Below are 60,948 nucleotides of genomic sequence, written 5' to 3'. Positions count from 1 at the left end.
TATCTCAGCAGATTCAATTATGAAACCTTCAGAGGGAAAGTTTGAGTTTTCCTTCAAAGGGAAGTCTTTATTTCTAACAATGCTCATCCTCCCTTCTGTGGAAGAGTAGCCCCCGACAGAGCTTTGGGGCACACCTGGAGGAGGAGAGAAAGTTGTGGCAGCAGGAAGCAGACAGGTCAGGTGGCTCTGGGCAGGGCTGGAGGCTGCACTGGGTTGCCCTCGAGGGCTGTCATGCCTTTCCCCATTCACCACTTCCACATGGAGAAAGTAGTGCCTCTGAGTTCTTCTTGCCCCAGGTCCTTCCTCCACATAACCTTCCACAGGAGGGTGTCCCCTGGGCAGAACTCTGGGCCTGGCAGTGCCTGGCCAGTATGTTGGGTCCAGGTGTGGAACTGTGCTCTGGAGTGGCATTTATGAGACTGGGTGAACCAGAACCTCTCAGGAACTTGCACCTCTACAGTGACTCTTTCCCACACTTGGAGAATCTGATGAGGTGAACTGGAAATAGGGCTGGGATAATAACAAGTGTTAATAAGTGCACAGATGATTCTGAGGCCCAGGCAGGCTGGAACATTCTGCTGGGTGCCAGCAGCTAAGGGAGGAGCCCACCCTTCCACCTGGTGGAAGGGGAAGAGCCCTCTGCTCAGGTGGCTCTGTGAGGTGACACTGAGGAAGCCTAAACAAGACTCTGGTGGTGACAGCTCGGGGATGTGGCTCCGAGTTTGCTCCACTCACCTTGGACTTCACATCTGAATGATTTGGAAGACCTGTACAGACAGGCGTATCCAACTTCATGGTGTATCTGGGCCAAAATGCTTCCTACACGCACAGAGTTCAGGTTTTGCCACAGAGGTCCCCTTTTGTATGCAAATGTTTTACATCGTGTGCCTGTGGCCACTCCCTGTTGAGACCTTGCATCCTCGCCACTGGCATACCAGAGCCCCAAAAGTAGCCTGGGGTCCGAAAAGATAGTTAGGTCCCTTCTGATATCTGAATCCATCCTTGTCTTAGGAAAGGGGTCATCAGCTTCCATTGTACATTTCCATTGGTAGGGAGCTCAGCTATCCCTAGCAGTTGACGTAATGTCAAGACGATGCTAGTGGCTGGATATGGTGGCTCACGCTTGTAATCCCAGCACTTAGGGCAGCCAATGTGGGTGGATCACTTGAGTCAGGAGTTCAAGACCAGCTTGGCAATATGGCAAAACCTCATCACTTCTAAAAATATAAAAATTAGCCAGGTGCGGTAGTGGGCACCTGTAATCTCAACTACTCAGGAAGCTGAGGCAGGATAATTGCTTGAACCCGGGAGGCAGAGGTTGCAGTGAGCTGAAATCATGCCACTGTACTCCAGCCTGGGCAACAGAGCGAGACTCTGTCTCAAAAAAAAAAAAAAAAGATGATGCTCGTCTGCTCGTCCTCAGAGGTGCCTTCCTCACATTGAGTGTCAATCAGCTCCCTGCAACTCCCCCACCTAGATGTGCTACTCTCTTTCTTTGCACAAGACATCTGCTGTGGAGACATGAAGACATCCAATGCACCTCCCTAAAATTTATCCAGGCTAAGCAGCACGTAGAATTCAATGCACAAATGGATCAACCACCCAGGGAAGCCTGTGAAGATGGAGGTAGGGATTCTGAACTTCTCACAAGCCCCTGGTGATGTGGAGGCTGCTGCTCCAGGGACCACACTTACGAAGTACTGGCTGAGCATTGAAAAGTCTGCTTAGAAGTAAGAGGGGCCCAAGTCCCTGGTGTGGCCCCTCACTTAGTGGCTCTATGACCATGGGCAGTTAAATCCCATCCTGGCACCTTTGTTTCCTTTACAGTAAAATGTGGCTAATGAGGGCATCTCTCATGGGTTTGCTGGGAGGACCGAGTCCAGGCTCAAGCTCCCCACTCATGGGCCAGTGCATGGTACATGCTTGACGATGTGAGCCCTTGGTCATGTTTAGCTGAATAGCCTGGGACCTTCAACTGTTCCCTGGAGGTGCTCTACCTCCATGTCCTCTCCCCAGGAGACATTTAGAGGGGTTATACTCATAGAAAAGGGCCAGGGCACTACACAGAAGATGCAGACAACATCTGTAATTTTCACAAACAACATGTTCTCATAAATCTCACCACTGTCCTACTAAACACAATGGCAGAAATAGTGGTTTTGCTGGGCAACCCCTGTGAGTGAAATATCAATTCAGAAGCCGAAGGACATATCAACCAAGGTCTATCCTGTGAGGCCACACTGGTTCAGCTTTTGTGCTGATTAGAAATGCTGATGAACAATTAGCTAAATTAATACACTTTGACATGGCAAGACAAATCTATTAGTATTTAATCAATGTCATCTTTGATAGATTAAAGCTTGGGATATTCTGAATTTTTTCATAAATTAATGGACAGCTTTGTGTTTCTTGGCTTGGCTCAGGTGCCAACTCCTGGAGCCAGAGCAAGTTAGGTGTTCCTCAGAGCAACCTATTAAATTACTTAACATGTGGGATTGTAATTGTCTTTCTTCTCTGTTAGATTTTAACTCCTTGAATGCAGAGACCAGATCTTATTGTCATGGTACCATCAGCACCCATCAAAGTGCCTGGTACAGTGCAAATGTTTGTAAAAAGGAGGGAGGAAAGAAGAAAGGAAGAGAGAGAAGGAGAGAGGGAGGGAAACAAAGAAGGGAGAAAGAGAAGGAGGGAGTGAGGAAGGAAGGAGGCATATATGACCTCCCTCAGAAGCAAATGGAAAGAGGAAAACATCACTGGCTAGTGAGTTGGGCTTCACTGGATGGAGACTCTCTGCTTGTGTTCTCTGGAGGCATTATCCGCTTCAGGAACACAGGTCCATTGCTGTAAGGGAGTGAGGTGTCCTTCTAGCTGACTTGCTGGGAGGAAGTCTTTATGTGTTCAGTTCTACCCACAGTCTTGCCAATATCGGTTCTAAGGAAGAAGATTGCTTCCCCAAAATGAGTTTCCCAAAGTAATATTTTCTCCTGTGGGGACATAGTTACTGTAAGTGTGGTTCTTATTGAATGGAGGGACTCTTCCTTTGTTAGATAATTCTTTTCCTCGGGTCCTGAGAATTGCAAAATGAGTTATTCCTTCTCATGTTTTAGTGAGATGAAAACAAAGTGGAGAGGATGCTTGAGGTGATTTGGAGTCAGGGTCAAAATGCAACTTTGTTCTTGTTGCTTGCACCCAGTGAGTGACTCATGGGAACCAGATTTTGGGATAGTGGTCTGCCTGCACTCCTGGCTGGTTGCCTGGCTGGCAACAGGTGTGGCCAAATTGAATGGCATTGGCTGGGGGGGAAAGGAGGGGGCGTTGTGTGGTATTTTCACAATGAAAATCAGGTGTGGCTGCACTTGTTGGGAAAACAAAAAGATATAAAATCTCGAATCCAAATCATGACCTGAACTGTGCTCAAAGCCCCTGTATTTGTGTGACTCTAGGACGTGGTTTACTGAATGCCTCCTCATCCTTCCAGTGTGGAAACGGTGCCTTTGCCAACAGGACAAGGACGATGCATCTTGCATGGTCCCCTGTGCCCTGGGCAGCACAGTCCTGGCAGCTGCTGAGGTTTCTAAATAAAGAGGGAAGCACGTTTTGCCCCTGTGTTTCCAGTAGAACAAGCATTAAGAGGCTTCTGTAGAAGCCATGGTGTGGAAACCTATCAGGACCCTGGGTGCTGGTTTTGCTCCCTAGCCGGCGGCCTGCAAGAGCGCACCTGCTCTTAAGATCGAGCAAGGACCCCTCCCCAACCATGGAAATACGCGAAAATCTTGGCTTCTTTCAAGGGAAATTTCAGGCACTTAGCCAGCCCTGAGAAGCAAAAGAGCAACTTGATAAGCAGGAAGGTAATAGTAACCTAAAACAACAGCCAAGGAAGCCAGAGTCCTGGGGTGTTTGGTTCCCTCTGGAAATTAAAGAGAACATCTGAACTCGTGACTCTGAGTTGTTTTTCAGAAACCTAGACTCCCACCAAATGGATCCACTAGCACAGAGACCTCAGAGAAGAGGGAACTGGGGACTGAACTCTGAGAACGGCTCTTTGTTCTAAATTTCTTCCTGGGGGACCTGGGGGAAGTCCCACCCACAAGCCAGAGCTAACATTCCTTTCTGCTAACCCAAATTTTAAAACAAAGCTTCTCTTCCTTAACCAATTGCAATTCAGAAAATGTTTGATTCCACTCTATGACCCATAAGTCCCTAGTTCAAGATATCCTGCCTTTTTACACCAAACCAATGTGTACCCTCCATGTGTTGATTTACAATTTCATCTGTAACTTCGGCTTTCCTGAAAATTTCCCTTGCCATTAAAAAATCCACGCTTGCAAGCCATGGGGGAGGTCAGGTTTTAAGTGTGAGCTGCCTGATTCTCCTTGCTTGGTGCCCTGTAAATAAACACCCTCCTTTCTCCCACTGCAAACCTCAGTGTGGATTTTGGCTTTACTGTGCTGGGCCAGTGGACCTGTTTCCTTAGGTAAAACTCAAACTCTTGAGTGAATCCCGACACTTCCCTCCAAATCCCCAAAGGTCAGGAACTGACAGGGGGTGAGGGGGTGAACACATTTTCTTTTTAAGTGGAGGGCACAGGTACTGGTCAGTAGATTGGGGCAGTCAGGACCTACTGGAGGGCCTGGCCCTGCAAAGGCATGGACAGGTGTTGGAGGGACAAGGTGGGACGCCAGACTGTGGTAGACAGGGAAGTGACTCTGTCAGTCCTGACCCCCACTGCCCACAGAAGGAAGACAGGAGTCCAGGGACACAACCGTATCTGCAAACTTGTTTCACTTTTTAAAAAGTGGGCCTTTTCTTGATCAGAAAATAGCTTTCAGAGGCAAGTTTCTCCCTGTGAAGGAAACCCATTCTGTGCAAGTGATCATTTCTGCAAAATTGCCCTGCGCTGGTCCTTAGCCAGTCTGCCTGAGGTGACCTGAAACGGCTGCTGAGTCTGAGCTGGGGGCCTCAGGGGTTTGCTCATCAAGGAGCCTACAAGTGAGTGGGTGGGTGCAGGTGCAGAGGGACCCTTGGGACCAGGTGGTGCCCTTGCCACACCCACCTGGTTGGCAGGGCCAGGGAAGAGCAGGGCAGGCCAGGAGAGGGAGGAAGGAAGGGATGGAGAGTGCACCTGGGAACTGGCACGGAGGGGACCAGGCCGAGCAAGCAGCGCCCTCCATCAGAGGAGAGACAGGGAGCCCTTCGGGTGAGGTTGTCTTGGGATCCCTACTGCCTTCTGGATTTTACGGATCTAAAAAGGCCATGTGTTGACGATCATGTGTGTGTGTGTGTGTGTGTGTGTGTGTATGCGTGTGCGTGTGCATGTGTCTGCATATGTGTGTGTGTGTGTGTTGCTTGCTTTGGGAGAGAGGGAAGTAAGCTCCTCTGGGTTCATCTGGGGGTGGGGCTCAGCCTGCGGTAACTCAGGAAATGCCTTCTGTGGCAAAGTCCTCTAGGTCGTCGGTGGAGATGATGCCCAGGCCTGGAGCTTCTGCACCCTCCTCTTCTGGGCTCTGGGGGGGCCCATGAGGGCGCTGGCCTGTAGAGTGCGGGGTGCAGTCACCATGAGGCCCTGAGGCCAGCTGTAGTCCAGACTCGTGGACACTCTGGGGCCTGGCACGGGCCGTGGAGGCACGAGGGCCTTGCCTGAGGAAGGTGGGTGCGGAGAGCTGAGAGGAGCAGCGCAGTGGCATCAAGGCTGTCACAGGCACTGGCTGGAAGCCGGGGTACAGCACATAGGGAGCAGCCAGGGCATCTGGTGGGGTCGGCTCTGGGGAGACCCCCTCGGAGGATGGGATGGAGACCTTGACATACTTGCCCGTCTCTGGGTCATAGAAGGTCTTGATTTTCACCTGGAGTGGCAAGTCGAAGACAAAGTACTCCCCGGACTGCGGATCCTGGAGGACCTTCTGGGTGGCGGGGTAGGCGGGCAGGGGTGTGAGGGACTGGGGGCCTCCGGGCTGCCTCCCAACAGGCTCCGAGAAGCCAGACACAGAGTGGCGGTGCACGGGAGGGGGCAGGGAACGGACCACAGGGAAACTGTGTCGGAGCCTCTCTCTGGGGCACAGTGGCCTTTGCTGTGTCTGCTCCAAGTCCTCTGGGCAGGGTTTTCCCTCCTGTGACTCGCTGTGCTTCTCTTGAGCCTGGTCAGTCTTCCTCCTCTTACTTGCCAGCTTCTTCGCCCGCCGCAGGGCTTTCTCTGTTTTGGGTGGGACTGCAGGTGGCTTGCTTGCTGCCCTCTCTAGCTGTGCAGGAAGCTCAAGTCTCCCAGGGGTGCCTGCTGGGCTGGTAGCCACATCCAGCAATGAACCTCTTGGAGAGAGGGTTCGGAGGTCTTCTGCTGACAGCTCAAGTAGGGGGTCAGAGCCACCCTCCCACACGAGGGCGTGGGTCAGGTCCTCCCTCCTGGTGATCCTGGCAGGACTGGAGCTGGCCCAGGGGCTGGCTTGAGGAGGCTCCTCGGGCAGCAGCTCTGGTCCTCCAGGGGCCTGGGAAGCCTCATCCCAAATGCTGCTGGCAGCAGGGGAGCAGGCACTGCTCTCCCCCGGGGAGCTGGGGTTAGGGGAATTTGCCATCTCACCAGGGACCAGTCTTCTGCCAGGGGGCCCTGCTCTGGGTGTGGACAAAAACTGACTCTTGAAACCTGGTGTCTGCTCTTCCCAACAGGTTTCAGGCTGCCATGGGTGTGGCTGGTCTTCTATGTCGCCCTCGGGTAAAGTGATGGTGGGAATGTGCCGTGGGGCCGCTGGCTTCCCTGGGTCTGCAGAGCCGCTCTTGCAATTGCTTGCCATGAGGTCATGTGCAGCATCTGGTGGTGGCTTCACCCTGTCCCCCTCTCCCACCAGAGGCATAGATGGGAAATTCCCCTTTGGGGCTGGCTGAGAGGCCACCATCCTGGCCATGCTGGACCCCTGCCTGGGGTCCTCCATGACCTCGTTGGCCATGCACTTCACACGTGTGCTCAGCGTGTTAGTGGGTGTTGATGTACCAAGAATGTCCTGGTTTTCGGGGGCACAGAAACCAGGATCCTCACCCCATTCTGGCCTTGGCAATTCCTCCTCTTTGTGGCCACTGCTGGGGGAGTCCTCCAAGGACAGGGTCCTCAGGAGAGGCAGCATAATAGGTTTAATTACGGGGGTGGCTCTGAGGGTGTTGTCTTTAATGGTAAACAGCATGTGCCTGTTTGAAGCAGAAGATGGTGAAGGAGTAAGGTCTTTGGCCTGTGAAAAGGTCATACCCTTATTTTCCCCAATCCGAGAGCCTCTGAAATTAGCTTCCTCTGCCGATGCCTTCCTGGTTCTTCCTCCAGGCACACTTTCCCCTTCTCTTTGCAATGCTTCCCCCTGGCTGCAGTCTTCCAGGCACGCGTGCCCATTGCTTAAGGCGCAGTACTGCGGCTCATCCTTCCCCACCACGTTCTCCTTTTCATCCTTCTGACTGTCACCTGCACTCACATCCTTCCTCCTGTCTTCCCGCTGGTTCTCAGTAAACCACGTCTTCTGCTGATCATCAAATGAGGCAAAGGATTGATCTGAAGAGCTGGTGCTGAATTTGGCCTTACCTTTGAGGCTTGGCATAAAATCGGATTGGCTGTCACTGTAAAACACATCTTCCTCCTCAGGAGAGAGGGGCCCTGGGGATAATTTCTGGTTGAAGTGTGTATTCTGAAGTCCTGCCTCCCTCTCAGGTTCTGTCTCTTGGGACACAGATCTGGAGAGCCCATTCTCTAGCTGGTGGGTCTTCGTTTTCTCTGTAGCCCTTCCAGGCTCATGATCCCTACTGCAAAGCCTGAGGGAGAGGTGTTTCCTGGGGCGGTGTTCCCTGGAGTCTGGACACCAGCCGGATCCGGCAGGACCCATCTCCATCTCTCCTTCCACCTCATCATTCTCGTAACTGCTCCTCTCAGCAGCCTCCCCGTTAACATAGAAGGGGACTTTGGTGATAGTCGAAGCTGCGCTAAGAGTTAGATAGCTGTCTGCAGAGGGCTCACTGGGGTCAGCTGTAGGGCCCTTCTGGGGATTGACATGTGATGCAGTGGGGTCATCAGCGGGTCTCTCCTTAGAAAGCTCGTTTGGAGGGCTTTCCTCAAGCCCATTGGGTAGGATGACACCGTTGCTCACAGGTTCTTGCTTTCCATCAACCTTACCTCTAGTTTTCTCATCAAGCCCTTTCAAGAGAGGTGAGGAACTGTATGTGCTCTTAACACGCTTCCGCACGTCCTTGAGGTTAAACAGCAGGCTAGGGGCTTTGGACTTGTAGCTGTCTCGAGACTGACATTCACTGGGCTCCTTCTCTTGGTATCCATTTAGCTGTCCTGGGGGTGATGGGGTTTGCTCTGCCAGCTGGTTCTCTGCTGAATCCAGGGTGTGCTTGCTGGGTATGATGGGGGTCAGGAGCTTACTGATGTTAAAGGGGGGATCATAATGTTCATTGGGGTCCACAGGTAGGTCAAGAGCATCATTTTCTGGAAACTGTCCCTGGGGGTTGTGTTTTGTATACAAAGGTGGGCCTCTCCTGCTGGTCTGTGTCTTTTCTTCTGAGGTATCTTGTAGACTTTCTTTCCCTTTTTTGCCAGTCTTTGGCTTCCTCCATGGGGGCTGGGCTGGCTTCTCTTGAGAATCTGGCTGTGAGCTGGGAGCTTTTCCTTCCACAGCAAATACCTGGGATCCTGGATCCCTGCACCCCCAGGGTACGGATGTGGACAGAGCCCCGGCTGTGAGTCTGTTCTCTTCCTGACTGCAGCAGGCCTGCACCTGGCAAGGAGAGACTGTGCACTCAGGGGGACGGGGTTCTCTTAGTAAGGTCGTGTCCCCATAGTGCTTGGGAGCTTTGCTTTCTGGGACAGTTCCAGCCACGTCCTTTCTCTCCAGCAGCTTTGGTTGGTGGGCATTCCATGACTCAAAAGCACTATTTTCACTGTGCAGAAAGGTGCCTTTGCCTCTCCCAGGCTCACCCGTGGCTGGCTTGTGGTGTGGAGAGGGGAATTTTGACTCAGATGAGGTGGCCATGTCTTCGGCTGCCGGGAGGAAGCTGCTGGAGCTGTGACAGGCCATTTCTGGATTCTTGGAGGACTCCTGTTCTCCGTGCTTCCTGCCTGGCTGGTGGCTATTCTGATGGGTGTTGGAAACTTCAGCGGGCACCCTCCTGACTGTCAGAAATGCAGAATCAAAGCAGAAGTTGACACTGCTTTCTGGAAGAGGAGCGAATTTGGGAGGATTTTTCAGAGCCGGAGGCTTGCTGGTAGTGGGCCTGCTCTCACAACATTGGCTCTCAGTCCTGTCGAAAGATTTAATTAGTGTTGATACTTTGGAGACCGGCTTGTTGCTGCTCCTTAGGCCAGATACGGGCACCTCCAGTCTCCTCTGGACTGGCGTTGGTGGGGGGCTGGTTTTGGGGTACTTTTCCTCTCCCTGAACGTACTTGGGTAGCTGTCGGAAGGTGGCTGCCCAGCCTGAATGTTCCGTGCCCTGTGACGGTAACTGGCTCCAAATGCCACTTTTCCTCTGGGTGTGGCTCACTGTTCTCTGGTGAAAAGTCCCAAACACCTGTCGGTTGATATCTGGGGACACGGCCAGATAGGAGTCATGGAAGGATGTATCCTCTGAGATGCACAAGCTCCGGAATGCCCGGTCTGTGAGGCTGCTCACTTCCCTGTCTGCATCATCCAACACGCTGCCGATGCTGGAGGAGTCACTGAATCCGTCTGTGCACTTCTTGTTTCCCTGCATCATCTGTCGGCTCCAAGAAAGCTGCCCTCGTCAGCCGGCAGGTGTCTCTGGTGATGATTCTGGCAAGTTTAGGTGTTTCCCTCTTCCCACAAAACTGGAGCTTCTCATTCACAGATGCAACTGCAAAGTGGGGAATTTTTGTTTTTTTCTCTGCAAAAGAAAAAGATGCAGTGTGTGAACAGGGTATACAGCTCTACGCAAGAATACGTGCTGGTCCAGGTGGAAAATGGTGCCTGTAAGGGTTAATTTTATGTGTCAACTTGGCTAGCTTGCTATACGTCCAGACTGTAGACCAGTCTAGCTGTTTCTGTGAAGGTGTTTTTAAGATGTGATTAACACTAAAATCAGTAGACTTTAAGTAAAGCAGTTTATCTTCTATAAGGCAGGTGGTCCTCATTTAATTAGTTGGTTCTAAGAGTAAAAAGGCTGAGTTCACAAGCAACACAAACAAAAATAGACAAGTGGGATTACATCAAGTCAAAAGCTTCTGCACAGCAAGGGAAACAATTACAAAAATGAAAAGGTATTCTACGGAATGGAAGAAAATGTTTTCAAACTGCATATCTGATAAAGGCTTAATATCCAAAATACATGAGAAACTCCTACAACTGAATAACAAACAAAACAAAATGAAACAAAACCTCAAACCCTCTGATTTAAAAATGGGTAGAGGAACTGAACAGATACATCTCCAAAAATACATCTCCATTACATAGAAATGGCAAACAAGTATATAAAAAGGTGCTCACCCTCACTAACCATCAGGGAAATGCAAATCAAAGCCACAATGACATATCACATCATGCCTGTTAGGATGGCTATTATCAAAGAAAGAAAAGATGACAAGTGTTGGGAAGGATGTGGAGAAAAGGGAACTCCTGTACACCATGGGTGGAAATGTAAATTGATGTAGTCACTGTGGAAAACAGTATAAAGATTCCTCAAAAAATTAAAACTAGAAACACTATATGATCCAGCATTCCCATATCTGGGTACAGGCCCAAAGTAAATGAAATTGGGATCTTAAAGAGGTATCTGCACCCACATGTTCATTATGGCCAAGACACAGAAGCGAACAAAATTTCCACTGATGGATGAATGGATAAAGAAAATGTGGTATATGCATACAATAGAATTATTCAACCTTAAACAAGCAGGAAATCTTTAAATTTATGATAACATGGGTGAATCTGGAGGACATTTTGTTAAGAGAACCCAGTCACAGAAAGGCAAATACTGCATGATGTCACTTACATGAGGAATCTGAAACAGTCGAACTCATAGAAGCAGAGAGTAGAATGGAGGTTGTCAGAGGCTGGGGAGCAGGGAAGGGGGGAATTATTTGTCAAACGACCTAACATTTTTAATTATGCAAGATGAATTAGTTCTGGAGATCTGATGTACAGCAGGTGTCTGTAGTTAACAATACTGTGTTATGTGCTTGAAATTTGCTGAGGATAGATCTTATGTTAAATGCTCTTATCACACGTACACAAATAATAAATAAAAGAGGTGGGAGGAAATGTTTGGAGGTGATGGATAGGTTTATGCATGGATTGTGGTGATGGTTTCATGGGGTGCATTACTTATCTCCAAACTCATCAAACTGTACACATTAAATATGTATAGCTTTTTGTATGCCAGTCATACCTCAATAAAATGTCTTAAAAAAACACAGTCCCTCGAGGAAGAGAAACTTCTGCCTTCAGATCGTCTTTGGATTGGAACTGTCTTATCAACTCTTCCTGGGTCTCCAGCTATTCACATTTTGGACTTGCCACCCTCCACAATCACTCCAGCCATTTCCTTAAAATAAATTGCTCTCTCTCTATAGCCACGTATCCTATTGGTTCTGATCTTCTGCAGAATCAGACCCATACAGTGCCTGAAGTTCAGTGGTGTTTTTGCAGAGTTCTTCCCTGATATTCCGTGGACATTCCCTCCTTGCTCATCTCTCTCACTGTGCGTGGTTTTTTTCTTCATGGTACTGAGCATGATTGAAGATTAAATTTACATCTTTGTGGCCTAGGCACGTGGGGACTGCTGGGTTGTCTGTTTGCTGATTGCCCCTCATCCCAGAACCACCCTAAGAGACGATCCTGAGAGTCTGCATCACCTGGGCCCCTTACCTCTGGGACCAGCCTGTGGGGGTGGCCAGTGGAGGTGCTTGCAGGAACCTGGAGGGAGGGGGAGCCAGCATCCCTGGCATTTCTCCACCCCTCCTGCCTTGCTTGTGACATGGGGACCATAGTCCTCTATAGCTATGGCCCCTCCCCCAGTCTCTGACTGGGCTCTGGCAACATGCCCCTTGTACCCAACTCTACATCCCTGGGGTCTCGCTAATTCTCCATTACCTCTGTTATAGCCCCTTCCTTTGTTTTTTAAGTGGCAAAATGCACATAATATAAAAATTTTCATTTGAATCAATTTTAAGATACAGCTCAGTAGTGTTAAGTATATTCATGTTAACATGCAATCGATCTTCAGGACTTTTTCATCTTTCAAAACTGAAACTCTTTACCTGTTAAGCAACAACTTCCCATTTTCCCTCCCCGCTGGAAGTTACTTTTGTCTTTATGAATTTGATGACTCCAGGAACCTCATAAAAGTGCAGTCATACAGTATTTATCTTTCTGTGACTGGCTTATTTCCCTTAGCATAATGTCTTGGAGGTTTATCTGTGTTGTAGCATGTGCCAGAATTTCATTTTCAAGGCTGAATAATATTCCACTATATGTGTGTGTGAGATATACATACATATATATAGTGTGTGTGTGTGTGTGTGTGTGTATATATATATATATCACATTTTGCTTATCCATTCCTCCATTGACGAACACTTGAGTTGCTTCCAACTTTTGGCTATTGTGATTAATGTTGCTACAAATGTAGGTGTGCACATATCTCTCAAAGACCCTGCTTTCAATTCTTTTGGGTATATCCCCAGAAGTGGAATTGCTGGATTATATGGTTGTTCTATTTTTAAATTTTTTTAGGAACTTCTAGACTGTTTTCCATAGTGGCTGCACCAATTTTCATTTCAACCAAGAGTGTGCAAGCATTCCAGTTTCTCCATGTCCTCGCAACACTTGTAGTTTTCTGCTTTTTTTTTTTTTCTTTTTGATAGTACCCATCCTGGTGGGCGCATGGTGCTGCATGACATTCTCTGGTGGATCCTTTCTGAGGATGCTGCTTCCTTCTGGAATACTTATGGCTCCCCCTGGGACATATACCTCCCATTGCCTAGAACATTGCCTGGCCTAGGGGAGGGGATTAGAGAATGGGTACATAAAAAGTTATATAAAGTAGCAAGTATTGACCCCAGAGCAGGTGCAAGTGAGGGGTGTCTGGAAGAGTGGTCATCTGGTAGGGTACTGTTAAGTGTTCAGCTGGCAGATCAAACACTGCCAGACAACTCCCATTCACAGTAGCAGAGCTGAGCAGCCTATGCTCTCCCTTCCTTGCTCGGCTGGCCTGAGTCACTGCCAGCTCTCCAGGGGATGGACGGTGAAGGCACTCCCATTAGGGAGGCCTGGCCACATATCAGAAGCCCCAGATCCTGCCTGGCTCCACATCCCCTTGCTGAGTGACCATGGGCTGGCCACCAGCAGCCTCAGTGCATCTCTGTCATCTGTATCTGTGCTGTGAGATGGCAACCATTCTCTTTGTTTCTGTAGAGTGGGATCATGTGGCCTCACTACAAGGCTCCAGGAGATTGGGGGTAGCATCCCGGCATAGGCTCAAAGCTGCTGGGCTGTCAGTAATGTTTGTCTTTCATCCTGGAGGCCAGGCTTCATTGGGGTCTGTTGTTTCCATGTCTTGACCACAGCACTCTGGTAAGTTAGCAACACTGATTCATCGGCTGATTGACTTGTTTCTGTGAAAGACAGAACTAAGCTGGAGAAAGGATGGGACCTGAGTTCTAGTGGACTGAATGAGCTTATGAGGAGCTAATGACCTGTTCTGGGAAGGCCTCTCTGCACATGCTCTTCAGCCCTGCCTTGAAAGGCAGGCTACTGGCTCCCTGGAAAGTACACGCTCATGACAGCATATGCTTTTTAGAAGGCTGCATACAAGGGGAGAGCATCAGCCCGCGTGATGAGTAGGGGAGACCCTGAGGGCTGGCCAAGCTCACGCCTTCCCCAATAGAAGACACACGCTCGCTCTTCAGACTCCCATGCAGTTAGCATGGCCAGAGGACATGGCTGTGATCACAGGGATGGAAGCAGCCAGCAGTCTGTGAAAGTTCCTGCCTCTCTAATCAAAGGAGCAATTCCTGTTGTCTCCACTCTGTCAGTGCTCTTCTTCCTGCCTTGAATGCAGACAAGAAGCCAGAAACTGCTTGATTTCTTTGCTGGGGCTGCCGTAATAAAGGATGGCTTAAACATTGAAAATGTATTGCCACACAGTTCTGGAGGCTGGAAGTCCACAATCGAGATGTCGCAGGGTTGGTTCCTTTTGAGGGCTGTAAGGAAGAATTGATCCTAGCCTTTCTTGTTGGCTTCAGGACACCCATCTTCTCCCTGTGTCTTCACATCATCTTCCCTCTATGCTTGTCTCTCTGTCCACAGTTTTCCTTTTTCAAACTTTAAAAAATTTTCTAATTATTAAAAAATTTTTTTTCATTCTGTCACCCAGGCTGGAGTGTAGTGGCGTAATCATAGCTTACTGCAGCCTCGACCTTTTGGACTCAAGTGATCTTCCTGCCTCAGCCTACCAAGTAGCTGGGACTACAGGTGCACTACACCCTACCTGACTAATTTTTCTATTTTTTGGATAAATGGGGTTTCACCATGTTGCTCTGGCTTGTCTTGAACTCCCAGGCTCAAGTAATCTGCCCACCTTGGCCTCCCAAAGTGTTGGGATTACAGTCATAAGCCACTGCGCCCTACCCAAATTTTCTCTTTTCATAAGGACACCAGTCATACTGGATTAGGGCCCACCTTAATAACCTTGTCTTAACTAAGTACAATACATCTGTAACAGCCTTATTTCCAAAAGGTCATACTCTGAGGTAATCAGAGTTATGATTTTTTTAGGGGGGCCATGATTCAACCATAACATTGAATTCACTTTGCAGCCCTGAGAGACAAGCAATGGCCACTGAAGGCCAACCTGCAGAAGATGGCAGGGTGGACAGGGGAGGAGCCCAGGTCCTGGCCAGCACTGCTAAGCTGCGAGCCCATGGCAGCACCATCCCACATGAATTTATGTTATTGAGGTTGGTGTGGGGTTTGATGGAAACTGAGTGGCACTGACCACTATGAGTCAGGTTTTCTGTACCCTGAGATCCTATCAAAACGGTCCAGAGTCTCCTGATGTCCTAAATGCTGGGATTCTGATGTTGGCAATGGCTGAACTCAGTAATATTGGGGGTTTCTACACTTTGAATGAAAATAAGATAGTTTTCATTAAGATGAAAATAGGTTAGTTGGAGACCTAAATTTAGAAGCTTAGATAGAGTCAACCAAGCAGCCTCTAACCAATTAAACGCACTCTCATATTAGTAGGTATTTGCTATTTGTTTTTTGAATACTCAGCTTGCATCCTCTGAGAAAAAGCACTTGATACTTTGTGGGAAATTTCCTCACCCCTTGGTTTTCAGTCTTGGTGGGGCTGAAAGTCAAGGTGCCTGCAGAGGCTCTCCAGGGCCAATAGCAGGTGTGAGACCGAGGACAAGCCCATGGACTGTAACAGTTCTCCTGGAGCCACACAAGGATGGAAGCATGCTCAGGCTTCCTTGCTGGTGGTAGAACTTTCACTATGCTTAAGGACATACCTGACCTCTGGTGTTTCCTAGCCTGGAACTTTAGCCGTCACCTTGAGTCTACAAGACCTCCATTTTTCTTTTAATACATATGCATTTCTACCTCATTTGTTCAGTTTTTGCTTCTGTTGCTCGTGGTTGAAGAACCCTACCTGATCCTGGGTTTACATCCTCATTCCAAACAGTGGTGAAGGATGTTCATTGATTTTTCAGAGCATTCAGAAAATAACTACATTGCTTCTGCCTCAAGGAAAAGAGAGACTCCCTCCCCACCTTGCTAGCTTTATTCAGATAATTTCTTCAATTCTGATTTGATATATCTGGGGTCAGATGGGACAGTCAGAAACTTGACCTCATTCTCTCCCACCCCCAGCCCCCATTGTACCTTTCAGCATAATGGCCAAAAACAGAAGGTGTTTCTAGATGCCTGCTCTTGGATTAGTTCCATACCTGTTACAGCACTGGAAGCTGCAGGTGCCTGCCACGCTGGGTTTCAGGATGTGTAGTTTTAAAACATCTTTTTATGCTTATATTTGGTATCATCACTGCCCATCTAGAAAGAAGAAAAATAATTTCAGTGGAACCCAACTGACCAAAGGGCCAAGCACAAGTTCAGTGGAAAAAGTATCTTTTATTTTATTTTTTTGAGACAAGGTCTTGCTCTGTTGCCCAGGCTGGAGTGCAGTGGTGCAATTTTGGCCCATTGCAAGCTCTACCTCCTGTGTTCAAGCAATTCTCGTGCCTCAGCCACCCAAGTAACTGGGATTACAGGTGTGCAACACCATGCCCAGCTAAGTTTTGTATTTTTAGTAGAGACAGGGTTTCACCATATTGGCCAGGCTGGCCTCGAACTCCTGACCTCAAGTGATCTGCCTGCCTTGGCCTCCTAAAGTTCTGGGATTACAGGAGTGAACCATCACACCTGACCCAAAGTATCTTTAAATGACAGTTATACAACAATGTAATTGGCCTTCAAAAATGAAAAAGAATCCATACTTGAGCTCAACAAAATTCTAAAAATAGGCATATTTGACCATAAGGTCAATTTATGTCCCTCCTAATATCCATTAATTTGTCCATGGTCCAAGACATTTTTAGAAACCTGTTTTAAGCTTTTCAGTTTTCTAATATGATTGACCCAGTTGTGAATTATTTTTTGCTAATAAAATCTGACCCAAGACCCTTTTCCCACTGAACTGATAAGTTGGGTTTTGCAGCAAAGAGAACTGGAGCAGTGAAAGTCAAGTCCACTCAGCAAGTGGCAGCACAGTGTTGGATTCATTGTTGGCAGAAGGCTTGAGACTTCTGACAGCTAAAAGAACCAAAAAGCTGCACAGGAGGATTTTCAGAATGCTCAGAATGAAGAGTGAACTAATTAAAATAAATCCACTCTGCACATTTTAAATGCAGACCTTTGGGGTTTCCATAAGACCTTTCCCAGCTTGTAGCTCCTGGATATTAATCTAGTTCAAGGTAGTTTATTAATAATATTAATAATCATAATAGCTTGAATTTGTGGCATCTATTTCTTTGGAGAATCACAGAGGTGCTCTGTGTCTGCCACCATGCGGTGAGGCCCTATCCCTGACTTCCCAGGCTGGCTTAGATGGGCCTCCTTGGTGTTCTCAAAACATACTGGGTTTACCTTTTCCAAAGCTCAGCCGTGTTGTCACTTCATACATCATGACCCATATGTTTCAGGAACTGATGATCGCTGCTTTCTCTCCTCAACTAGAAAGGAATTTCCCTGAACCAAGGAAGGGAGTCTTGTATACCTTTGTATACTGAGCTCAATAAATAGAAGTTCAATCACTGTTTGTGGTAATGCTCTGAATTGGGTTATCTTTATTCTGATTTTTTTTTCCTGGAGGGCAAACTGAGGCACAGAAAAGAAGGGAAAAGATAATATGAATTTTGTTGAGAAAGACTCCTGGTCTTGGGTCTTATGGCCTACCAAAAAATTCAGATTGATCCATTTGCATCTCTAAATAATAAGGCCACTCCCCTGCCCACAGCTCTACTGAGATCTGACTTAGGGATGAGGATGAAACCCATCTGGTGTCACACACTGACGAGACGGAGGTGCAGAACGACATAGTGGCATTTATTTTGTGAATGGTTAGGACACCCCTCACCCTGTGCTTAGGCTTTCCCCCTAGGCAGTTGCCTCATGGACTCACTGACATTGCTGCTGGAATGAATTTTCCAGATGCCAGTGGAAAAACTCTCTTGCTCACCACTTTGAACCATTTGAAGGAAGCTACTCTGAACTGGTAAAAATTCTTGCTGGTAGAGCACTTTGCCAGTGAAAGGGTGTGTTCCCTTCAGGCAGCATGACGGATGATACAGTGCACATGGCAGGGCCATGTTCTGAACAAGGTCTTGGAACCTCGTTATGAATGCATAGAAATAAACATCAATATTTAATCACGACCTGGTCAATTCCTATTTATGTCTGTGGCCTTCAAAGACTCTTCTCTTAAATGCTTCTTATCTCCCCCCTCCATTATTTCCTTACCCGTCTCGCTCGGCCTTTAGTGTCTGGCCCCTACTCCTCCCTGATGGATCTTCTGATGGCACTTTTGCTCCTCATCTGACTGAACTTCTAGACTGCAATCTAGCCTAGTGGCCACCGTCTACCTGAGATACTCTCTCACTTTGACTCTTTCCTTCTCCCCTCCCTGTCTGGATGTTTAGTGTCTTCCTCTCCTTGACTGCTGGATTTCCTCTGCTCCCAGCCCTGGAGCCTCTTCTCTCCTTACTGTACAGTCTACATGCAGGTGATTGTCCCCACACCATGATCCCTGCAAGCATCCACACACTGAGGCTGCGTCCAGGCCAGGCCATTTGCCTAGTGCAGTCCACGCCTCTGCCCACCCACCAGGCAGCTGGGTGCCCCTGTCTCACAGCCCTTCCAACCCACACGTTTAAAGCAGAGTCCATGAGCCTTCTGCAAGCCCACTTTCTCCCTGGGGACCTCAGAAACCTGATGTCACTTTCGATTTCCTCCTCCTGTGCCTTCACCTATGACATCCATTTCCTAGTCCCATGAGTTTCATTTCCGAAGGTCTCTTCCTTACACACCGGTCTCCATCTCCACAGTCACTGTGTGGACCAAGCTGCTGTCTCAAATCCCTCGGCCACTGCAGCAGCCCATTCCTGCCCTGCACCAAGAGGCAGCTTTCAACACTCAAACTTGTTCATATCAACCTCTTGCTTAGAATCCCTTGATGGCTTTCCAGTTTTAAGGAATGAAGATCAATCTCCTTAACACAGATCCTCTCTTTCCATCCACACCTTGTGCCATCTTTCCCCTCATGCTTGGCTTTCCAGCCACCCTGGTCTTTTTCCAGTTTTATGCCATCCTACTTCCTGCCTCAGGGCTTCTGCACATGGTGTTCCCTCTGCCTGGACTTTTTTACTTCCATCCTTTCATCATTACCAGGTTAACTCCAACATGTGCTTCAGAGCCCAGTTCACATGTCCCTTTGATGATGCAGCTTCCTCAGGCTATTCCAAGTCTGCTCACTACATCCCTTTATCATAGGCTGTACCCATTATTTTCAGCACTTACCATAATTATAATTAAGCATTTAACTGGGTGATTTGTTGTTTAATGTTTGTCCCTCCTGCTAGCCTGAGTGCTTATTGGTGGCGGGGTCCACGTTTGTGTTTCTTTTTCATGTAGCATAGTGTACAGTGCAAGCAATATCTGTTCAATAAATGAGAAAACCCTTCCACTTGCCATGATACTACTCATGCTGTTGACAGGCCTAGGAGGACTTACTTTATTGACAGTCGATTATGATCCAATAATCGCAGAATTATCACAAATTTCAAATTAGTGAATTAGAATGCAAGTGGATTTTATTTACTTTTTGATTCCACACCCCTCAAATATGTAAAATTCCCCCATGGTAAGAAATGGAAACAGGTGGACAGGATTGTTCTTGGAGACTATTGACAAGCTGGCTCTAGGGAAGGCATCCCTCAGCAGCGTTGCATATACTGTTTGTGTCCGGATTGCATTTCTATCAGGGGGAGATGAAAAGAGATTTCATCGTGACTTTGCCATTTCCCAGTTGGTCTCTCACACTGCTCTCAGTGCTCTAAGTTGGGGAGTGGCTTTGATGCCTTCTGGAGGGCCAGCGTCCAGCAAACTTCCATGTAATGTTGAGTATATTACCCAGGGCTCTGTTTACAGCCACAGTGTGAATGGCCCTTAAGTGATGCGTTATCTAAATTACAGGGTCAGCAGATGAAATGCTGGCTTTGCCCTCTACCTCCAGGCGACTGTGCAGGCCTCAACAGCACTTCCTCCACCGACCCAGGACAAACTTGCATCAGGTGGAGAAAGTTCTGCAAAACACCAGAGCACACTAGAGGAAACAGGATCCCCGGGCAGGAATTTAAAAATGGACTCTCCAGTTGATCCCCTGGAGAAGAGCAAAGGGTCTGCCATGCCCACTGTGAATATGCGCACAGGTGAACTGGTAGTGCCCTGCAGCCTTGGAGCCCCAAGAATTACACTTAAGGATGTGTATTTTCTTCTCCTTATTGTAGGGTCATCTTTTTGAATCAGAATACTTCAAACAAACTCAGTTTGAGCATGTATCCTCATGAATCAGCTTTTCCTTGAGATGAGCACTGAAATACCCCTTGCGCAGTCATTGCTAAATTCTAACTCTTCCAAAATGTTTTCTCACATGATGCTTTTTTTCCATGCCATGCCTCGTGATGCTTTTATTATTGACTGGGATGTGCTGCTTTTTGCGGATACAATTCTCTCTCCCTCCTAATCCTTTACAAATGCCTATGCATGACCTTCAAGTCCCTCTTGGCAGGGGAGCTCTGCCTGCTCCCACACCCTCCTTCCTCCAGGCCTGTGGTGCCCTGTGCCAGGGAGGGACAGGGCCCATGTGTCCTGGACCGGATTCCTCAAGTAGTAGTCCCTGTGCCTGGAATGTCTCTCCCTGTCCTCGGCCACAACTGCTGACAACTTCCTCCTCTGTTCTGTTCCTCGTAGAATCTTTTCTTCCCTTTTTATCACTTACATTTCTTTATTCTTCCTGCACTGAGGTGAATCTATCTCTCCCACTAGACTTTGAGATCCTTGGTGTGAGGTCCCTGGCTTGGTTAATCTTTTACCTACAGTGTGCCTGGTGCACCCTGGTCACTGGGAAATGTTTTCAGCTCTGGTTGCTGAGTGCACATCTTGGACCCTGGGATGTGATGACAGAGGTTTACTGCAGTGTGCAGAGGGACAGAGGTCCATGGTCCCCTTGTCTTCCTCAGGGCTCCTGGCTGGCAGCCAACCCTGGCCTAAGAAGGTCATGCAGTCCACCTTCTGCTGATCTACCCTAGACCCTCATGTGTCCCAGGTTGTAAGGACAGGAAGTGTAAAGGGAGAAGACTCACAACTCCTACATGCCAAGCCCTATTGCAGGTGTCCCCCACATAACTGAGGAGCGTGTCAGGTCCACAGGACCAGAGCCCCACTTGGTGTTGCTGGAGGGCCCAGCTCAGGGACCACAATCACCCATGAGGTGAGACAAAGAGCCCTCAGAGGGAGGACCCAGATATTCCATTTCTTACAGCTGGTGATGGAGTGGGCTTGGGGCCAGGTCTTGGTGGTCCTGGGGACACTGCACAGAGGGAACAGTTGGTGGTCTGGCATGCCCAGGCTGCTAGATTGAGCAAATTAAAAATACAGGACACCCAGTGAAATGTGAATTTCAAATAAACAATAAATACTTTTTTAGTGTAAGTGTATCCCATGCAATATGTGGGATACATTCATACTAACAAAATTATTCATTATCTGAAATTCAAATTCCACTGGATGACTTCTTCTTCATCATCATCATCATCATCTGGCTACATGAGGGTCTCATCAACTTTTAGCACTCAAAGTGGATCACAATCAGAGGAAGCCAATGCGGTGAGTCAATACTGGGATGACACAGTGACGGTCACGGCTCAAGTGTGTGCATCACCCTGTAGTTCATGACACACTTCAGCATCGTGATCTTGTTTGATTCTCATGACTCCTCTGAGGCAGGTTGAGTGGGCCTTGTTGTCACCATCTTCTAGGTTGAGAAACAAAGGCACAGAGAGGTGCAGGATGTTGCTAAGTGCCACATAGCATGTAAAGACAGGGACGAACTGGGGATGAGAGTCAGCCTGGGCTCACCACCTTACCACCTTCTGCTTTCTCCAGGATGAAACCCTGGACCTCTGGCCTGTGGACTCAGGCTCCCATAGGCATGTCCTGGGAGGTGTTGCCAGCCCCACTCTTGGCTCATGGGAGAATTGGTGGCTCTGGGGGAGAAAACGAGGGTTTCATTTCACTTTTATGTCATGTCCTAAGGATCTTCTCGGCTGAATTCTCCCAGACATTCACAGAAGTGAAACTTTTGATTCAGCCCGTAAACATGAGTCCTTCCTGCTTGGGGAGGGCTCTGGTGCTGCGGGAGGCTCAGGCAGCTAGACTCTGCAGAGCTGGGGGCTCCCCTGCAGGCCCAAGGTGCACCCCTGAGCTGCTGAAGATGTGTTCCATTTTCCTCCTCATCCTTGCCCATCTTTCCACAGGAAGCCATTGGGGTTTGCTTCGTTGCTAGGTTTGACCACTTGCCGGTAGTGTGGTTTTTGAGCCCAAGATCTTAGGGGGGAATTTAATTACTTTAATTGAATGGTGCTTTCACTTCTTAGAGAAGGGGAAACAGGAAGACAGTGGAGATGGCAGGGGTTGGCTTTATCACACCCAGAAGGCTCTAACAAATTGGAATTGATTCCTCTTGCTCTTCTTTCTGGGTTGGTTTTCTGAGCCATCGACTCAGGCATGTCTGAGGAGCAGTTCAGTGGAGTGAAGTGTGACAGCTCCTCCCTGTCTATGCACAGCCTGGAGCCCTGCTCACAGATGGTCCTCCACCCGCAGATGCACAGCACACACAGCCTCCACCACCCCATGCCACAGGGTGCCTTGCTCTGAACCTGCAACTTGCTGGTCAGTTTTGGGCCAAGCTCTTGACCTTTCTGTGCAATTCTAACAGCCCTCTTGCTTTACAGGGGAATGTCCTTGTCTATGGTCTATGCTTTATGAGGAGAATGTCTCAGCTTGAACTAAAATATCATAGGCTGGGAAGCTTAAAATAGACATTTACTCCTCACAATTCTGGAGGCTGGAAAGTCCAAGATCGAGGCACTGGCAGACCTGGTTTCTGGTGAGGGCCCTCTTCCTGGATTGTAAATGGACATTTTCTTGTTGTATTCTCATACGTCAGGGAGAGAGAGTGAGCGTGCACATGTATAAGCAAGCCCTCTTGTGTCTCTTCTTATAAGGGCACTGATCCCATCACAAGGGACCCCACCCTCATGACCTAATTACTTCCCATAGGCCTCACCTCCTAACACCATTCCACTGGGGTAATCTCAGTGAATTTTGGAGCACACACATTCAGCACATAGCAGCCAACAATGAAATGGCAAAATTTACTTCCTCAGTTGAGGTCCTTCAGGTGAGGGCAGCAGACATGTGTTGAGTGTCTGTGAAGCAATAGGTTGACCCCTGCACCTGCCTGTGCTCACTTATTCCTTGATAACACCCAGCATGATAGGCTCCCCTCATCATCTTACAGCTGATGAAACTGAGCTGTAACTGGCTGGGTCAATCATTGGTTCCTTGTTTAAAGCCTGGGAGTGCTGGGCGCGGCCTCACCCAGTCCTCAGCCTCAGTGCCCTGCTCTCTGGTTCCAGGATGATGCCTCCCTAGCTCCTCCCGTGTGGCGCTTGCTGTGTCTTTGTAACCCCTTTTGACTTTTGGAAATCAGAAATTATAAGTTCATTTAGACTCCTAGAAGAAAGCGTAGGATCTCATAAGCATGACTTGAAGCTCATTTTTGTATTGATTCATTCAACAACTACTCATTGAACACCTGCTTCATGTCACCTGTTTTGGTGCTGGAGATACAGCCATGTGCAGGGCTGACCTGGGCCCTCTCCTTGTGGAATTGGATGGATCCTGGGAGGTTATTGCTTTGTAAAAGTGTTGACTTCTACTGGGCAGTGCCTCTTACGAGTGTAAAGCAGAGATTTGATTTGCATAAGGGTCATTGTACATCTGGCCTGGCCATTTTGGCTCCACTAGCCTGATATTTGGCACATAGGAGAGGAGTGTCAGCCTGTAGCCTGGCCTGGCTTGACTGGACCCAAACTCAGGTTATAGACTGGGAAAGCCAAATGCTCTCAAACTGACTCTGATGCCACTGTGCCCTGGGAGAGAACAAATTTGGCTTTGTCCAGCCCCAGGAACATGATGTGGTTGGGTGCCATGTTGGCAGTGTTGGCCTGGCAGGAATCTGAACCTTCTACAACCACATTACACGTGCAGAGGCCTCTAAATCCTGTAGCAGGTAGAAGTCAAGGATGCCCCAGGGGTTGTAGTTGAAGAAACCAGCTTGCCTGGGCTTGCCAGACCCACAGAACTGGATGTGAGCATGGGTAGCAGGGGCTGCTGCCCTCTGGGGAGAGACTGGAGGAGAGATACTTTCTCTGTGAGCTCAGCCCAGCCTGAAGTTGACTTCTGGCCTGGGTAGCCAGTCTGCTGTGCCTGGATGGGTCATTCCCCGGAAGCTTCCACATGCTGCTCAGACCCAGGGCTGTGCCTGCAGTTAAAGGCCAGGGAACCAGGCACAGGGAAGGCTGGGCTTGATCTAACCCAGGATGTGAGGGTGCCCAACACCTGGTATCACAGACCCAGGGAAGGACCCTATGGCAGGAGAAACAAGAAGTCACAGGAGAAAAGAAGACAGGAGGAGAATCAGGCTGGGTTCAAGCAGTCTCCCACAACCTGTCCCCTCCTGGTTCCTGTTCCCTGATGACCAGGACAGGCCAAGCGATGTTTAATAACCAGCTCTCTGGGGCAAAAAGCACTGGATTTGTAGCACTGACTGATTTCTTGCTGCTCCCCTGACATCCCAAGCAGAGTTGGTATGAGCTGTGCTCAGTGGGCCTTGAGGGTGCAGGGGGCTCTGGTGTGCCTCTGAATCCCAGCAGGCTCTGGAACTTGCGCTGCTTAGACTTGGGTAGAGTCTCACTCCATAAAGGCTAACCTGCGAGCTGTCAGCAGCACCTGTTCGCGAAGTTTCTGACCACTTCTGGAGGTAGAGCATTATGGAGGATCACTCCTTAGAGCTCCTGGTGGCCAGATGGGCTAGACTCAGCCAGACACAGTCTCTGGACAGTCCCTTCCACCAGGAAGGAGCTCAGGCCTGGCACTGCCAGCTGCTCCATGACACTCTCTCATGTGTTCTCTGCAGGCCTCAAGGGGCCCAGCCTCAGCAGCCAGATGCTCCCTGAGCAAAGGACCCTTGGCTTCTCCTGGTGAGCTCAGAGGTGCTTTATAGGAGCAGCCATGCCAGCATCACAGGTAAAAGTAGGAGCAGGAAAGATCTGGAAGGGAGAGTGTGTGATCCCAAACAACTCTGTTCACCCCATCTTCCTCTCCCAGGGCTGGGTGAGTGCCAGTCCTGCTCCACTGCCCAGGAGCAGTTGCCTGAGGGGCAGAGATTTTGGGAGAAAGCAGGGTCAGCCTGGCAGCCATGGTTCTGCTGCTCATCCTTCTGACTCTTGCACCTCCTTGTTGTAACCAATCCAAACTGCAGGGCCACCTGACTGCCAGGCCAGCCAGGGCAGCTGCTGAAGGATGGACACACAGCTCCTTCAGGAGCACAGGGGCCATGCAAATGGTGGGTCCCCCTGGGATCTGGGCACAGGTCCTAGTGCCGCTCTGTGCGCTTTAGCCATGGTTGCTGAGTACAACCATGCTCAAGGGACATGGCATGTGAGAGCCTTTCTCATCTGCAAGTGGACCCCATGCCATGCACCTGGCACAGGGGCTCCCAATAGACTTTCTAAGGCCCCATATCACTGGCGCTGCCTAGGTCTCTGGGCAAAATCACCCCTGGTTGAGAATCACTGTTAGAGAATCAGGGAGGGAGCACTAGCCCAGCACCAGGCTCTTCCCATCTTCACTTGCTCTTCCCCTTCACATTTCCTAGGAACATCTTGCCCTGGATTCTGGAAATGGCAGGACCTGACATGAGAATCATCAAATAGGCAGTACCAGCAGTGGGAAGAGCAGAGACCCAGCTCTAAAGTGCTGTTGTCATGGGTGTCACTTAACTGCTACACCTGGAAAAAAGGGATAATAAAAACCAGCCCGACAGTGCCTGCCCCTGGGACTGACCACTCCCAAGGTTGCTCCCCATGCTGGACACAGGAATTTTCATGAAATCGGTCCCTGTGGCAGGTACTGCTTGAGAGTCTCCCCATGTTGGAGTCAGCCAACCCACCAGGTCCTGGGTCCCCACCATAGCAGGGAGGATGCCTGGACTAGAAGGAGGTTCAGAAATTCCTGACCATTGCAGCCCCGCACCTCACCTGCCAGATCACCGGGGAGCAAGTGAATGGCATGCACATCCTTCTCTCTGTGTCTCCACAGAGCAGAGGTTTCTTCTCTACATGTAGTAAGAAATACATTTACATCATGGCACAGAACGTGCCTGGAGACATATGTATCAAGGAAAACTGGACGAAGCAAAGCTTACCCTTCTTGTATGTACTGCTCCATTCTAATCTAATCTGTTCTATTCTTTCATCAAAAAAACCTCTTCACAACTTAGTAAGTGATTTCAGGACTCAGTAATGACTTATGATCTACAGTGATTTAAAAAACTCTCTGAGACCAGAAATTTTAGGCATCCCTAATTAGGCCCAACTTATGGATGCCCTGTTTCTGGTAATGCTAGATTTTCATCTGGATGGAGAATTGGAGACCCAAGGCCCAAACTCAGTGACTGATCAGATTCACTTGGGGAGGGGAGGAGACCCCACCCCCTGGTGGCAGGTCCATGGGCTGGGCCTTGCCTGTCTGCTCTAGGTTATGTTTCCAGTATCCACACAATGCCTATGCCTAGTATGGGGCCATTTATTTGCTAAACAAGTGAGTGAATGAGTAGATGAGAGAAATTTCTTTTATCCACTGAGTGGGGACTGAGTACCTGGTATAAAGGTACTTTATAACCTAGTATTATTAATTAATATTTATTATTTAATTAGTATTCACAATGGCCTCATTACACAGGAGTTACTCTTGTTCTTTACAGAGGAGAAACGTGTGTAGTGCAGAATTTAATACCTAGTGGTGTGGGGCTGGAACACGGGGCTGCCAGAGAAGTGGTCCCTTTCACCTGTCTTTAGAGAGCCTCCTGTAGCAGCTTCTTGAATGCCAGCTACAGGTTAAGAGTCTCTGGTCAGCACCACACTGTGCCTTTGGGGACCCACCTGCCCCTGGCTACCTTGTAGCCTCCATACTCCTGGTTCTTACCCATAGGTCTCCTTAGAGTTCATCTTGAGACATGTGACCATAGGATGTCCTTCTATTCCCCATACCCCATCACACCTGGGATTCCATAGCATGGGGTGGAATTATTCCATATGGAAATATTCCATAGCAAAGAACTGGAAACCCTACCCTGGCCCTTACTTACTAGGGCATACAGCTCTCCAGTTAAAAGCTTCAGAATCAGACAGCTTTTGGACTTGCCACTCAACTTGTGTGAGCCTTAGTCTCGCTTTGGTGACCTTGGGGCAAATGGAAAGGCAGATCCAGCAGCCTGATGCTTGTGGAAATCCATTATGGACCAGGAAGTGGGTGGTGAAGGGACAACTATAACCTATGACAAGATTCCACCTTGGAGAGCCTTGTCTAGACAGAAGCCCACTTGAGGGCTCCCAGAGGAAGAGGCATTTGTTTTTGTTGGGATTGGGGTATCCTCTCAGGAACCACCCTCTCTCCAGCCCCTGGGAAGGGATCCAGGCACTATGGGGAAGGGAACCCCCTGAAAGCAGTCCTGGAGAGTGCCAGGCTTGGCAGAGTGATGAGGTTCAGGCAGAACTCCTGAGAACCATGGGAGGGCAGGGTTTCTACAGAGTCCATCGCATCGTCTATAGACCAGGTCCTCCATATGTAAACTGGTGCCATGAGACTGCATGACACAGCCCGAGAAGCAGAGCTGGAAGAGCTGTCACCAAGCATTAGCACCCTGGCAGTCCCAGGCACCCATCCTGTTCATGGAACTCCTGCCACCTGTCCCTCACTCTATATCCATGGCCTCACTCAATGGGTGCAACAACTAGCAAATTGAGTAGGACTGATGCCAAAGGAATTTTAGGTGGAGAAATCGAAGGTCAGAGAAGTTGAGGAAGAAGCTTAAGGTCACACAGCCAGAGAGCAGCAGAGCCAGGATTCAGGGCCAGGTCTCTGCAGAATGCACCGAGGCAGAGAGTCAGGAGAGGAGATGAGATGGTCTTCTATCTGCCACAGGTGAGGAGTGGGTAGCAACCTCTCTCCTAGCAAATTCTCACCTATCTCTCTCTGAGTCTGGTTCCACCAGGGAGCATTTGCTTTAGTAAAGCTAGAGAAGGCATGTGTAGGACTTGGGTCTCCTGCAGAGGTCATCTTCCCTGCCCTAGAAACCACGAAGCTGTGTGCATCTGGGATAAGGAGAAGGGGGCCTCACACAGAGCACCCCTGGGAGTTCCTAAACCTCCCATATAGGTCTGAAGCTGTGCCTGACTTTCTCCTCATGTCTCTGCTGGAGGCTGGGAAGTAGCTGGTAGATGACCGCTGTTCTTTCTCCAACCAGCGCAGCAGGGTTGAGGCGGCTTGGCCAGGGGAAGGAAAGGGGAGAATAGGCTCCTGCAGTGCAGTGTAAGGAGCTGACCAACACCCAGCTGCTTCATGGAATTCCTCACGGCAAGGAAAGCCATTCAGATGTGGCCAGCCTGGTTCTCCTTTTCAAATTTAAAGCTGAAAGATGCTCCTCTAACAATCATGTTTATTTCAACCTATGGCTGTGTTTATGTGAAAAACTTGGCTCCTTGGAGCATCTCCTGTTGTGTCTGAGAACAGTGCCAGCCCCTTGCCCCCCTTTCCCTTCTTAAGGAAGCATCCTCACACTTTTCAGAATGCCCTGGGGGCTGGCTTAACAGACAGCTCTTAGTCCTGCTCAGGACTCAGGAGATCTGCTGGCCCTGAGACCACACCTGGAGAAAGCTGATCTGGGTCTTGAGCGATGGGTTTCCCCTGCTTCAGGGAGGTTGTACTAACAAGTCATAGTCTCTTGGGCTACTCGAGTCTGATGCTTGTCAATGGCTGTGGTTTGTGCTGTGTCTGCCCTCGTACTGAGCCTGGCTCAGAGGTGGGAATATTACTGTCCCACTCAGGCTTGATCTTCCACCCATTCCACGTGCTGAAGATGCTCAGATCCATGACCTCTTCCGCACAAGAGGGAAGGTGATCACCATGCATGGTCACCGTGGGGCTAGGGTCGGTCCTGTGTGGTGCCAGCTGCTCTTCCACTGAGTTGTGAGCATGAACCAGCTGAACTCTGAGGCACAGGACTTTCTCCTTGGTGACCTCTGGAAGGTATAGGCCCAAGTTAGAGTTTAAGTGGGAAGAAAAAAATCTCCAAATAGGGCAGTGGAGTGAGGAGAGCAGTTCTTGTATTTCTACCACATGCTGGGAACTTTTCATACATTTGCTCAGTTAATGCTCGCAGGACTGTTTGATGTGGGAGCTGTTATTATTCTTCTTTTACGCAGGAGAAAGCTGAGGTCCAGAGGCCTTGCTGAGAAGTGTCAGGGCTGACCTGTGAACCCAGATTTGCCTGTCCTGTGGCCCCTTCAGAGCCACAGGCTTCCCAGCACAGTGTGGAATGCCTGCAGCACCCTGGGCAACTTCCCGAAGTCCTGAGGAGCTGGGGTGAAGCCTGTGTGCCTCTCTAGGCATGCTCGGCTTTCCTAAGGGAGGTTTTGACTCTTTGGTGATGGGACAGCCCCGTTTCTAGAGAATCTGTTGGGTGGTGATGGGAGCTCTAGGTATCAGGAAGCAATGAGGACAAGACATGGGCATTGCATTCAGATCTCAAGCCCCTCATTCACTGGGCATCCTTAGGCAAGTCATTTAACCTCTCCAAGCCTCAGCGCCTGCCTCCACAAGGGGGCTCACAAGACCTACTGTGCTGGATGGTTGAGAATGAGACCAGATACTCCAAAGCTGTGCACACAGGAGGTCCACAGCCAATGATTTCCACAGGGGAAATGGTGGGCAAACTGAGGGCAAGAAATGGCTCGCATCTAGTGGGTGCAGCCCAGGGGGCCTGAGCTGTCACCCCTTGACCTCTGCAATCTTTGGGCTTATCTGCCTCTGAGGGTGGCAGACAAGGCCAGGTGAGAGGATGAGCTGGTGGTGCTACTGTGGCCTGGCAGCCCGGGACAGGGCAAGCCGAGGGCAGTTCCAATGTGACCTGGCATGACCTGGCCCTCGCAGGCAGGCTCAGTGGTGCCAGGTCTGGAACCAGCCTTCCAACACAGTGTGGAGTAGGGAGAGAGCCTCAGAAACTGCTTCAGAGGCTTCTCAAGCAAATTGGAGAGCCTCCCCTTCCCCCTGCCCTCTGCAAGCTTCAGGTGAAGGCTTTGAGATGGGAGATATCCTAGATTAAATCTTTCCCTCCAGCCAGCCTTGCAGCTGCTCAGCAGCTCAAGCCCACCTGGGAAGGGGGTTTGTAGTGAAAGAAGGGACCAACTGAGGCAAGGGAAGACAGCCTAGAGTGGGGTGAAGCAAAGGAGCCCCTGGGATTGGCCAAGCAGAGAACGGAGGATGTAAGGAAGGCTGCCCATCTGCCATGTGTCATGGCCCAGAAGAACATCCCTTTCCCCTTCATCTAAGACAGGGAGGTGTCTAAGTCTGGGGAGGAAGCTATTCATGGTTGACTGGTTGTTGGGATTTTATTTCTGTCAGATTCCCTGCAGGCCGTCTGACCTGGGCTTGGAAGGGAATGCACTTTGCACTGAGCTGGCTTCAGTCTTTCCCCTGAGAACCCAGGTCTGCTGAGAATCTGCTCTGCCTCCCCTTGACATTAGGAGGCTGTGGATTAATCACACTGTGTTCTTCCCACAGGCAGCCCGTTCCAGGTTCCAGAGTGATACCGATGAGTTACACTGGGAGTGACACATCTGAGCACCAGCATGTGCTCTACATGCTCCATGTATGGGTCCTGATAGGCCTCCACTGATCCCTTGTCCTTCCCGCTCTGTCCCATCCACCCGCTCATGCCATGCAACTCTTGGAAACCAAGTTGAAATGAGGAGGGTGTCAGATTTTTCCAATTAACTAAATGAAGCATATGATTGAGTTAAGGACTCAATCATATGGACTATGGACTATGGACTGGCTGGATTTTGTGAAATGACGTTTAAACTCTCAAACGGAAATAAAATCAAAATCCATTCCAGCCTTGGTGGGTCCTGTTGGGGAGCAGCAGCCCTGTGTGCCCCTGTAGCATGGCCTTCTCTCGAAGCCCTTTGCTTCCCTCCAGTAACCCAGGGCATATGGAGTAAAATCCCGAGAGCCAATGAGGAAGTACTGGTGCCACCAGTAGGCTTGGGTTCCTGAGATTTCTGGCAGAGAGTGGATGAATAGGGCTATTTCAAGACATGAGGCTTTCCCTCTTCAGTAAGGGTCTCCAGGGCTTCCTTAGGGTCAGGAAAAGACAGACACTTATTTCTGCCCTGGCAAAAAGAAATCAAGGTAGGAGGGTGCCAGACCATCTCTGGCCTTCCTGTCTATTCTCAACAGCTCTCTCTCCCCAGGTTCCAGGAGACCTGAGCCCCTCTGCTCCAGGACACAGCATTCTACCAGCCCCCTTCCTACCCACTGCATACAGCTGTTCCCTTCCCAATGAACTTCTTCTCCCAAAGAGCAGACAAACTTGTTTCCATCCCAGAGACCCAGGGGCAGATGTGTGTTGGACTTGGGTCACCCGGGGAAGGCTATTTATAAATCACCCCGATAAGCACAATCTGCCCTGCTCGGCCCAGGCCACATGGACATGCTGTGTGTCTGGTGATTCTACTACTAAGCTAACCCTCCCAGCACCAGGACAGCAAACAGGACATTTCCTGTACCAGTCAGGCCTGAAAAGTGGGCTCTGGAAGGTGCAGGAGGCTCAGAAGCCAGCCAGCCACTGGTCCTGAAGGGTCTGGCTTGCAAGCTATTCTAACAGCAAGAACTTTCACTGCTTTTTATTTTTTTGTATTAAATTGACCCATCTCCAGAAGTGTTCTTGTAACACAGCGGTCAGCAAACTTTTTCTGTAAAGGGCCACATTGTAAGCATTTTCAGTTTTGCAGGCCGTATGGTCTCTGCTGATATAGTGTAGAAGCAGCCTTAGACAATATGCAAATCAATGAGTGTGGCTGTGTGTCAATAAAACTTTATTTACAAAACCAGGTGCTCAGACCACAGACCAGAGTTACCAGCCACTACTGTAAAAGGAACTCAAATGCTGGAAAATGGGACCTCATTTACTACACACATCTATTTAATCTACTCCCAGGTTCCTATCTTATTAAGCTACCCAAAAGACCTACACAATGATTCTTCTTAAGGCTATCTAGCTTTCAACACACACTGACCACTGCCGTTCTCAATGATCAATTCTTCTCCACCAGAAAAAAAAAAGAGGTAATTCTAGACTCAGTCAAGCCTACCCTGTGGGAGTCTGGTGGGGGCCCTCCCAGGGTGTGTAAGAACTGGCAGCCTGTGGCATGCTTTGTTTTGGGGACACACATGCTCACAGAGCCCACAGGCCAGAACGTCTCAGTCACCAGTTTTCCTCTTTGTTACAGCTGGTGTGTCCCTGCCTGGCCCAGCGCTGGGGGAGCCAAGACAGCCAGCCTCCCTCAGCCCTGACTGCCGAAAACCTGGGACCATGGGGTGCCCCCCATTTGACAACGCAGTGGCCTGGGCACATCTGTGCACTCACTCAGCCATGTGGGAGCAGAGATCCCTGACAGATGACACCTAAGGACAAAGTCACACATGTACACAGTTCCCGGTAAGTGGTCCCCAAGGCCCATCCAGCACACCAAGAACCTCAGCCCCAACACCAATGGGCTCTCGGCACACACATACCACCCTGCACAGCACCCTGGCACCAAACTACTTCCCCAGCACAGTACCTTGGCACCAAACTACTTCCCCAGCACAGCATCGGCTCAGCGGGAACGTCCCTTCCGCCATGAGCTTGAGCCTCCCTGCCCACGCTAAGGAGCCAGACAAGTGTCTGGGCTGTACCTTCCGCTCTCTGCGTGTTCAGCTGCTCAGGCCTCCTCGGGAATGGGAGAGAACCCCGGCTCTGCCCACCAGCCAAGACTTCTTCTTTCCTCTTTAGCCAGGCTGCTCAAAGGTGATAGGAGAGTAGACTCAGGACCCAAGCCTCTCTGCTCACAAACCTACCCACCTGAGGAAGATCAGTGACCAGAAGCTGGCCAGACACGGGAAGTGCCCGAAGCTTACCTAAATAGAGACCCAGCCGGGGGGAAATCAAATGGTGTTCTTGGTGGGGAAGAGGCAAACAGTCCGCACTGCAACACCCGCGTGGTGTCAAGTAACAGTCAGATTAAACAAACAGCCTCAGCTGCTATTTTTACATCCAGATCAGCCACGAGTAACAGATCACTTGGGGAGTGAGAAACTGCTTGCCGCTTAGCCGGACCCTAACCATGATTCCAACTTCAACCCAGAACCATTGCTAAAGCTATTCCAGCACCTAGAGTCAAATAAAAATATCCCAAGGTTGGAAGGAAAACATTTGTTTAGGGAAACATTAAAAACAGGAGAGTGTGTGCCTTGGAGCCAGCACCCGGAGCCCTGCTGATGTCCCGGGGCAGAAATAGCCCGTTTCATCATCGGCTCTGGACGACCGCCGCCCGCATTCCTCGAGTAAGGAGCCGTCCTCTGCTGTGCTTTTGGAGCAGAATAATATGCAGCTGGGGGAAGGCCAGGCTGGGTCTCAGGGTGAGAGTTACAGAAGGATATGAAATAATCGGGGAAGAGGCAAGGTAAGTGTCTACTTGGTGAGCTTGGCTACAGCAAGCCCAGTTGTTTGCAAAGTCCAAGCACCAGTGGACAAGTCCCTTTCTGCTAGGCAAGGGATCCCCTCTCCATCTCTGGGAAGGGCTGGCCTCCCTGCAACCTTGAGGTGGGCTCATGCCTGCCTTCCTGATGGCTGCTTTCTGTCTCGGCCTGGGGTCACCTGCTCCCCAAACTTCCCGCAGACCCCCTAACTTTTTCCACTGGCTTTTCTTTGGCTTGTGCCATGTCAGCTCCCAGAGTGCCTTTCTTACTCTCCCAAGCTGGCCACAGGATAGTCTGTTTGCTACCAGGATTTAATGCAAGAGTGTTTTTTTTCCCCCCCATTTCTTTCCAAGATTCTTTTTTATGCTTTCCTGCCTGCGGCCTGAGAAAGCGGAGATGACTGGCGCCTGCTGGGTGTCCTGCTCTGTGCAGCACTCAAAGCCTCTGCAAGTCTGCAGTGGGCTGTGTCTTTGGGTCTATTTGCAGACTGTTCCTTCTGCCCCTGTGGGCTCTTCAAGGGCATCAACCTGTGTCCCAGCCCCAAGTTGGGGCCTGGCACCACCTCCAGCCTTGAACCGGCTGACAGCCAGGGTCATGGGGACCCAGGTTATGTACTTTTGTCTAAACCAAGTCAGAAAGAACAGCTCCTCCTTGACCTGCAGACTAAGTTGTGAGATCCCAACCAGCAGGAGCATTCAGACCCGCCTCCTCCTGGGAGCCTCAAGACTTGCCTTTTGCCCTGAGCGCTTCAGAACCTCGCTGTGGGGATGACTGCTCGCTGCTCCGCACTCAGAGATGCTTTGAGGGAGGCCCAAAGTGAACCCCTCAATTTTACCCACCCACCTCCCTACCTCCTCTGTTTGCCAAAACAAACACATGCCAACAGGGCAGATAAAAACCATCAACTTGAGATGGGAGCCAACATTTAAAAAGTACACAGGATTTTGAGTGCTGGCTCCATTATTTTCTAGCCAGTTGACATGTCACATACTTACCCTTCCTGAGGCTCAGTTTCCCCATCTCTAAAGTGGAGAGAATGCCTGTGCTCTGTGGGCTTCAGGGTCAGAGGAGCTCACGTACATGAATATGCTCGTCTATTGCAAAGCTTCCCAAAATGTTAGTCATTTATTTGTTATTTTTTCCCATGATTTTTGCTACACCTCAACCATCTGTATCAACATTTACTTACTATTTTCCTTTAAAGAAAATTTAAATTGACTTGCTTTTTGTCTTGAACAGAAGAACTTTATGGAAAACGACAAAACTTAATAGATCATGGATTTGATATATTTGTTAATTTCCCTTCCCCCATTACACATTGAAACAAATTTACAGTCAGTTCATATGTCATCTGATGTTAGAAAATGTTGCATTACTAAATCTCATTTTATAGAGGAGTTCGCTTCGGGGCGTGAGTAACGTGAGCTGAAAGCTTCGGCAGGGCCCCTGGTCTTCCTAATTCGCTTTCCTCCCCTCCTCAGCACCTTCCTTCCCCAGCTTACGTTTCATTCTTCACAGGTGGAGAGCATGACCTCATGTCTTGTTTAGGATCCTAGGAACGGCAAGCTTTGCTCTGCAGCAGGAGCGAATGGTGTTTGCTTGAAGTGGCTGATTGAGGAAAGAGCACAGTGGGATGGCTGGGGAATGTTCCGGGGGCTGGGCAGTGGCGGGTAGCTTTGTCACTGACGTCAGCAGGAGGGGTCGGGAGAGAATAATAAAACACAGTTGACCCAGCAAGAGCCTGTCCTGGGAACAGGCAGCCCTCAGAGCTTGGCTGGAGGCTCCATCCAGCAAGCCTGAGCATAGCTGACACCTGCAGAATCTGATTTCTCCTGGAAGTGCCCCCATCTGCCCCATGTAGTAGACCCCCATGTCTGTGCCAGTTACAGTGGTCATCCTGATGCAGACCATCCCCAGCCGGAAACACAGCTGCAGAACTGAGCCCAAGCTCCAGACCAAGAACACTCAGGGTCTGCATGGCCGAGAGCTGGCATCTGTCCAGGGGACTGGCCCAGGCAAAGTGACCACTCTTGTCCAGTCCAGGAGCTGTGAGCTGCATGGAAAGAATGTGAATGAAGACACAACTCTAAATGTGGAACCACGGATGCTATGTGAGCCAGTGTGCTCCCTAGCCATCCAGAAAAACAAGGCCCACTTGTACATTCTGCAAGAGCATAAATAAAGCTGTCCTCAGGCGGCGTGCTCTGGTGGCCCATCCTTGCAGTGGCTTCACTGGCTGCACCCCTCAGCAAAGCCTCTGGAACGCTGTGAGGGCAGCACACCCACCCAACAGTGTGGGTAAAAAATAGTCTAGCTATGGCCTTGCCACACATGGTGATCGCTAACTTAATTTTGCAGCAAATTTAATCTGCTCTGTATTGGTATTAATTAGAAATGTTCAAAAGCTGGTAATAAGGGCAGTGCCGAATGGGTCCTTGAGGCCAGTTTCTGGTTCTGGGTATTTGAAGCTCATATCCCTGCAAATGATAGGAAGCCACTCAACTGATTCTTTTAACTTTGCATCCTGGTTATATGTGACTTCCTGTCGGGGAACGTTTCTTTGTTATCACCCAGCTTTCCTTAGTAGTCATTTCTGTAAAGTTCTTCAGGAAGGTGGTGCATTTCCATGGCTTAATAATAATAATAGCAAAATGAAAATGCTAGCCAGCACATGTAGAATGCTTACTTTGTGCACCACATGGTTCTAAGTCCTCACATCAATTAACCCACACTGTATATGCTCCTGATCACAGGTCCCTGCATGATTTTGTCCCATCCCTATGAATTGCCATCCATCAGGGAGCTAGGGAAGGATGAGATATGGAGAACTGATATTTCCTGAGCACTCATTATGTGCTAGGAAAACACTTTCTGCGCTTTGTTCCACAAAATCCTCAGTCTCCCTGTACGATGGCAGTTAATGTTTCCTTTTTAAGGTGAGGAAACTGAGGCTTGCAGAGGTCCCAGATGCCATAGCTAATAGCAGCACAGAGGATGCAGATGAGGGCTCACCTGCCCACCTATCCAGTTAGTACTCTCCCAGCCCAAGCGCAGGACACAGCCTTCTCTGACCCACCTGTTCTCCTTGCCTCTCCCTGCAGAGAGGCCAATGCCTGCAGGGCACCTCCTTAGCTACTGATTTGTTATGGGGATTCTGTGCCCACTGTGAGCACAGCACGAGTGTGTTTCCAAGGCTGACAGCAAGATGGTGCCTCACTGGAGAAGCCCTCACTTCGGGGGCTCAGGGCCAGCTGTGCTGGCTGCCTGCCGAGGGGCCTGAGCCGGAGGACCTCTCTTGCAGGAGTGCTGGGTTGGTGGGGTGTTGCCTGCTAATGCGTAGCTCAGAGGGGCTAGAATTATGGGGGCAGGGCCCTGTTTGCAGCTCACAGCCTGAAAGAGCCCAGGTTGCTGAGGCCCCTTCTACAGGGCTGCCCTTCTCCCCATCTGACCAGCCTGGTGCTGGGATGGCGACTGTCACAGTCAACTGGAGGTCACCCTGGCTGAGGCCTCTCCTCAAGGCTGTTCCTTTAGGATTCTTTGCTTAGGACTTTACAGTGGAAGGCTTAGACATAAGAAACAGAATCTGAAGGAAATCCAGTTTATTAAAGTGCTACCAAGTCTCAAAACAAAGCCGTGGTAACCAGCTGGGAGGTCGGCTTCCTGGTGAATCTGGGTGCAGTTGCTCATTTCTACACACTCAGAGAGATCTGGAAGCCCAGTGTTAAGAGCAGCTACTCCCTAGAGCACGAGTTGACAAACTTTTTCTGCCAAAGGCCAGATGGTAAATATTTTCAGCTTTGCAGGCCATCGGGTCTTTGTCAAAAGAGCTCAGTTAGGCCATGGTAGCATGAAATCAATTACAGACACTCTAAACAAATAGGAATGACTAACACAGTAAATAAAACTCACTTTCAGGGTTTAAAAGAAGAAATTGATTTTCATATAATTCCATGTATTACAAATATTCTTATTTTGACATTTTCCCTCCAATTATTGAAGTGTGTACAACCATTCTTAGCTCACAGGGCTGTTCAGAACAGACAGCACAGGGATTTGGCTCATGGGCAGTTTGCCGACCTCTGCCCTAGAGCCACTTTGTCCACTTGAGTGGCCACCAACCCTATGTAGCTAATGAGCACTTGAAACATGGCTGGTCTGAATCCAGATGTTCTGTGAATGTAAAACGCACACTAGATTTCCTTAGTGCAAAGAAAACCTTGTAAAATATCTCAACAATATTCAATCAACATGTATTGATTACATGTTGACATGACAACACCTTGGCAATTCTGGATTTAATAAAATATATTGTTAAAATTTACTTTCACACATTTCTACTTTTGGAATGTGGGTCTAGAAGATTTGAATGACATATGTGGTGTGGGCTGTATTTCTACTGGACAGTGCTGGGCTTTGCTCCTGGTCAAGGACCCTCACCCTCATTGCCTGGTATGTCCATTAGGCCAGACTTGACTTGGGATCAGGGCTGAGCTGCTCATGGTGAAAGAGTTTCAATTTCTCCATTGCGATTGCTCTGAGTTCAGTTGTTAAGCAGAAGCTTTCGCAAATGTATTCCTAGATCTCAGGTATTGTTGTTCCTATTTGCTTCCACCATTGTCTCTAAAATATTGGGCCTTAAAACGAGACTTTATGCACATGAAGAAAAATATGGTGAGCATTGCCATTTTCCAAGCACCTCCAGAAGCTGCATGCTGGGTTAGCGGTCTCATACACAGTGCAGATTGGATCTTCACAACCATTCTGGGAGGGAGGCATTCTTACCTCCATTTCCAGATGCAGAATTAGGTCAAAGAGGTGAAGTCCCTCACCCCAAATTATGTACTTGGCAGCAGAGCTGGTGTCAAAGTCAGGGTTCCCTTTCTTCTCAGACCATCTTTTCCTTGGTGCCATGTCACTAACATGATGGTGGAAGCAGGGCCTTCCTGAAAGAGGTGCTTTACCCTCCAGTGCAGAGGCAGAGGAGGGATTCCCTAGATCAGCCTGGCTGAGGGGAAAGAGACTCTCAAGGCAGGGCTGGAATACAAAGCCCAAGCGTGCTGTTGCTACTCTGCACCCCAGGTGCCACCTGTTCTCTTTTCTGTAAAGAGAATAGGGAGCAGGGAAAGGCAGACCACTGTCTACCTGTCCCACACCCACTGTGGCTGCAGGGTTTGGTGCAGGATTGTTTTAGCCTTAGAGGTGGACCAAGGTAAGAGTCACCAGCTCCAGCCTCATGGGCTCCTTGCCCCTCTGTGCATGCAGCTCCACCCTGCCCCAGGGCCTTTGCACCTGCCTATCAGATCCTCTGCTTCAAGCGCTCTGCCTCCACCCTGACATGGCTGTTTGCTTCTCACTGTTCAAGCCTCAGCTCAAGTGTCACCTCCTCAGAGAGACTTTTCCTGGCTATCCCATCTAGAGATCCTCACCCCTACCCCAGCTGACCTCTGTCACACTCCTCACTCTATTCTTCATGGTCATGATCACTAACAGAAACCATCCCACTTCTTTGTTCTTGGGCTGTGCTCTGTCTATGCACTCCCTTCTTCCAGAAAGCAATTCCAAGACAACATCTACTTTGCCTGCCTCATGTTCTTCCATGCACCTCATGTGCAATAAATGAGTGTGAGCATTGGTTTTCAAGTCCCCCAAAGGAGGAAGCACCGATTGCTGGGGCCCTCCCTCAGAGTTCCTGCTTCAGTGGGTCCTCTGTGGGGCCTGGGTGTGTGCATTTCTAATAAGTCCTCAGGTGATGCTGATGCTGCTGGTCCAGGGGCCACTCTTGGAGAAGAAAATGCATCTGTTCCTGGACAGGCTGCACCGACTCTTCCACACTTGCTGTGGATGATTTCCTGGGAGCTGCTGTTTAAGAGTGGCTTTCTACTTAACTTGACTCAACAAATATTTACTGAGCACTTCCTGTGGATCAGGCACTTCTGGTTGCTTTCTCATTTGTAACCTCCTTTTCTCCTCACTACATCTCAGAAGTGGTTTATTGGCAAGAGAGCTGAGGCTTAAGCGGTTGAATAAATGGTTCAAGGTCAGAGAACTAGTCATAAATGGGGTTTGGGCTGGTTGCAGGGGGTTCTGGCACCCAGCTCAGGTGGGTTCCCATCCTGCCCTGTTGCTCTCTGAGGTCTGGCCTCCCAGGAGCCTTTGGGTATGGTTCACAGGTGCCAGGTATGTCCAGCCATCTATTTTCACTTCTCTGTGTGCTGCTGGGCAGAGCCACACAGGACTCCAGGTGGTACAGCCAGGAGAGTCTGTAGCTGAGCTGCTAAGTTTGTGAATTTTGGCCGCAGGGTCTTAAGCATTGCACTCTCAGATCTACCTCACACCAGCTGTGTGACCTTGGACATATGACTTGATTTCTCCAAACCTGCATTTGGTACCTACGTCATATGACTGTTGCAAATATTAAATGGGATGATGCAAGGGCTTAGCATGGGTAGGTACAATAAGCTGATGAAGTCATTTTGTCATAATTGTGATTGCCTTGGCTCTCTCGTGGTTGGGTTGGAGGGCAATAGCAGGTCTGAAATGATTGAGAACTTGGGAGCTTGGGACTAAGGAGGCGGTGAGTGGAGGACCAAGAAGCTGGATACCTCCCTGTCATGCAGCACTACGCAGCTGTAGAAAGGAATGAAGACTATCTCTCCATCCTTACAGGAAGTAATTCCCAGGACAAGGGGGAGAAATATGGGTACATTGTGTTTACCATTCACTGAAGGAGAGATTATATATGTATGCCTATTTATATGGATTTTCTGATATTAAAAGAAAACCATAGAATAATTAAAAAATGATTATGGGGAAGAAAGAAAACAGGCTGGTGGGATATGGAAAAGGAGCTAGGTCTCCCTGAATCTACCATTTTTTTGGGTAGATTTGACTTGGACCCATGACATACCTTCCAGAATTTTAAAACTAAATTAAATAAACAATTTTAGAAAAGAAGCACCTAAAAACTGAGAGTAAAATGAAACAAATGAACTTAATGCATAGGTGGCATGATTTCACAAAAGGAAATTATATCAAATGCTTTTCAAATAAGTAATTTGATTTAACCCATAATGGGAATATACCCGAACATAAAATTATTAACTTTTAAATAAAATCTGAAACTGTTCTTAGAAATATTGATATATAACAGATAGAGCAAATAGGTAAGTATGGTTTTTTTTTTCTTAGAAATATTTAATATGGACTTACAAACAGAAGGCATGTCTGGGTCTTGGGTGGTGACAAGACAAGATGATAGATTCCTGTGCCCCTACCCCCAGACTCAGGGCTCATATACCACAGGGGAGGGTGGCTCAGGAGGGATGTGTAAGACAATTGAAGTGTGATAACATCAACATTATTTGACCTAAGGGCAGGATTTACAATCAACTCAAGGAATAACAGTTAAATGAGAAATCTTAGAGAACTTCCTGGAACAGGGGTTCATCAGAAGTCGTTGTGGTGGATTAGCTTAAATTGGTAAGTATGTTCATGTCATTCAAAGCAAGATTTTTTAGTGTTAGAGAAAGAAGATGCAAATATAAAACCAAAATATTAAGTAAAACTCTATGCATATATTTGAGTATCAATATGAAGTCTTGATTACTTTCTCTTAAAAAAAATTTTCTTAACTGATAATATCTGGAAGCCATAACCAACACAATAGCAGTGAGCATCGTTTATACCTAGGTTTTTGTCTCTAAATACCATTTCTCATTAAAAAGAAGAGAAAATGTGTAAAAAGAGTCTGGAACTTTGGCCTCCCCAGAAAGGCAAGCAGGCTGTGAAAATCTTCTGGGATCATGTGATGAGAGCCAAAGAGTTGACTTTGGGAGGCTCCCACTAGGAAAGACGATGGAACACTGTATACAGCAGTAGGGATGAAAACTGGAATGAATAGAAAACACATTCAATGTGTTCAACCCATGAGTTTATAACACTACTAAGAAAAATAACAGCTCAGATAGCATTCCATGGTCCCTTAGCAAGACTCAGGGAGCAGCTTCATTCTCCTGAGAAGTGGGCCAGGGTTGGGAACTTAGCCTGACTGCTGTGTTAACTGTATCAAACAGTCCAACCCCTCAAGTGATGGATGAACGAGGGTTTCTCTAATAAGTAAAGATAAAGATGGAAGGCAAACTAGAATATTATAATTTTTCAAGTCTCTAATGAAATCACAGCTTAATACAATAATTGCTACTGGGTTACCTATGAAAATACACAGGAAGTGTTCTTGCCAAAACACCAAATCTCAATCAGAACAATCCTCTAAACCTTGATTTAATTCCTAGATGACAGGAAGAACAGGAACAGAGGAAACAGATAAATGACACCATAAGGGAGTAATTGGCAGGATCCAGGAAAATTGGAAAAATCTGTGGAAAATTCTGCAGGACAAGAGCCGATTTGTATAACAAATACGTTGAATATAAGGCAGGTGAGATCCATTGATTAAAAGACGCTAGAGACACATTGACCCAATGCCATACATAGACCCTTTCTGCGTCCTGATTCCAGCAAAAATTTGTAAGACAACCAGGGATATGTGAAGGCTGCCTAGGTATTTGATTATGTTAAGGAATTGCTGCTAATTGTTTAGAAGTGATAGTAGCATTTTGTTGATAAAAGAGGCTTTACTATACAGAGAGACCTACACTAATACTTATGAATGAAAGTCAACACCTGGGACCTCTTCAAAGTAATGCAGTGTACAGAGAAGTGGTTTGGAGTATAGTTGAAGCAATATTTTTGAAATTGGTCATTTGTAGTACTATCCTCTTTACTTTTCTGTACATTTGAAATACTCCATAATTTAAAAAATGGAAAATTCCCTGGGGCAGTGAGGACAGAGAGGGTCAGAAGGAGCTGACAAGGAGGTGGGAGCTCCCAGGAAGGAGAGAGATGCAGCCAGGGAATCAGAGAATGTGGGTGGGGTCCTGCGGCAGCCAGGGTGAGATCTGAGACTGTCCCTCAGGCCACATGGCAGAGGAGGTGGCCTATCCTGCAGACTCCAGTCTGTCTGGTCACCTCACTTAGGGTTATTTGATATAAAGTGGCTTCAGGGAGGCCAACAGCCCTACAAACATTGGCAAGTACACAAAACATCAGAAAAAATTAAACATTCAACTTTAGAGATTGGTTGCCTGGGGCTGACCTTACAAATTAAAAACTTAAAAGAGGAGAAAGTATTTATGGTAGATTGTTAAGTAACCAAGTAAAAAATGGAGGTCATATATTAATGTAAAAACATGGGTATTCATGCAAAAATGTATTTATGCATTAAGATAGTCTCAAATACTGTATCACCAGGCATTAGAGAAAAAAATGCCTAAAACAACAAATAGTGAAGAAAAATATGTGTATGTGTTGATTTCTCCTTTGAAAAACCAATGCATTTTTCATTGAGGTGACTTGCAGCAGAGTGAACACCTGGTCTTTGGAGGAGGGACATTTTCCATTTCCCCACCCCACAAGGGTCCCTAGGTTTTTCCTGCTGGACCCACGTGAAGGTGAATGGCTAATTTCACCTGTGATGTTAATGCGCCTAGAATGGATGTATGGGATGGTGGGCATAAAAATACCTCCGTGCAGGTGGAGTTTCTCTAGAAAGTCCAGAGCTATCTACTTTCTCCCAAGGGCTGGTCACTGGACTTTCCCCAGGGGCCAGTGCTGTGGCCTGGTGACCTGTGTCTGGGGCAGGGAGCTGCTTCTTGGAACCTTGCAGGTCCCATGTTTCCTTTATGGCACTGTCTTTGCTTCAAAGGGTCACCTCGGCCCCAGCAGGGAGGCAGAGGTGCTTGTGTCCACAGATGGGCTGCCCAGCTCCTGCACCTTCCACTTTGTCAGAGCTGAGGGGCTTCCTGCTGGGGAAAGGAATATGGCAATACCCCTGCCCTCACACACTAGAGGAGGTTCCTTTGCATTCTTCAGGCCAGTTTTAGAGTAGGAAACAGATACTCACATCAGGATGGGCCTTGCATGCTGTAAGGTCAGGGCAGAGCCAGACTGTGCCCCCTCTGATGAACAGGTTTGCATGCCACAGTCTACTCCCTGGGGTCGCTATCTGACATTCAGGTCTCAACTCCTCCAGACTTGCTCTGTTTCTTGAAGCTTCGAGAGGCTTCCATGTAAGTTTCTGGACATTCACTCGTCGTTGTTCCTCGGTGTGGTGCTGTCAGTTCTGCAGAAGGCTTCCTGTCACTGTCTCTCTTGCACTGGTTCTTGGCACAGCCCCAGCAGCCTCATCACCCTCCACTTTCCAGCCTTGGGAGCACAGGCTTGGAGACTTATTGGGAGTCACATGGTGAGTCCAGTGAATAGCAGCTGGTGCCAGAGCCCAGAGCTGGGCACCCAGCCCCTTGGCCAGGGGCTGTTCCCACGGTTTCCCACTCCTGGCCTTCATGGAGGGCCCCGCACATGCCTTTCTTGCACACCCCTGGTTCTGAGCTCCAGACATGCCCAGGGCCAGAGGAGGCCCAAAATGCCACAGGTGTGTTTTGTTCTCAAATAATTTGGATTGATAAGCGGCATTTAAAAATCAAGATATTTTTGTGTTGATTGCTTCATTTCTGGCTCATTTTAATGGGAGATCAGGCACCACAGGGTGGCATTCTCATATAGGGGCAGGGGCTGAGCTGAGCAGGGCTGTCCTTCAGACAGGGCCTGTGCCTTCCTGCTAACCACCTGCTACCTTCACTCATTTACAGAACCTGCCAGGCCAGAAGACTTCTGCATTTGCGGCTCTATTCTTGGGCTTCTGCTGTATTGGAGACAATCGCTGGATCACAACAAAGCTAACCTGTCTCCCGGTCTCATCTCGAGCCAACTGCAGTGCCAGATGCCCTGACACTTACTCCCGTCTTCTTCTCGACGCTGCCTGTGGCTGTCCCCGAACACGGGGAGCACTGGATGCCACATCGACTTTAAGTAAGTTCCAAGAGGACATAGAACAGGAAATGAGGAACTCTTCTGCTCACATTAATACTACATAAGGCTTATCATCAGAAACGTTTACCTGCTGTGAGCAGATACGTCTTCATGAAATATGAAATCCACCCAAATTTATTAAGACTGCCTGTGTGGTAGGTAGTGGGAACTCAAACTGAGCAGCCCTCCGTTAGGGTCTCATTATTATTATGGCATTATTTATTTATATCCTACCCTAAGACAGACATGATGTAATCCAGTAATTAAGATTGTTATGATTGAATATTTATTAAGCACCTACAATAAGCCAGCCACTGATTCACATAAAATGAGTCTTTACCCTCAAGAGCTCTCATCTTGCTGCCAAGGGGAACTCAGCGCCTCGTGGAGGGGACTGGGGGAATATTTAATGGATTTGTCTTCCCCTAGCAAGCCTGAGAAATGAAGCTGATCAGAAACTGGTCTGAGTTTAGTCTCACTGTTCAATTTGAATGAAATGAAAGCGATCTATCGCTGGCTTAGGAGAGGACTGGGTGTGCGGAGGGGTTCTCCCCAAAGTGCCCTAGCCAAAGATGGAGGCCTCCAAGATACAGGTGGGTGGCAACTGGGTGAAGGTCTGAGCTTTAAATCTATCCTCAGGCTGAGATTGGGCTGCTCTTTTGTTCTGACATGTTGCGAGCTAACACTTGCTGGGATCATACTGTGTGCCAGAGGCTGGGGCTACAGAGGAAAGCCAGGCACAGCCCAGGGCCTCCTGAAACCAGCTCCCCACAGGAGGCTCTGTAGCCTCCTTTCTCCCTCTGCAGGCCTCCGGTGCCCCCACAGCCTGTGGTGGCTTCCTTGGCCTCTCCTCTTTCTGGTCTTTCTCTCTATCTTCTTGCTTCTTCCTCTGCACTGGGCCACTTCTCCTAAAAGGGACCTGTCAGCTACAACCTGCACCCTGCTCCCTCTGTCTTTCCTTGACCTGGCGATACTTTTTTTTATTCTACACTAGAGTGAAGCATAAACAAATGAATGAAGCATGAAGGAGTCAATGAATAGGCACAATCATAAATGTGTACCCAGCATTGATACATGAACTTCTGTGACCAACGTTCTTTGCTCACAATTGTTCCCTAGATTATTTCTGTGTTTGGGAAGAGAGTGGAATGTCCCCTAGGTTCTTGGGTGCCTTTGGAAGGAGATGTTTTGAAAACTGACACAGACACGCCATGCTTCCCTTAGCACCAGCCCTGACTCCAGCATTTGGTTCAGATAAAATCTACATTTTTTTTTTTTTAGAGACAGTATCTCAGTCTGTTGCTCAGGCCAGAGTGCACTAGCATGATCATAGCTCACTGCAGCCTCAAATGCCTGGACTCAGGGGATCCTCCCACGTCAGCCTCCTGGATAGCTGGGATTCCAGGTGCACATCATTTATTGGTGCACCTGTATCATTAAATGCCTGGCTCATTTATTTTTATCATTTTTATTTTTTGTAGAGGGAGGGTCTCACTTTGTTGCCCAGGAGGGGCTCAAACTGCTGGCATCAAGCGATCCTCTCGCTTGGACCTCCCTAAATGTTGGAATTACAGGCGTGAGCCATCGCACCAGTCCTGATAAAAGTCTACTTTATCCTGAAAGGTGCCTTAGTCATTTCTACAAAATATCAGTTTTGTAAAAATGTTATGATTTTGTTTTTTAATTATAGTAAAATACACGTAACATAAAATCTACCATCTTAACCATTTTTATTTATTTTATTTTTATTTGTTGAGATGGAGTCTTGCTCTGTTGCTCAGGTGTGTCGCTCAGTGGCATGATCTTGGCTCACTGAAATCTCTGCCTCCAAGGTTCAAGTGATTCTCCTGCCTCAGCCTCCTGAGTAGCTGGGATTACAGGCACCCGCCACCACGCCCAGCTAATTTTTGTATTTTTAGCAAAGACAGGATTTCACCATGTGAGCACTCCTCGGCCTCCCAAAGTGCTCTCCTATGGAAAGGCAGGTGAATATCTTGCCTGTGGGCGGGTTTCTCCTGGTGCTGGTAATGAGGCCACTCTGGGCAGGCCACTTAGGATCCTGCTTCCTGATGCCATCAGAAACCCTCCACAGAGACCCCAGTTCCAGGCCTCATGAGGTTTCTATTGCCAGGCTGCAGGCTGCCTCTTCCCCACGGAAACTGAGCTATCACTGTTATCCATGTCCCCACTTGAGGGGGGCTGGGCATTTGCTTTCCTATACTATTTTTTTGATTGGAGCTAGTTATGAAGCTGCAGCATCTCCCAAATGCCTCTGAAGAAATGACTCGCCTGGAGGCTTGGTACAAAACAGATGACCAGGTCTCTCCCAGGAATGTTGAATTTGGTAAGTCTGTGTTGGGGCCCAACAGTCTGTTGTTTTGTTTTTAAGCAAGCACCTGGCTTATCTGGAGTCAGGAAAGACTGCATTGAAGTGTGTAGAATGGCAGTGTGGTCTCGGCTTTCCTCGGGTGGTGATCCACTGCCCTGCGACCCCATAACAAGTGCCTCTCACCACATGGTACTTCACTCTTCACCAGAAGTTCTCTAAGTTCTACATTCTAAGAAGTTCCAAGAGGTTCTCTCAGTGTGGGCCCCAGGCTGACAGCGTCAGCACCTTGCATCTTGTTAGAAATGCAGATTCTCAGGCTCCACTGCATCAGAGATTCTAGGAGTGGGTCCAGAAAACTCTGTTTTTACCAGTCAGAGGGTTCTCTACAACCTTTGGTCTTCACAGAACATTTTCACATATTGCCTCCTGCCACCCTCACACTCCATAGGTGGGGAGACTGGGTCCGGGGGCCACATGGCTTGTCCAGAGTCAAACAGCCAATGGGAGACAGAGCTGGAACCCAGGCTCAAGTCCAGACTCCAGATCAGATGTCCCGTGAGCCCCTTCCCCGGAGATCACAGGGGTCTATAAAGACAAGGGCCTGGAGCCTATGGGATCCAAAATGGTCTAATCCCTGGTTCTGACTTCACTGCAAGGGACATGAGGAGCCAAGAATGAAAGCAATGACATATATACCATACAGGTGTGCCTTCCACATAAACTAGATTTGTCCAAAAAACATATAAACAACCTGCCACCTAGGACACCCCTCCCCCTCAAACAAAACCTCCATTAACTAGGGTGTAAGAGTCTCAATTACACCAAAGAGGAAGAGCTCTTAAAGGATAGCCTCACTAGGCAGGCCAGACATGGATGTGATGTCACCACCACCAAGGGCATCAGGGAGAATGACATCTGCCAGAAAATGAGACTGCCATTGACCATCGTTTTAATTTAGAGCAAGATAAAGTCACTAAACCCAGGCCACACCCTTGGGGAACTATTTTAATAGCCATTGCTGTCGAAATGCCGGGCCTGCCCCGAGCGGAGAGGAAACCTCCAGAGCGGCTGGGTTTGAAGGAGAGCAAGACTTAAAGCAGAGCTGTGACCTCGGGGAATGTTTTCCACCTCCTCTAAGGAATGCTGGCCACCCCTGCACTCCCTCCCCACCCTCCCGGATGGCGGGACGGAGAGGCAGTCAGAGAAGAGCTGGCATCTGGCTTCAAATTCCAGTTTGGCCTCTTACTAGCTGTGCAGGTGTGGGCAAGTTATTTATCCACCCTGTACCTCAGTTGTCTTGTCTAGGAAGCAGGCATAATATGGCCCTGGCATTTTCGTGTTATATTAAGCACAGACAATGTGTAGGGAACCTTTAGCTCCATACTTGATCTGAGGTTGGCAGCTCAGTTAGGAGAGTGATTTGTTGTTTGTGCTCCTTGAAAGGCTTTTTTGCACAGACCCTGCCTCTCTGGGTCCAGGCAGATGGTTTAGCAACAGACAGCAGTGCCAGGAGGCTTCTTTGCCTCCAGTGAGTCCACTGGACCCAAAGTCATCACTACTGCCTCTTGATGCGTCCCTCCACAGAAAGGTGAAGATGGCCCCATCTTTGATCTAGTTTAAGTCACAATACAAAGCTTGTTGTCTCCATTTTCCCAGTGTCATTTCCTCCTAATTCAGACCTGACCATCATCGTTTCCTTTTAAAATTCTGTCGGGTCATCCCATTCTTAGAAGTTTTCCATGTGTCCTTACAATTCAGTCATTTGAGCAGTGGTGGTGATAAGGGAAATGCTTACAGGTGTGTGTGAGTGTGTGCATGTATGAAAGTGTGAGTGTGCGAGAGTGAGTGTGCATGTGCGTCTGACAGTGTGTGTGTGTGCACTTGTGTGACATGGGCAGTTTTGTGGGTTAGACTTTTCATTGTCATCTTACCAAAAAGATATGAAGCTGATTTCTACTTTTGGGGCTTACTTTTCTAAGGCCTTTACCCTGAATTCTCTGTAGATGCTTTATGTATGCCATAAAAAGTAAATGTGTCCTCTAAAATGTCCCGTATTTTGGAAATGCTTCAACACTGAGAGTTCGTCGTACACACAAGGGTCTTGGATGGGGCCATAGGCAGCTTCATGGATGCCTCTAGGTGGTCATCGCGTCTTGTCACTCCATACCCAGGGAGACCGAGGCCCTGAGGTGAAGGAGTCCCATTCAATGTAACCTGGAGGTGGAGGGCAAGCCAGGTGTCTTTTCTCTGTAGCACAATTGAGTGGGACTGGCCCTTAGAATGACCTACAAAGAGACCAAAGCAGGTGAATATTGGCCACTCTTCCTCTGGGGTGATCTAATGCACGTGAACTCCACCATCACTGCCCAGAAAAACCCACTCCCCAGTTTAAAGCTCCTGAGTGCTGAACATAGCCTGCGGACCCAGCCACTCATCCAGCCTGTGTTCCTGCACCCCCTGGATTCTGGGTACGGGGACCCTGAGATGCACAGGCACAGGCGGCCCCAACCAGGCTCAGCACTCTGCCCCCTGCTGGCCGCTGGCCGACCCTGCAGGTTGTGTTGTCCCCTGCAGACCTGGGCACTGGGGCGAGGCAGTCTTCTCTGGTTGTGGCTGCGGGTGAGAGGGGTTCGGCATCCAAGGGAGAGATTGCCTAAGGTTCAGGGAGCCGGAGAGGGAGCCAGGAGGTTTCCCTAGGATGCGGCCTGGAATTTGGCGGGTTCAGGAGGTTTGGGGAGTTGGGAAAGCATTGTCATGACCTGCCCTCACTGGGGGAATATACTTGGGTCACACACTTAAAATGGTGAGGAATTCCAACAGCTGGCGAAATAAAAATGTGTACTGGCAAGTTAAAAGTCTGTGTCTTTCTCTGAGTTGAAGGAGTCCTCTTCTTCCATTTCCTTTCTCCCTTCTGATAAAATGTATTTTTCTCATCATAGGCAATTTGGGGGGAAAAAAAGGGAAAGTGGGGAAAAATCTGCACCCAGGGATGTTGCTAATGGGGAAGGCTATGTGTGTGGGGCAGGGGTATAGATGGGGACATCTCTGAACCTTCTACTCAACTTTGCTGTGAATCTAAAACTACTCTAAAAATAAAGTTTATTGATAAAAAACAAGCAAAAACTCCATCCATAGTCCTGTATGCCATTTCAATGCAATTCATTTATAGTTTTTACTTCCTTTTTTCTTATAGTTATGATCTGGATAATTTCATAATGTTTTTTGTCATGAAACTTTATAATAAAAGCATGATCATGCTACTGTGAATTCTTCTGGAACACATTTTTTTTTTCTTTTTTGAGATGGAGTCTCACTCTGTTGCCCAGGCTAGAGTGCAGTGGTGCGATCTTGGCTCACTGCAACCTCTGCCTTCCTGATTCAAGCGATTCTCCTGCCTCAGCCTCCCAAGTAGCTGGGACTAAATGGGCACACCAACACACCCAGCTAATTTTTGTATTTTTAATAGAGATGGGGTTTCACCATATTGGTCAGGCTGGTCTTGAACTCCTTACCTCGTGATCCACCTGTCTCAACCTCCCAAAGTGCTGGGATTACAAGAGTGAGCCACCGCGCCCAGCCAACACTATTTTTTAATGGCTTAGTATTCATGTGATGGGGTTTTGATGTTATGTGGCTCTTCACAAAATGCCACGATGAAGATGTTTATAGGTAAAACTTATTTAGACTTATTACCTTCAGATATGTTTGCAGATACGTAATTACTGGGTCAAAGACACACACATTATTAAGCTCTCTATGCATACATATTGCAAAATCGCTTTCCACTACCACCACCAGCAATGAGTAAACCTTCTTGTTTGAGCACATCTTTGGCAGCATTAGGTATTTTCCTTTTACCAGTCCTTGCTAGTATGGAGCCTCAGGTCCACATAGACACCCCTGGTGATGTCAGAGGCCAGATGCAGTGTGCTGAGTAGGGTTTCCGGTGAGCACATGGCACATGGATTGGGGGAAGTGATCTTTTAGTCACCACCAGGGCACGGCACCCTTCCTGGGTTCCTGATTACTGATAGGGAGACCAAATGGAACAAGTCTGGGTGGACACAGACCCTGAACTTCTCTTAGAAGGCAGCACAGGGTGCCCTGTGGCATCGATGTGTAATGTAGCGTGCTGCTTAGGTCATAGTCCTAGGTTTGAATCCCTTCTCTGCTATGCTCCTGGCCATATGATTGTGGGAAGAGGTCATCTTCTGAGTCTCTGTTTTTTTTTAGTATACTGTGAGGTGAAAAAGCTCCCAAGCAGAGCTATTTGGGGAAATGAATTGGTGACATTCCCACAGGAGCACTGCAAGTCAGGCTAGCTCTTTTCTTGGCTTTGTTTCCAAGTCCCCCAGAAGCCAGGTCACAGCCTACACCCAGATGCTGGACCTAAGAAGCACTGGGTGGCCTGGCCTCGCCTGCTTGTGCCAGGTTCTGAGGTCTCTATATGCTGGGAGCTCTGTAGCAAGTAGGAGTTGCCATCGTGGGGGTTGGGGGACAGCTGTGTCTTCCTTTCCAACTCTGACAGCACCTCGAATCTGGGAGAGTGTCAGGTAGTAAACCTTCCGTCATTCTTCCTCTTCATCTTTGGGATGAGATCGTGAGATGCAGGCTGGTAATTGCTCAGGAAAATAAAGCCTTCGTTTTAATCAGGTGCCAAAAGTGCTTTCAGCAGCCTTGTGCAGGGCTGCTGACAGGAGTAGTCTCGGGCCAATTTTGTAACACTTCAAACAGCAGAGGTAAGATCGCTTCTGGAAAATTAGTGCCCCTTGCCTTGATTTGCTTGAACCACTTAGCACAAGTCAATCCCAGAGATGGGAAACACTGATGTGTCTGTAACTCAAATATTGCTAGAGTCCCCACTGAGAACTTAGGCAAACCACCTTCTTGGAGTGTTGCTTTCAGTTTCTTCATCTGTAGAATGGCGATAAATCGACAAAAAAAGGATGGAGGGAAGAGGAGAAAAAGTCATGGCGTTTATTGTGATGCATGTTTCTCCTGTTCTATTTCATTCGATTTTTCCAAAAATTCTAAGAGGCAGGAGGCATCATTATCTAGGATTTGAGTCCATCCTGCTGAATAGCCCAAGTTCCCTTCCGAAAAAACAACTCTGTGAATGCCAATGCACACAAACTCCCTGGTAATGCTGTAATTACTCAGGGATGCTGAAGGAAAACTGGCTTTGCCACCCACAGCCGATGTGTTTCTTAATCCCCTTGTGCTCAGATTCCTCCTGCTGCAAGCAAAGCTGATTGATTTTAGCTTCTGCCTCCTAACAAGGTTGCTGTGCTGCCTGTTCCTCTCAGGTCAAAAGCACTAAGCAAATTACAAAACCTCCTTAACACTGGAAGCAAAAATGTGTTCAGAAAATGGAAACTTGCCCGGAGCAGCCAACTGAGGCTGCACAGCTGGGGCGGCATGGAGGTGAGGGCGGTGACTCTCTACCACCTCCCTCCTGCTCCCTAGTGCTATGGTTCTGCTGATCATAGATAGCATGTTAGGTCAAGCAAATGGCTAAATATAGTCAGGCTCCCAGCTAGGCTGTCGTCAAGGTTGTCAGCAGCACTGTCCCAGGTTTTCAGACTTAGTTTCAGGCTTCAGCTTGACAGCCAAGCTCAGTGACGGGGTGGGGCTTTTGTTTTCAAGAGGAATCCCACCTCCCCTCCACTCCAATTTTAGGCTAAGCGACAGATCCACAAAGCACCTGGAAGGCAGATGGGGAGTGGAGAGGGGATGGAGAGAGTGTTGGTCCCTGAGATCCATGTGTGGCTGAGTCTTGAAGATCAAAGTCTCTGACTCGCATGCCCCATGGGCCTCAGGGCAACACTGCTGCCCACTGGGAGCTGTTGGGCCCATCAGCAGAGCCCCCATTGTCATTGTCTTACCACCAGCAGCTTGGGATCTTGGGCAGCCGCTGAAACTCCTCGGGCCACCAGTGACCTCATCTGCAGGAAGGAGTAGTGGTAGCTTCACACTGGCTGTTATAGTGCATAAAGGGAAGTGAGGCCAAGTCCACTGTGGCTGAACCGAAGAGCCTCACACTGGTGGAATTCATGTATACTGAGTCTGCCACAAGGTATGTGCTTTATGATTAGCCCTGCCACACAGAGATCCATTTAGTGCAGCCAAAATGTTCTGATATCTCTATGTGCTCAGAGCTCAAAGCTCAGAAAAATGGTGAGCTCAGGGTGCACAGCCGATGTAAATGGGACTGAAAGCACGTTTGATAGTATCACAGTCTCCCTTCTCCCCATCTGCCTCCTCTCCAAAGTGATGATCGGTTGTGGTGTTCCCTGGTTTATTGGTTGAGAATTCTCAAGGAAGAAACCAGCTGAGGCAGAGATGCACAGCTGGGTCTGGGCAGGGCTGAGGGGGTGGGTCTTAGTGGGGGCATTCCCTGATAGGGAGGTTGGGAGATCCAGGGCTACTGTACTTTACTGCTCCATCTAAAACTCCAGGAGTATTCTTCGGGGCCAATGGCACACACCGGATTTGTGCAGCCCACAGTCTGTGCAGCTGATGCAGTGGACCCTCTTGGGCCACCTTGTTCCTTGGAGATACAACCTGGCTGTATGCAAACTTCTTCTTCATCTGGGCCCACTGGCTCCTGGGTTAGCGGGAGGGACTGAAAGGAGCTGAGTTGAAGTGATTTATTTTTATTAGCATTCATTCCCTCTATCCATTGGTGCAGTGCAGTACAGTTTGTTCACATGGATTTGAATCATCCATTTATTCTAGAAGATTTTGTTTTGTAATCACCATGAACCAGACAACAGGGGATACAGGAGTGCACAAGACAGGCAGAGTCCTTGCTTTCTGGCATTTGCGTTTGGGGGCTGGAGCAGGGGATTCCAGAGAAGAGCAGAGAGCAGACAGGGCCAGGCCACATAAATCCTCAAAAGCGAGGGCACGGGATGTGCATTTCATTCGATTACAGGATGCCAATGGTGGCTCCAATCAGGGACTGATATGACCTACTACGCTTTTTTTTTTTTTTTTTTTGAGACGGAGTCTCACTCTGTCGCCCAGGCTGGAGTGCAGTGGCTGGATCTCAGCTCACTGCAAGCTCCGTCCCCTCCCTGGGTTCACGCCATTCTCCTGCCTCAGCCTCCCGAGTAGCTGGGACTACAGGCGCCTGCCACCTCACCCGGCTAGTTTTTTGTATTTTTTAGTAGAGACGGGGTTTCACCGTGTTAGCCAGGATGGTCTCGATCTCCAGACCTCGTGATCCGCCCGTCTCGGCCTCCTAAAGTGCTGGGATTACAGGCTTGAGCCACCGCGCCCGGCCAACCAACTACGCATTTTAAAAAGACTGCCCTGAATATAAAGCAGACTGTTGTAGGATGAGACTGAGCAGGACAGTCAGTCAGAAAGCCACTGCAGGGGTCTGGTGGGAGGAAAGGTGGCCCTGAGGCTCATGGAGGGCAGGGAAGGGGTCATTTAGGACAGAATTTTTTATTTTTTTCATTTATTTATTTATTTATTTTTATTATATTTTAAGTTCTAGGGTACATGTGCACAATGTGCAGGTTTGTTACATATTTTCCAGTTCTTCTCAATGAGTATGTATTACTGGCTGAAGGCTTGCCTGGGAGACATGAGGAAGATGAGCTTGAGTGAGACTCCTAGTGCTGAACCCTTACTTTCTCTGTGAATGTGGGGATGTCACTTATGGTCTGCTGAAATTTTGGGAAGCTGGCACATTCCACTGCTAGCACATGGTGACTGGGTCCATGTGCCAGGTACAGCCCTGAATGATTGTCACATATTGACCCTTTTTAATCATCACAGTAATCCTAAGAGTGAGGTACTATTATTGTCTAATAATTTGCTTAAGGTCGCCTGGCCAGGAGCCCGGGCATCCTGGCTCCTTTGGAAAATTAGTCTTATCAGTGGCCATTGTCCTCGCCTCAGGTCACCAGCTTGAGGGTCTTCTCTCACTTCCATTACTGCAGGATCAGGTCCGTAATTGAGAATTCGATATGTGCTTTCCCCCCTCAAACATAGGTTTGTAATTCCCCTATGAGTTGCTAGAAGCTAAATTAACTACCCCAAATCCTGTCCCTTAAGCAGGAGGTGAGCTTTGCCCTGGAGAATGCATGGGGTGGCTGGACAGCTTTGCATGGGCCCCTCTGCTGAGGAGAGGGTCTGACCCTGGAGACCCTAGTGGTATCTCTGAGCCCATGTGGAAGTTTCTGCAGGACAGGAGGGCTGCCACTCACAGTGTCCCCATCCAGATGTCTCCATGCAGTGGCTCTTTCAACTGCTAAGGAGCAGGGAGGGCTTGTGGGATCTGCTGACCATCGGCTGTGGTGGCTACTCTGGTCAGCATCACCTGAGGGCAGAAGAGGAGAGAGTACTCAGGGAGATGAACATGAGTCTAGAATCTACCAAGCCCCTGTCCTTTACCGTACACTGAAACTTCGTCCCTGTATGTTTTTCCATGGCATTGGGCCAGCTCTCTGTTCACAAAGGCCTATTCTTCAAAAAACAGTGAAAGTGTCAGCTCAGAGCCTTGGGATGGGCAGTTCCACATATATGTGTGTATTTGCAGTACTCCCATGGGCTGTCAAACAGTCTGAAGAAGGAAGATAGCATTTGAGCCAGTGTTGGAAGAGAATGAGAATGAGCTAGCTGGTGCAACCCGGTATGCAGGTAAGGGAGGAAAAGGGTGAGAGCCAGGCACCGCATGCTTGTGAGTTAAGAACCATAGTCTTTGCCTTACAGAAGAAGAAATGGAGGCTCCAGCTCACCCCAGCACTCGGTGGCAGAGTGAGCCATGCACCCAGCTCCCAGGATGGTGCCTCCTGCCATTTGCCCCCCTTGGCTCCCACACAGCCGTCCATTGCGTTAATTGAGTGCTTCAACAGTCTTTGAAGGCTGGGTTTTGTGCTTGAATATATTGCCACATTAATAACTTCAGAACATTTCAGGCTGTGTCGAAATAGTAAATTAGGACAGGATGGGCCATATATTCAGTGCAGAGAGCTGAAGTACCATTTTATTATATGTGCCATGGAATTAAAGGCTTAATTTTCTTTTAAAAGATGGCGATGCATCATTTCCCACAGCCAGGTAAAAACAGTTAGCAGAAATGATTTATCCTTCATTCTATTTAAACATCAGAAACCAGAATCCCTGGATCTTGCTCTCCATTATTTATCTCTGCCTGGAGGGCACTTGAGACTTTTACTTGCTGTCCGACTTGATGGACACAGCCAGGCCCTGGGCGTGGTCGGGAAAGAAGGAGGCTGATGGTGGCAGCCAGTGCTTGGCTCGGGCAGAAGCCCTTGTCTTTGGGATGAGGGATGTGGCTTGCCTCACATGGGCTCCAGGAGCTGATAAGGCTGCGTTTGACCCTCAGGCTGGGCCACAGGCTGTCTCTGTGTTTGGACAAGTTCCTCACAGAGTCTGGCCTTCTCACCTACAGAATAGAATAATGGCAGAATAGAATAATGGAATAATGACCTCCTTTTGGGGCTGTTATAAGGCTCTCATGAGATTGCAGGTGGAAAGAAAGTGGGCTTGCAGTGACTCTTACACAATTATGTGATATTTGCAGGAAGAAATCATTTTAGAACAGTTCCATTTTTTTTTCAAAATAAAAGTAACATATTCATTGAGACGCATTTGAGAAAAAATAACAACAAAGAAAGTAAAGAACATGGTATCATATTGCCCAGCGGTGGTCAGTGTTAGTTTTTTCCTTTTTCAGCATACTTTTTTTTTTGAGACAGTGTCTCACTCTGCCACCCAGGCTGGCATGCAATGGCATGATCTCAGCGAACTGTAACCTCTGCCTCCCAGGTTGAAGCAATTCTCCTGCCTCAGTCTCCCAAGCAACTGGGATTACAGGTGCCCACCACCACGCCCAGCTAATTTTTTGTATTTTTAGTACAGAAGGGATTTTGCCACATTGGGCAGGCAGGTCTCGAACTCCTGACCTCAGGTGATCTACCCACCTCAGGCTGCCAAAGTGTCAGCATATTTTTAAAAAACAAAATTAGATTCAGAGACATTTGCAATTTTATATTCTGGTGCTCTGTTTTCCCACGTGATACCAGAACGTGAACATTTGCCTGGTTACTAACTACAAACTTCTTCCTTGTCTGACTGCATGCTATTCCTTTGTGTCAATGTGCAGATAATCTATACCTATTTCTGATGATTGGATCTTTAGGTTTTTTCTTTTATGAACACTTAAAAAATCCTCCCACAAAAGTAAGAGGTACGTATTACTAGCCCAGTTTGCAGGTTGTTGTATTAGTTTCCTGTGGCTTCCATAACAAATTACCACAAATTAGGTGGCTCAGAACAACAGAAGTTTATTCCTCGTGGTTCTGGAGGCCAGAAGTCTGAACTCAAGGTTTTGGCATGACCGTGTTCCCTCTGAAGGTCCCAGGGGAGGATCCTTTCCTGACTCTTGCAGCTTCTGATGGCTTCCTTGGCTGTGGCCGCATTGCCCCAATCTCGGTCCCCATCTTCACCTGGCTTCTCCTATCAAGGCATTTCTCTCCTTTTTGTGTGCCTCTTCTTATAAGGGCACATTGCCACTAAATTTAGGGCCCTCCTGGATAATTATAATCTCATTTCAAGATTCTTAGTGTAATTACATCTGCATTAGATTAGAACTTTGGTCACATTTATTGTCTCATTTAACCTCCCTAGCAGCTCAACGAAGTAGGCCTGTTATCTGCATTTCACAGATAAGAAACAAGACTGAGTGAGGTTGAGTGACTTGTCCAATGTCACACAGCTAAGGAGGGCATGGAGCTGGGATTCGAGGCTTATTAAAGTTGTCCCTTCTAGGCCTGAGCAGGTAAAAGGCTGCAACCGTTGTTCTTCCTGCTAAAGCTCCTCAGTCAGAGATGGACTCCTTCAGGTAGAGGTGCTTGAAGGCCTGTAAGACTCAGGCATACACATGATATGGTCACTGATGTGAAGGAATCCAGGGGTCCTCACTGGTAGCTGGGCCAGAGGCCACTCCTGCCCTGGAGAAAGCCTTCTGCAGCTCCCAGGCCCCTAGTGCACAGGCGCCTCCCAGCACAGAGCTGTGGGAGGGGCTGAGTAAACCAGCCAGTGTGCCCGGATTTCCTCTCGCCCAGCTGTGCCCAGTACCAGAAGGGCTGAGGGTGGACCCTGGTCCAACTCAGTCACTCATCAGTAGGGTCCCTGTTCCCCTGCATCCCTGGCACTATGCTTCCTGCCTGCCCTCTGTGTGATGGCCCGAGGCTCAGATACCGCCCACTAAGTCCCTCCAACCTGGCCTTGCCAAGAGAGCAGGAAACTCAGAGATGCACAGAGGCCCACTCACCGTGACAGCATCCCCTCGAGACGGCAGGCTCAACTGCCCACAGACGGGCTACGGGTTTTGTGCAGAGCGCCCGCTCCGGGCACTCACACTTCCTTTCTCAGAGCTGCAATGAGGCAGCAGGAAAGAATCTGCTCCCACCCACTGGGGCCTGCCCTTCGCCCGAGACACCAGATATGACTTGGAAGCCAGCTGGACATTCCTATGTTAGGCCTTTCAGAAAGAGACCACAGCCCCGCTACTCAGAGAGGCCCCGAGTGTCCTGGCACCACCCCCGCCTTCCTCTCAGGGCATTGCTCTTCTCTGCAATGCTCCTGTCCCCCTGGGACTGGGCCTCTGACCTTGGTGAAGCCCTCGGCCGACCCCACGCCCGCCCTCTGGCTCTGTTCGTTTATAAATAGGCCCATTTCTCATCTTGCTCCGGCCCAGAGCTCCACACCCAAGCAGCAGATGCAACCTCGGGATTCCCTTTACAGCCAAGGGCAGAACAGGACCCGACCAGCTCATGGGCCTGAGGGATGAGATCACAAATTCTCCTGCAAATAGCAACTCACGCTCCAGTCAGAAACCCAAGTCAGCTTGTGTGAGTTACTTCCCTGTGGCTGCTGTCACCAGTTACCCACATGCTGCACAGCTGAAAACAACAGAACTTCATTCTCTCATGGTTCTGGAGACCAGAAGTCCGAGCGAGGTGGAAGCAGGCACCCTCTGAAGGCACTAGATGCACATCCTTCCTGGCCTCTTCCAGCTTCTGGTGGCTGCATTTGTTCCTTAGTTTGTGGCTGTATCACTCCAATCTTTGCCTCTGTGGTCGCATTGCCTCCGCCTCTTCTATCTGTCTCAAATACCCTCTTTCTCTTAGGCAAGGACACCTGTCATTGCATGTAGAACTCACTGGGATGACCTCCTCATCTCAAGATCCTTAATCACGCCTACGAGGACCCTTTTTCCCAGTAAAGTCACCTCCACATATTTTTGGGGATCTGGACCTGAACATATCTTTTTGGGGGCCACTGTTCAGGCCACTGAAGCTTGTCAGGAATAAAGTTTACTGAGATGGCCATGGACAGATGGGTTAAACCAGGATGCTCAAGGGAAGAGATACGCCACAGAGGAAAGCAGACATTCGGGGTGCCTGCTGCTGCGCTGTCCAGGGCACCCTGGGCAAGGTAAATCATGCTGAAGGCGACTCTTTAATGATGAACTAACACCCACTAATCTGAGGGCTTGGGAGCAGGCTTGGTGGCGCCTTGGGCCAGGCAGCGTGAGTCTGTGGGTCAGCTGCCCAGCTATCGGCTGGATTAGTGAATCGTCAATAGATCCGGTTGAGCTGAGACAGCTGGAGCAAGCAGACCACGCATAGATTCTTGGCAACGTGGCATGATTTGTAGCTTGGCTCTTGGCCACCACGCCACTCACAAAGCCTGGTCAACTGTCCCCGTGTCATGCTCTTTGCTGAGTGAAGATGATCTGAGTGTAGCCTCCTAGAGCATGGTGCCCTGGAGTCACACAGACCCCCCGCCCCATCCTCCACATCATGAGTTGCCCATGGGACCTTCCAGAAGCTCAGGCAATTTTCTCCTCCGTAAAATGAGAAGGAAAAAACCCACTTGTAGCACTGTTGCCATTGCAAAACTAGATGCTATGTCAGGGCCTGCCCCAGGGCCTGGCACATATTAGGCACTCAGGAAATGGTAGTTTTGATTTTGGGGGTTGGGGGCACCATCACACACTCACTCACACAAGCTTGGACATTTCCACTGCCTCCCTTCCCCTCCCCTCTCCCCAAGTGCCACCCAACTCTGGCCTGCTCCCGCAGCCTCACCCAGGTCCCTGCAACCGCATCCTGACCACTCTGCCTGCCCCGGGCTCCCTGCTGCTGGCTTATGTCACACAGCCCTGCCATTGACGCTCTGATTTTGTCACATTCCCTGACCAAGTGTGTAAATGATTTCTCACCCCTGCTGGATAGGAGCCCCTCAGAATCAACCCTGCTCACATGGCATCTCGTATCACTGTCACTGATCCTCTTTCAGGTCATACATCCCAGTCCCAGGAGCCCTGCTCAAGGCTGCTACCTTCCCTTCCACCTCCCCTCTCTCTCCCCTCTCCTCTCTCCCTTCCCTCTTCTCCCTTCTGGTACCCAGCAGGCAGTCACACCCCTTCCCTGTGCTGCTGTGCACCTTGTGCTTACTGCTCTGCTGAGCCTTTCGAGGGGCCAGGCACTGCACAAGGTTCTGGGATTTTGCAGTGAACACAGCATCCCAGCCAGCTTTCCTACCAGACATTGAAGGTCATGCACCAGGGCACAGGCTCTGGAGCCAGAGTGTCTGGATTGAACTACGTCTGTGACTTTGGGCCAATCACTCCACCCCTCTGGGCTTCATTTTCCTCAGCTGTGAAGTTCTTGCTTCTTTGGGTTGCTAAGAATTATCTATGCTGAGCACTGAGGATGGTGCTATGCAGAGCACTGAGGATGGTGCTCATCTGTGTGAGTGTGAGCTTTTTCCATCACGCAGCTCACAGCCCAGGGGAAAGTCATACAAACAATTGTGACACTCTTTGATGAGAGAAGCGTGGGGTGCAATGAGAGGAAAAGGAGGGGCACCTCTTTAGCCAAGGGCACTGGATGTGGCATCCATCTCCCTGGAGAGGCCATGAGCTGCTCAAGGGCAAGGACTGTGTCATAGTCATTGATATCTTCCAGGGCCTGGCATCATGTGGGCTCCCAGAATGTAGCAAAGGTCTCCTGAATGAAGGAATGGATGGAAAGGTGGATGGATACATGAATGGATGAATGGATGGACGGATGAATAGATGAATGAAATAAAGAATAGGTAGATGGATAGATGAGTGATTGAATGAACAGATGGATGAATGAGTGCATAAGGGGATGGAGGGACAGATGAATGA

General features: G+C 48.8%; 1 protein-coding gene across 5 annotated transcripts; it reads right to left on the bottom strand.

The window, feature by feature from the left end:
- Positions 1 to 4,755: 4,755 nt before the first annotated feature.
- Positions 4,756 to 35,074, bottom strand: CUNH10orf71 (chromosome unknown C10orf71 homolog). 5 transcript variants are annotated; one of them, XM_033208963.1, is made up of 3 exons: positions 34,972 to 35,059; positions 15,937 to 16,039; positions 4,756 to 9,869 (listed from the first exon to the last, which is right to left on the bottom strand). In XM_033208963.1, the coding sequence occupies exon 3, from the start codon at positions 9,720 to 9,722 to the stop codon at positions 5,415 to 5,417; it is 4,308 nt and encodes a 1,435-aa protein (XP_033064854.1). In that variant the 5' UTR covers positions 9,723 to 9,869; positions 15,937 to 16,039; positions 34,972 to 35,059; the 3' UTR covers positions 4,756 to 5,414. The 5 variants fall into 5 exon arrangements, with proteins under 5 accessions (XP_033064854.1, XP_033064853.1, XP_033064855.1 ...); XM_033208962.1 differs by lacking the exon at positions 34,972 to 35,059 and adding an exon at positions 32,909 to 33,002; XM_033208964.1 differs by lacking the exon at positions 34,972 to 35,059 and adding an exon at positions 32,687 to 32,901.
- Positions 35,075 to 60,948: the final 25,874 nt, after the last annotated feature.

This window comes from Trachypithecus francoisi, unplaced genomic scaffold (assembly GCF_009764315.1).
Source record: "Trachypithecus francoisi isolate TF-2019V2 unplaced genomic scaffold, Tfra_2.0 Lachesis_group9, whole genome shotgun sequence".
NCBI classification, from domain to species: domain Eukaryota; kingdom Metazoa; phylum Chordata; class Mammalia; order Primates; family Cercopithecidae; genus Trachypithecus; species Trachypithecus francoisi.
This window is presented reverse-complemented; position numbering and strand designations above follow the sequence as displayed.

Coding starts and splice junctions, on each gene's coding strand:
- CUNH10orf71 (XM_033208966.1), bottom strand. CDS start 9,722: ATGATGCAGGGAAACAAGAAGTGCACAGACGGATTCAGTGACTCCTCC.